Here is a 72,089-nt window from a genome sequence, read left to right as displayed (position 1 = left end):
TATGAGAGTTACTCATTCGCGCATGATGATAAAATGGCCCAACTTTTGAGAGTGTCAGGTTTGGGGAAATAGGACCCAAGTGCAGTTAACCTGTTCCACTCTGAGCCTGTTTTTCAGGTCTCAGGCTCGAAAATGACATTCCCAGAACAAATGACCATATCTTCCCTTCTAAAAGGGTTAAATTAATAATCTTTTCTCAAAGTAATGATAAACCTGTGAGTTGGATGTAGAAGTGTCAGAATCAATATAAATGTTTTTTATTTTAAAGAAAATTCAGATTTTACATAGTAAAAAACTGTAAATTATAGTGTCCGTCCAAAAATTATTTTTTACAGATAGTGAAAACTACCCTTGGATGATGGGTTAGTAGACTAAAAGCTTTAGGAATCCAAAGTACAACATATAATAAGTACCCTGTATCAAGATTGATGCAAAACAAGTGAAATTTGACCTTTTTAGAGAGATTTAGCCAAAAACTGGGCCATCTGGGGTCATTTGGGTGGATTTGACCTATCTCTGGCCCCCCTTGCTCGATCTGGTTGGTTGACATACCCTTGTGACCGTTAGAGCCAATAGAATCGAAGGAGGATACTCACATAGACACACACTGTAAAGAAAAAATGTTGCCGCTTCGCGTGTGGAAAGCGAAACTAAACTGGAGGAATGTCTCCTTCTGGAGTTTGGAAACTAAAACGCAGTTGTATTGCTTATGGATTATCAGAAATAATTTCAAAGAAGGCACAGACACATAGGATGAACCTATGGATTAACTGCAGCATCGTTTTTTTTATCGTTTTAATGCCATTGAAGACCACTTTTGACCAAGGTGAGCCATATTTACATGTTTAGCTTCTTGGCTCCACATGTGATGATGTACGCTTTCGTTGATAGCGTCGCGAATGTTTATCACTGAGTGTTGAGGTGGGCACCGTTAGATTCAGTGTCTCCAGGACACCAAAAAATAGTGTTTGGTTGTGCATCTAGGATAAGTAATAAGGGAGTTCTGAGTGAGTTTATGTGCCTTTGTCGGTCCCGTTTTTTCGATCGAGGCTAATTCAGAGGCTGAGTGCTAGCATTGTGGGTTTTTTTTGAAAAAAAAATTTAAAAAGATCAGTTAGCTGAGTTTCTTCCCGTTACATGGATATAACACATTCATAGTTTTATTCAATATTAAGATTCCTTAGACGTTGTTTCCTGCAAATGACGCGTTTATCCGCCCGGTACCGGGGGGATGTGAAACAGGTTAAAAAATACAAAAAGGTTTGTTAACAAAAAGCGGGCTTTATTATCAAAAGCTGAAGGCATGAATAAACAAGAAACTAATAAACAGAAACAAAACCGGGGAACACGACAGACGGGAACAGGCAGGAGACATGGACAAGCATAGACGACAGGTAGCAGGGACATGAAATGACGACGAACAGACATGGAGCACAGGGGAAGACAAGACTAAATACACAGAAGGGTAATCACAGGACAAGACACAGCTGGACAGGGGAGGCAGAAACACAAGGGCAACAGGTGAACACAATGAGGCACAATCAGACACACCAGGGAAACTAACGACGGGAAGGCAAACACGGTGGGTGTTTCTCAATCGTGAGTACGCTTGCTTGGTAGCACATGTCTGCCGAGCATCTTGCTTCAGAAGCGAGGCAAGAATACTTCCTGGCATTCGGAAAACAAAGAGTGGAACAGGCTAGTGTGCAGGTGTGCATCATATGAGAGGCCCCGCCTTACATCTTCCGCCACAGATTTGGGGAAATTGGTCCGTTCGCAAAGCATTGTGGGGATTTTAAGATCGCGGAGTCTACTCATGTGCACACTCGATATTCCTCCAAACGGAGTACGCCGGGCTCGGTAGATTTCCAAGTATACTGGAGATTGGAACAGTACTTCGGCGGCACTCGATGACGTAGTATGCTTGAAATAGTGGCTCGGAAGCAGCTTTACTCGCGATTGAGAAACACCCAGGGAGTAGGATCAGACAAGACACAAGGAGGAAAACATTTCAAAACAAAACAGGAAACCAGAGACAGAAAAAGACAAGACGCAACACAACACAGACAGATCGTGACATTACCCCCCCCCTCAAGGGACGGATCCCAGACGTGCCAAAAAAGTCCAAAAAAAGTCCAACAGGGTGGGTGGAGGGGGACCGGAGGAGGGACACATAACTAGGGCCAAAAGGGTGGGTGGAGGGGGTCTGGAGGACGGGTTTGGGCTGACAGCCCAGGGGCACAGCGGAGGACCCGGAAGGGGTCTCAGGCGGACGGCCCGGGGGCAAGGCAGAGATCAAGGAAGGGCGAAGACCACAGCGGGCGAACTCAGGGGGCCGGGCATGAGAGCAAAGGCAGCGGCTGAAAGAGTCAGGAGGCCGGACTCGAGGGCGAAGGCCACGGCTGGGGAAATCAGGGGGCCGGGCTCGAGGGCGAAGGCCGCGGCACTCAGGGGGCCGGGCTCGTGGGCGAAGGCGGCGGCTGGAAGAGTCAGGGGGCCGATCCCGAGGGCGAAGACCGCGGCTGGGGAACTCAGGGGGCCGGGCTCGAGGGCGAAGACCGCGGCACTCGAGGGCGAACAAGAAGGCGGCGATGGGACAACCCCGGAGGACGAGCAGGAAGGCGCCGACGGGACAGCTCCGGAGGACGAGCAGGAAGGCGCCGACGGGACAGCTCCGGAGGACGAGCAGGAAGGCGCCGACGGGACAGCTTCGGAGGCCGGGCAGGAAGGCGCCGACGGGACAGCTCCGGAGGCCGGGCAGGAAAGCGCCGACGGGACAGCTCCGGAGGCCGGGCAGGAAAGCGCAGACGGGACAGCTCCGGAGGCCGGGCAGGAAAGCGCCGACGGGACAGCTCCGGAGGCCGGGCAGGAAAGCGCCGACGGGACAGCTCCGGAGGCCGGGCAGGAAAGCGCCGACGGGACAACTCCGGAGGCCGGGCAGGACCCAGTATCGGCCGGACAGGAACCGGAGCCGACGGGACAGGCGTAGACGGGATCCTGAACATGACATGGGCTGGTGTCAATGGGACCCCGGATGGAGCAAGGGCTGGTGTCGACTGGACCCCCAACGGAACAGGACACAGAGTTGGCAGGACCCCCGGTGGAACAGGTGTCGGCGGGACCTCCAACAGGACAGGACACAGAGTTGGCAGGACCCCCGGCGGGACAGGTGTTGGTGGGACCCCCAACGGAACAGAACATGGAGCTGGCAGGACCCCCGGCGGGACAGGTGTTGGCGGGACCCCCAACAGGACAGGATATGGTGTAGGCAAGAAACCCAGCGCAACAGGTGTCGACGGGACCCCCAACAGGACAGGATATGGTTTTGGCAGGAAACCCGGCGGAGCAGTAGTCGGCGGGACCCCCAACGGGACAGGACCCACAGCGGAACAGGTGTCGGCAAGACCCCCAACGATACTGGACGTGGAGTTGGAAGGACCCTCAGCGGAACCCCCAACGGCACAGGACATAGGGTTGGCAAGACCCCCGGCAGAAGAGTAGTCGGCGGGACCCCCAATGCGACAGGACATGGAGTTGGCAAGACCCCCGGCAGGAGAGTAGTCGGCGGGACCCCCAACAGCACAGGACATAGGGTTGGCAGGACCCCCGGCAGAAGAGTAGTCGGCGGGACCCCCAATGGGACAGGACATGGAGTTGGCAAGACCCCTGGCAGGAGAGTAGTCGGCGGGACCTCCAACAGCACAGGACATAGGGTTGGCAGGACCCCCGGCAGAAGAGTAGTCGGCGGGACCCCCAATGGGACAGGACATGGAGTTGGCAAGACCCCTGGCAGGAGAGTAGTCGGCGGGACCTCCAACAGCACAGGACATAGGGTTGGCAGGACCCCCGGCAGAAGAGTAGTCGGCGGGACCCCCAACGGGACAGGACATAGGATTGGCAAGACCCCCGGCAGAAGAGTAATCGGCGGGACCTCCAACAGCACAGGACATAGGGTTGGCAGGACCCCCGGCAGAAGAGTAGTCGGCGGGACCCCCAATGGGACAGGACATGGAGTTGGCAAGACCCCTGGCAGGAGAGTAGTCGGCGGGACCTCCAACAGCACAGGACATAGGGTTGGCAGGACCCCCGGCAGAAGAGTAGTCGGCGGGACCCCCAACGGGACAGGACATAGGATTGGCAAGACCCCCGGCAGAAGAGTAGTCGGCGGAACCTCCAACGGCACAGGACATAGGGTTGGCAGGACCCCCGGCAGAAGAGTAGTCGGCGGGATCCCCAATGGGACAGGACATGGAGTTGGCAAGACCCCCGGCAGGAGAGTAGTCGGCGGGACCTCCAACGGCACAGGACATAGGGTTGGCAGGACCCCCGGCAGAAGAGTAGTCGGCGGGACCTCCAACGGGACAGGATATAGGGTTGGCGTCGGCCGTAGAGCCAACCGGAGACGAGGTGCTGGAGTCGGCCGGACCACCGACAGGACACGAGGGGCTGGAGTGGGCCGAACCACTGACAAAACACGGGGGGCTGGCGTCGGCCGGGGAGCCAGTACTGGAGCCGAAACTGGAGTCGGGATCATGGCTGCTGGGACCGGAACAGAGGCCGGAACCATGGCTGCTGGGACCGGAACAGAGGCCGGAACCATGGCTGCTGGGACCGGAACAGAGGCCGGAACCATGGCTGCTGGGGCCAGAACTGGGGCTGGAACCATGGCTGTATGGACCGGTTCTGGAGCCGGAACCATGGCTGTGTGGGCCGGTTCTGGAGCCGAACCATGGCTGCTGGGGCCAGAACTGGGGCTGGAACCATGGCTGCTGGGGCCAGAACTGGGGCTGGAACCATGGCTGCTGGGGCCACGGCTGGAATCCTGGCCTTGCGTCTCCTAGAGACCTTTTGGAGGCTCTGTGGACCTCCTAAGGCAAGGCGGGATCCCAAGAAGGGGTTTGAGGCTTGAGGCTGGCACTCAGGGCTGCTAGTAAAAAGTCTTAGCTTCTCAGGCAACAAGCTCCTGAGCCAGGGCTTGCTGTCAACCTCCCTGCGTGCCTCGTTAAGGGCAGCCTCTTTGGCCTCTCTGGATGAGGCCCTCCTCCAGTCATTGAAAATGCATTCCAGATTGTATTTAAGCTCATAAAGCTCTTGGCTAAATGAAAAAACTGCTGGGTCCATACTGGTCTGTTCGTACTGTCAGGTTTGGGGAAATAGGACCCAAGTGCAGTTAAAAAATACAAAAAGGTTTGTTAACAAAAAGCGGGCTTTATTATCAAAAGCTGAAGGCATGAATAAACAAGAAACTAATAAACAGAAACAAAACCGGGGAACACGATAGACAGGAACAAACTTACAGACGGGAACAGGCAGGAGACATGGACAAGCATAGACGACAGGTAGCAGGGACATGAAATGACGACGAACAGACATGGAGCACAGGACAAGACAAGACTAAATACACAGAAGCGTAATCACAGGACAAGACACAGCTGGACAGGGGAGGCAGAAACACAAGGGCAACAGGTGAACACAATGAGGCACAATCAGACACACCAGGGAAACTAACGACGGGAAGGCAAACACAGGGGCCGTGTCTCAATTCAGGGGTTTCATCCTTCGAAGGCTGCATTCGTAGACCGCATACGTCACTTCCGCCGAAAGAAGGCTGTCCCAATTCAAAAAAAAGACGAGACTCCTCGGAATGCAGCCCACGAATGCAGCCTTCTTTTCCCCAATTTGAAGGATACATCTGATGTACACTCCGCGGCCTACCATATCCCAGGGTGCAATGCGCGCAGGGAAGAGTGAGTTTTTTTCAAATGAAATGGCTTCCGGTCTCCCCAGCAGAGTGGATTTAAAAGCAGCAGCAAGCGGAGGAATCACTAATAAATGTGAGTATTGGGTTTTAACTTACTTTAAATTAACTAACGTCACACACGTCAAACCCAAGGGGCATTCAAACGTACATTTTCGTTAAATAATACGGATAAATATGTGACGCTAACTATCTAGCTGGACGTACTGCACTGTTGTTTACACTTATTTTTAATTCAATTCAGAAGTTTACTAAAGTCATACAGAGATCGTGGCTCTGTTATAGATACGTTATACCGACCAAAGTGAAAACATTTAGACCGGTATAGCCTACAGTACGGTGGGATTTATAAAATGCTACCCTGACGTGTAGCTGCCGTTTGCTTTATTTATTTCTCTGACATTTTGCAATGTTTTACTGTTTATTAAACTTTGGGACAACATTACAACCTTTTCGTTCAGCTCATGCTGCTTTGAGGTAGGGCTAAAAGAAAAGCCTATTTTAAATATTTCCACCAGATTTGATCATCTTTTATAAGGTTAAAGTTTATTTAATGTATCCTAATCCCATAATAATAAGACAATCAAAAATAGACAGCAGCCTTTTGCTTGTTGTTAGTTTGTGCCGTGCTGTCAAAGGGATGCACGTGTGACTGTCATTTCATCTCTTTAGTTTTTTAAAAAAACAGAACAGTACATCATTTTAAATGATCCTTTAGGGATTGTTTGTCTGAAATACTTAGTTACATTTTGCAATAATACTTCTGCAACCCTGTGTTTAATATGATTAATTCACTTTTTTCTTTTTCTCTTGTTTTTCTCTGTAATTAGTAAAATTCTGGATAAATAGATCTGCTGGAGAAGGACCCCTAATCTGAAAAGTGCACAGCGGATCATCAGGACAGAGCTGCCATCCACGTGGATCCCCCGTGGTGCTGAAGAAAGCAAAACAGTGATCAGGAACATCCTCCACCCAGACCTCTGCTTACTGCCGTCCTACAGACTTGTGTCTTAGGCGCCGTTTACACGAGGAGAAAACTGCTTGTATCTGCATAGTTTCGCGTGCGTATAGCCCTATTATTTACACGAGGCCGATAGAAACTGACCCCACAAACGACAACGGGTCCCAAGGTGGATAGATTTGCAAACGAAACGCTCTGGGGGGTCAACCGAGTCCGTGTAATCACCTCTATACGAATATTTCCTGAAAAAATAGCGAAAAAAAAAAAAATAGCACCTCTCCTGCTCACTGCTGTAGCAACTATCAAAAATAGCTGTGTTAATTAAACGCACAAGGGGTTCTTGAATGAAATAATATTATAAAAGGCAAACCAGAATAGTTAACGCCCAATATACTCCTTAAACAAAATAAACAGAGTCAGATTTCATGCATTGATCCATTATATTGACAAAGGAGGATCTCACCCGGTGTTTGTAGAGAATATCTCTCTTTTGTGAGCGGGTCCTCTCCACGGAGACGTCGGTCGATGCAATATCCACAGATTCGGTTTCTTTCAGTTAACTTCCCCGTTGCATTTATCCATATGCTGAGGAAATTACTATATCCCGCTGAATACCAGCAATCGCCACACACATCTGTCAGTAGCTACTGCTAGTGCTACTGCTACTGACCATGCTACAGATATTAGTGCAAAATCTACAGCTCCTCTACCACAACCATCAGCAACAAGTGGACATGGAGAATTACATGAACTACATGTTGCTAAATACACGGCGGGGCATGAACAGAAGGGTAGCCATGGCAACATTGCGGCGGGGGCTGCTGGGCTGCTCTTCTTCGCTACTTTTGGTGTATTTTGGCGGAAGTTACAGCGCCACTTACAGTCCCGGCATATGTACTACAGCGTTTCCAGCGGCCTCGTTTGAACAGACACATTAAATGAAACAAATGCATGTGAACGGAAGACTTTTTTGAATACGCATACTGTGCATAAACGCAAATGGTCCCGTGTGAGCGGGGCCTGAGTTTCAGAATTAGATTTTGTATGTGTCTTTTCTTTTAATAGATATGTAACGATTATAGCTTGAGTCTGTCTGATTCCCCAAACAGCTGCTTCTATATACTTGCTGCACATATAATACAAATAAACAACTCCATAAACACACTTTTGCTGATATTTGTTTTACTGCTGATGATGTTAAATAACATGATTGATTTCCTCTGTCTCAATGATGAAAGTTATAATAATAGAAGACGCTGCAGAGAGAGGATGGATATATTCTTACCTCTACTTTGTGATAAGATGAAAATACAATATGAAATTGTAATTGTTAAACACATTGTTTATTTCATTTACTGAGGTTTTAACCATTATTTCCAACATGTGTACATAAGCAGTGGAATAATAGGATATCTCTAGGTCATTAAACTGTCTTCAGTTTAATTTTATTAATACAAAAAATAGGTCATGAAAATGTTTAATTGTGTATTTCAGCAGAGCGGGGGATCACGGTGCTGCTGGACCTGGAGGTGCTGACCTGGGGTCAGTGGGACATCATCTGGGCAGGTTTAGGGGAAGAAGGAGAATATTTACTGTTATGATCACAGCTATTAAGATTAGAACACTAATATTGTTAAGAATCAATCTATACAACATGCTTTTGTTCATTTAAAAAACATATTGTTTTAGTACAGAAAAATTAAGACTTATTTTAAATATGAAATAATATGATTAAATTACATCAGCTATATATAATTTACTTGTTAACTTACTAATGTAACATTACTGGGGGCTAAAGGAACAGCTTCATCTTATTTACTTGGCCATGGTCCTCTTTAATTCATCGCCGACGGTGATCTCCAAAAAATGTAAAAGTAAAGTTTCTGGATCCTTTTCAGCTGAGTTAGCTTGTAAGCTAATTTGCTAGCAGGCTGCTGGAGCAGCGTAACCGAACAGCGCGTATCACGTGACGTAAATACGAAGCCCTCCGTAGGCTAGACAGTCTCATTTCGTAGGCCGCTCGGTCCAGCCTACCCGGTCTACGTGGGCTGGGTCCTCCGTGGACCGCGTAGGCTGCGTACTCCGAAGGGTGCAGTCCCTGAATTGAGACACGGCCAGGGAGTAGGATCAGACAAGACACAAGGAGGAAAACATTTCAAAACAAAACAGGAAACCAGAGACAGAAAAAGACAAGACGCAACACAACACAGACAGATCGTGACAGAGAGAGCGAAACGTCACAGATTACCCGGCATGCCTGAGAAGTACCCGTATGTGCGCTCATAGCGCATGCGCAACTTTAACCATGCCCCCCAAAATGCTCGTTCACATCAAGCACGTCAATTTGCGTACACGTAACAGCACCGCACGTTCATGACAGCATGGTAATGGATTGTTATTATGATAGATTTGATATTAACGAGGCGGCAGTTAGCAGCTAGCGGTTAGCTAGTAATTATGCTAATTTACACATCAATCGTTATGTACTTTTATATTACGCTGTAACAGGATCTAGTGATATCCAAGCAACAGAGCTTCATTTAGCATGAAAGAATTATTGCACCGTATATATATATATATATATGTATATGTATGTATATATATATATATATACATATGTACATATATATACATATATATACATATACATACATATATATATATATACATATACATATATATATATACATATACATATATATATGTATATATATATGTATATATATATATATATATGTATATATGTATATGTATATGTATATATATGTATATATGTATATGTATATATATATATATATATATATATATATATATATATATATATATATGCAGTGCAATAAGCTTCTTAGTGCAATAAGAAGCTACAGGGACGTTAATCTACGTCGGTAATATTAACTTTATTTAATACAACATTTACGGTACAAGATTTAATCATACAGCCCATGTAGTATAATATTTTACAAATGATGAATTACAGCAAACATGTGCAATATATCCATTATTACAGCTCCGTGGGCTGGCAGTAAGGCGATATGGGTCCGTTCTTATTGTGCATCCATGGGTAAAGATAAACGCATGTAGTGCTGAACACGTAACATGAACGTGCCGGGCGGCGCGGTCCCGTGGGTTAGATGCGCGTTCATAATGCAGAGGAAAATAACTCACAGAATAACGTTATTAGCACATTTTTACAACTTGAGGAACGAATGTTTTTAACAAGGGCTATACAAGTGTTCATACTGGGTAGTTTACTTAGTTTAAAAAAAATTATCCAACGATTTACAGACCACTCTTTCCCCATGTAAGTCAATGGGAAAAAGTGTTTCCGGGCCTGGCAACCAAAAGGAAGTGTAGTACCGCCGTTTGGCCACCACGAATATTTTCATCTGAGTCCGGCGCCCTTCCTGGGGGCTTGGTCACGACCTGTTTCATTCTAACATAACGCTCCAAATGTTACTGTTTCCACTCGGACTTCAATACAGCTACCCCATTGTTTGGTTTCCATGGTAACGCGTCTCTTTAGTAGCGCGCGCAACTGAAAGTCTGAGAGGGTGTTCAGCATGGGGAGGAAGATAGTCACAGAAAACAGAACAAGAATGGACAACTCTACCCTCTGCTCACTCCTTTCCTGTAAATTAAACTATACAGGTCCAGCCCACACATATGACAGCGCAGTTGCTCCATCATTCCATCTCTTCTTTTTTCCTGCTCAATACGCTCTTGTTTGACAAGCTGAATGTTGACTGGTGTTTGACTGAAGTAAGCGCACTTTTTTTGAATACACTCTCTGTGAAAAGGTCCAGTTATTAACTCCGGTATTTACAAAGCTGTCATCTCCACATTTGGAGAAAGTTACAAGCCGTTTGACAGCAGCAAATCTGCATATTTCACAGAAGGCTCGTTTGGTGGTTTTGCAAAGAATTAACCACTCTCTGTTTTTGTACCATTCTGCATTGAAGTACCTTTCTCTTTGCCCAAATAAGCTTTAATTTGCCCGTCTCAATGTCCCGACAACAAACCTCCATGCAGGCGGAACCAGCCTGTTTCGGTTCAACGATGCCGACGGTTTTTACAGTCTCTGCGGCCGCAGAGCTGCTGCTTTTGGGTTCATCTGGCTGCGCTGGTTCTATGGTTGAAGGGCCAGGCTCCGGAGTTGTGGATGTCAGGGATGTGAGATTCAAGTTGTTGAATTTCAGTTTAGTTTGACTGAATTTGTTTTCTTATGCGCTGGTTCTTCTGACATGTTTGCAAGTTTATCTATCTAGGTTAATGGCTGACACACACAGAACAACGTAACAAATAACGTAAACAACGTAACAAATAAACAAATCTAAGCTTTTTTATTTTATTGGTTGCATATCAGGTTGACTAATTAAAACTAAAGTTAATTATAATCAAATATAATCAATCATATTCTTGTATAACCCACAATGAAAATGCTTCTTGATGGTTTTTGATAAACAAAGTGGTTTGTTAAAGGGGACCTATCATGCAAAATGCACTTTTGTACGTCTTGTATACATGAATATGTGTCCCCGGTGTTCCAGGGAACTCACCAAGTGTCAGAAAACACAACCCTCTCTATTTTCCTCCATACCCAAATCTCTAAAAAAGGGGCTGCAACAGATCTGATACAGACTGATCCAGATTTGAACACTTCTATGTCGTCACAGAAGTGGCGCTACGGCTATTGGGCCAACTCTCCACCTATCAGGGGAATGTGGGGTTGGGCCACGGCCGGCTATTGCCGCTCGAAAGCGCTGGAGAGGGTGTAGTACATATGCCAAGCCTGTAAGTGGCGCTGTAGTCTGCACAAAAGCAGCGAAGAAGACTTCCCGCCCATAGTTACCATGGTTACCCTTCTGTTTATTCTCCGCTGTGGCTTTCTTTCTCCCTCCTCGAGGCAAGCGTTTGCTCCCGCTGCTTTAATTCAATGCAATCCCTCCCCGTCGAGGCAAGCACTGTAATTCTCTCCGGTTAGTCCACCAGCAGATGACAAACACCCACCTCTCCGCCTCTTCCAAGGAACGAGGGGACCGTGCGGCAGAGTTTCAGGTTCAGTTTCTTTCGCCGGTCAAGATGTCCGTTAATGTTTAAATCTTCCGGACAAAATTAGAAAAGTGCCAGTCAAAGGTCTTCTTTGTTATTTATTGAGCTTTAAAACAAATGAATAACGACTCTATATAATAAAACACGGAGGACGGAGATCTCTTTTTCTCCCCCTCTTCTGACAGCCCAGCAGCTGATCAGAGCATGGCTCCCCTCTCCTGCAGGGGGGTGTGGTCAGCAGAATCAGACCCGTAGACAGCAAACAGCACATAGAGCGAAATGAGGCATGGCTAAAATGCATGATCTGTTTGGTATTTTGAAAACAGAAACGGATAAATATACCTTATATAGGTATGGCCCTACAATATATCATTTAAATATAGCATGATAGGTCCACTTTAAGTTGAGAGTAAGGCCTATAAGGGTTTATGGCTGTCACTGATAGCTACTGATCTACTCTTAAAACACACTTCTTCTCCCTGGCCTTTTAGTCAGAGCGGAGCACGACTCCTGACTTTTCCCTGTGTTTTTTTTATATATCTGTTGTAATTTATTGTCTTTTATTGTGATTGTAGTAATGTGTTTTTATGTGATTGTAGTATTTATTACATGTATAGCACTTTGGCCCGACCAAAAATCGCTTTTAAATGTGCTTTATAAATAAACTTTGATTTGATTTGATTTGATAGGGTAGACAGTTTCTTCCCTCTTCCCTCACAGAAGTACACAGGGAGGGGGGCTCCTGACTTTTTGGAGATAGACTGAGGCCCCAAAAAGGTGGTTATGTCATAGCCGAGAATAATATTTTGCAAGTCCTGCAGAGGAAGGGTCATGAACTTTTTACATAAGCCTGGGAAGGTGTGTCTTATGCCATAGTCATAGAATATGTCTGGTCAAGTCCAGTTCTGTACATCAGAGGCCATGCCCAGTTTCCACAAATATGGGTATGGAGGAGGTGTCTTTAGGTTTTTCTATCCTGTTTTCGAGCATAAAGACACTGGCAGATGGGGAGGAACTTTCTTTTTGGAGAGAGCGAGAGAGGGGGGGGGGATCCCCTGGTATACTCTCTCTCGGTAACACTCTCTCCCGGAGAGCTGGGTTTTTGCTCTCTGTAAGGTTCTCTCAAACTTGGTAAATATCTCTCGAATTTCTTTGTTGAAAGTGGAGTGAATTTCAAATCAAATCAAATTAAATCAAGTTTTATTTATAAAGCACATTTAAAAGCGATTTTTGGTCGAGCCAAAGTGCTGTCCATGTAATAAAAACACATTACTACAATCACAATAAAAGACAATAAATTACAACAGATATATAAAAAAAAAACACAAGGAAAGGTCAGGAGTCGTGCTCCGCTCTAACTAGAAGGCCAGAGAGAAGAAATGTGTTTTTAGTGTAGATTTAAAAACCCCTAGGGTCTGGGCCGACCTCACATGGAGGGGCAGAGTGTTGCAGAGCCTAGGGCCAGCTGCTGCGAAGGCTCGGTGCCCTCAGGTTTTAAGCCTGGTCTTGGGCACTACCAGCAGCAGCTGGTCATCAGACCTTAAAGCTCTGGCTGGGGTGTAGCGCTGGAGGAGTTTGGCTATATAGGCCGGAGCCACCCCAATTTCTGTGTTGAATGAGTGGAATGAATTGTAGTGTGTTTGTGAGTATTAGTAACCGCCACCTGTGAGGATCTTCCTCCGAATACATGCAGGATATAGGTATGTGTTTGTGAATGTTAGTCCCCGCCATCTGTGTCGGAAAAAAGGTATGGAATTTATGTGAATTGATATGGTGAATGAAAGTTTGAATGTGCTTTTTATTATCACTGGTCTTTTATGAGGAAATGCCTCTAAATTCTATCAGGAGATTTTAAATTTCACAACTGAATTGGGCAGTTGAAGTTACAAATTATGGTAATAAATGTAAAACTGTGAATTAAAGTTTCATATTAGAACATGATCACAGCATGATAGGTTTAGTATGATTATAATGTTGTAACGAGAGACGGTAAAAACCCTGTATAAGTTTGGACCTATTTTTCTTCAAATAAACTGATCCCACCTTTTGGATTGGAACAACTTAAAAGACATCTGCGCTCTCCTCTCCTGCTTCAAAGGTAAGATTGCACACTGCCACACTCACACTTAGGTACAGTAGGGCCACACCTCATTTACTGATATCAAAATCCTTCGGGATCGCTTAAACAGATTTAGGGGGTTGTCTGAATTGAAACAGCAGTTCATTGAACCTGGTTCTTCAGGAGTTAATAGAGGTGAGATCTTGCTGACGTTGGTGGATCTGAGCCAAGCAGCAAACTTACATAGACTCAATAACTTCGGTTAGGTTAATTAGTAGATCTGAGTAATTTGCCGGAATAAATTATCAGCTCCTACCGACTCTTACAATGGATACATTTGAATGGTGTGAAAATGTCCTATTTGATTGGATTAAAATGTACATATTCTTCCTGTTATGTCTGCCTGCTTTATTTGACCTAATGCAAAGTGACCTGCTCTATCGAAATCAGTTGCATTGACCCGAAGACACATTTTGAGTTGTATACACTGTTGGAAAGAGGAGATTCCTAGCTTTTTAATGATATCAGGATTGTTTTTGTACTCCAAATATTAAGCAAAATATGTCACATTATATAATGACTGTCACTGAGTCATCATTTTGAGAAAAAGTTTCCTCTTCTCTGGAATCCATCGATCTGATTGATTAGCGGAGCAAATGATCAAAATAGTCCGGAGGGAAGATATTTTCTTTTGGATTACTGGTCTGGGGGAAGCCCGCGAGTGTGTGTGAATACTGTTGTAGCAAACAACAATAAAGGTTATAACAATAATCTGATTTTACTGGTAAAAAACACTTATACAAGTTTACAGAGTACTCTGGACTTCCAGCTCTACTGCCGTGCGATACAGGTATCGGGACCAGCCAGTCAGAAACAGGAAGCATTTTGCATGAATAAACAACAGTATTCATAAACATTTGTGGGGCGGAGATGTGTTGACTCTTCCGTCCCATTTTACTCCGAAGCGAATCAGAGAGTCCGTGGGGAGGAGCTGTGTGAGCTGCTCACTCCCCCAGGTGTTTTTACTGGTTGGATTCACTTCTGGTCGGGTCCAATACAGCGAATCAGAGTTCTGGGGAAAAAGTATGTTTCTTCTGAGATCTTCGGAAGTACACAAGGACAGAGTCAATCTTTATCTCTGCACCTGTATTCACTCCTTTACTTTCCCAAGGAATATTTCACACAAACTATTCTTTCCCAGACAACCAAACATTGTACACAGATATATTGATGCCCAGAAAGGACCTTGAAAAGAATATGTGTGTGTGCTGGTGGGAGGAGGTGTATGTGTGTGTAGGGATATCTGGGTCATTGAGTGTAAGTGAGGATTACTTAAAACAGTTCAAACAATACATGTTCACTAAAATACAGTTCAAAATAATACATGTTTACTTTAACCTGTTACGCACCTTCCGCCCGGTACCGGGCGGATAAACGCGTCATTTGCAGGAAACAACGTCTAAGGAATCTTAATATTGAATAAAACTATGAATGTGTTATATCCATGTAACGGGAAGAAACTCAGCTAACTGATATTTTTTTTTTTTTTTTTCAAAAAAACCCCACAATGCTAGCACTCAGCCTCTGAATTATCCACAAGCGAAAACATGTAACGTAAAGCGGCACCTAAACTCACAATAACTCCCTTATTACTTATCCTAGATGCACAACCAACCACTCATTTTTGGTGTCCTGGAGACACTGAATCTAACGGTGCCCTCCTCAACACTCAGTGATAAACATTCGCGTCGCTATAAACGAAAGCGTACATCATAACATGTGGAGCTAAGTAGCTAGAAACGCTAACATGGCTTACCTTGGTCAAAACTCGTCTTCAATGGCATTAAAACGATAAAACGATGCTGCAGTTAATCCATAGGTTCATCCAATGTATCTGTGCCTTCTTTGAAATTATTTCTGATAATCCATAAGCAATAAAACTGCGTTTTAGTTTCCAAATGCCAGAGCTAGAATGTAGCTCCACTCTAACCTAGATTTTCAAACGCGAAGCCCCCACCTTTTCTCTTTACAACGAGTGTGTGTGTGGGCCTCCCCCTTCGATTCTATTGGCTCTAACGGTCAGAAAGGTGTGTCAACGATCCCAATCGAGTAAGGGGGGCCAGAGATAGGTCAAATCCACCCAAATGACCCCAGAAGTGGGGGTTTTTTGGCTAAATCTCTCTAAAAAGGTCAAATTTCACTTGTTTTGCATCAATCTTGATACAGGGTACTTATTATATGTTGTACTTTGGATTCCTAAAGCTTTTAGTCTACTAACCCATCATCCAAGGGTAGTTTTCACTATCTGTAAAAAATAATTTTTGGACGGACACTATAATTTACAGTTTTTTACTATGTAAAATCTGAATTTTCTTTAAAATAAAAAAACATTTATATTGATTCTGACACTTCTACATCCAACTCACAGGTTTATCATTACTTTGAGAACAAAGATTATTAATTTAACCCTTTTAGAAGGGAAGATATGGTCATTTGTTCTGGGAATGTCATTTTCGAGCCTGAGACCTGAAAAACAGGCTCAGAGTGGAACAGGTTAATACGTGTTTGTGTTTGTGTATTTTTGCATTTGTGTGTATTGTGTTTATTTCCCGGGGAAAACACTCACGAGCAACACCGGCTGTTGTTATGCCTGCAGTGACGTAAAGTTACTCCGTTCTCCACCTGTAATTATGCCGTCACAAGCTTCAAAGTTGTATTTATCATCTGAATTTGCCGAAACAAATGTAATATTCTGAAAGACTTTGTTTATTTGAAATCAGATGAAAACAAACTGTAACGGACCATGCCGTGTTATCTATGATTACTATACGCCTTACATTCATTACATCAAAATGAGGGAGGGGAAGCGGCGCTGCGGAAGAGCAGAGTGGCGAATGAGAGGCGAGCTGTCATCTTCCCTTTACAAGCTTCAAAAATGCCTGTAGCTAATGAGATTTAATATAACAATCAAAAATAACAAAATATACACAGCTAGATCAGATGGCGTTCTTTTTAGATGCGACTTTAGAGTAGAGGGGAATTATTGAAACGGGATGTGTACAGTGTTCCACGGCATCCGTTGCTGCGAAAATGTGGGGCAGGGCTGTAAAGTGGGGGGGGGCAATGGCCCCCTGCCCCCCCCACTTCCGGCGGAGAAAAGGAGAAACGAGAGAAGGAAAGTAGCCTTCGCTCAGAATCTGTGTTACCTTCAAGGACAAGGGGAAATAGTTACAGGTAACAAAACAGTGGACTAGACTTCAACTGTCACACACACTCCACAAGGTTTTGCTGCAGGCTGCAGCTCCTTTATTTCGCACCGCGTCCACCACCTCTCGTGCTCCGTCATTTTTGGGTTTGGCTCTGGCTGACGTCATTTCAGATTCACTGATCACTCCAGACCCAAAGAGTTTATCCAGAAGGACGTTCAGCTCAGTTTGAGACACTCTTTGAATGAACTCTGTCCGAACTGAGAACAGCCACTGGTCTGCTGGAACTCTGCTCTCTGCTGGGACTCTGCTCTCTTCTGGAACTCTGCTCTCTGCTGGAACTCTGCTCTCAGCTGGGACATTTATCTGGGATAATTGCCGCCTTGGAACTGGAAGATAAACAGGGAAAATACTTTTGTTGAATAACAAACAATCACATTAAACAGATCTCTTACAAATTAAAGTAACTCAGCATTCCCAGAGGTGGATTTATGTTCACTTGAAGTTATAATATGTAACATTTCCTCATTAAAATGTCTAAAAACTAATACACCTATGTTATTCATGTTTTGTTGAGTTGTGTACATACATTATCTCAAATGGTTCAGAGAGATGTGTAATTTTAATCAAGGTAACAGTACGTTCATCACGGTCTCTTGTAATGGAGGCGTATCCACTTAACCATGAGAAGATGAATACTACAACTCCCATGATGCCACGCTGTTTCACCACCACACCACACTAGTTTTTACTATGGTTTTAGAATATTACAGGTTGTGTGTTTAATGTCGTAATGATGCGCTGCCATGGAGCCTTAATAGAGAATGCTATGAGATGGAGCTTTAGAGTTATCAGTCTATCACTGGGTCTGAGCTCAGGTGGAGTCTTTACCTTCCAGTGACACACGATAACTCCAGACTACGTTTCCACCTTGGTCCTTGACCTTCAAAACCACTCTCTCTGTGCTCGTCGTCAGGGAAACTTGAAATGTCGGAGGGTAATTTGGTCCAAACCTGGATTCAAATATTTTACTCTGAAAACCAGAAGCAGAAGTTAAATGTTTATCTGTTTCTTTCCTGATTGTGAATCCACATAAAATGTGTGTTAATGATCATTGTGTTTCATCAGAGGAGTATCAGTGACTCACCTCAGGCTGAATGAAGAAGCCCTCAGGTTCACAGTGCACACTGTAACCTTTAAACAGTTCCAGCTCACACTCGGAGGAGTTTGTGATGTGCACAGCACAGCTGTGTTTTTCAGCAACCTTCAGTAACAGGACATTTTGATCAATTTAAAACAACATATGTTGAGAGACCTGCTCTACAGAGAGATAAGAATTACAATCAATTAAGAATAACATTATGAGGACATATGTGAGATTAATGATAGTGTACAGTATAGGTAGTAGGGCTGTCCCGAATACAATTTTTCGCGCTCCGGATATTCGGTAGTAATCAGCAGCGAATATTCGGATATCCGGCGCGAGGGGGGGGGGTGGGCAGTAATCAGCAGCGAATAATCAGATATGTGTGAAGCGAAGTGAAGCGTGACGTTCGCGTTCGTGACGCTGTGAGTGAAAGATTGAGAGATTGAGTGATGAGATTGTATATATTTCCGCATTTTAACAGTGCAATTAAAAAGTATAAATATAGTATAAGAATGTGGTAATTTGCCTTTATTGATAGCATACATTAAAAAAAAAAAAAACGAATATCCGAATAATGAAATTGAAAACCGCATAGTAGGCCAACGACCGAATATTCAGATATTCGGGTACAGCCCTAATAGTTAGGTGTTAATCTTTTTCAACAGCTTAAACATTGCAAAGTTCAAATATGGGAGAGTTAGATATTTGAACTAACGTTATTTGTCATTCTAGTCGGACCCATTAGAGCGTAAAAACTGTAACTATAACTATCTGAAATAAATATGTGTACCATTAACTGTATTGCATTGTCTTCTTATGCGCAATTTCTTCATATTGTCTTTGTCTTTTTCGTCCTGCATTTATTGTGCCCCTCTCAGAAAATAACTGGCCCCTACCTGGCCCCCCCAGTCAAATTGGTCTAGAACCGCCACTGAGGACAAGTCAGCCAGAAGGTTTATTACCTGGGCTATACCAATCCCCCCACCTATCTCTGTAACCCCCCTTTTGTATTCTCTCAAATCCTTATCACCTTAGCGTTGTCCTCTCTTTACTTTTATTTGATTAGTTCTTAGTATTAAAGATTTGACTTTTTTTTGGTAACTAGTACTACTGATGTGCCGAGTCACGGTTGAGAAACTGCTTGATCTTGGACGTGCTCTGATGGAAGAAGTATCAGTCCAGACATCTGGGACCCCGTTTGGAGTCCTCCAGCTTCCTCCTCCAGGTCCACCTCTGCACCGCTGTGTTCCTCCTTTATCACGCACAGCAGCCACCGCTCATCGGTTCACTAAGGTCGCATTCACACGTATAGTCCGCAGTGGTGGGAAGTAGTGGAGTACAAATACTTCGTTACTGTACTTAAGTACATTGTTTCTGGTATCAGTACTTTACTCCACTACTTATTTTTCTGACGACTTTTTACTTTTACTTCTTACATTTTTAACACAAACACCTGTACTTTCTACTTCTTACATTTTGAACCCAAATACGTGTACTTTCTACTTCTTACATGTTGAACCCAAATACCTGTACTTTCTACTTCTTACATGTTGAACCCAAATACCTGTACTTTCTACTTCGTACATGTTGAACACAAATACCTGTACTTTCTACTTCTTACATGTTGAACCCAAATACCTGTACTTTCTACTTCTTACATGTTGAACACAAATACCTGTACTTTCTACTTCTTACATTTTCCAAACAGGCTGGTTACTTTAGATTTTAATCTGTGCATGGTGGCGTGATCTTTTGATATTTTTAAACACAAGTATCTGTACTTCTACTTGAGTAAAGGATGCGTTTACTTTTGCCATCTCTCTTTTGTGCGCACCAGACGACAGTTTGTTACATTGTTTAATTTTTCAGAAGGTTTGGTTTGCGTTCACACGGCAAAACTCAAACGGACTATGAACTTTAAACACAAGTCATGTGCACGGAAATGCTGTTCAACAATTGGTCAGACATTAAGGCGGTAAACACGCAAATCCTGGCAATTTCTACCGTAGCCTCCGCCATGGAGCATCGGCAGGTTATTTTCTCGCTGCTGTTAATCTGGAGAGCACATCAACAGACTCTAGTGGACGGCAGATATGATTATATAATCAGATGTGCGTTAAAAAACATAATAACGATGACCCTCGGTTGGATAGGAGTAGACACGCGTTGAGTCTCGCTCTCAAACATTTTCATATTTTGACTTTCTCGAAAACCCATAACTCTGTGTAGTGACCACGAGATCCATTTGTTTTTTGTCCTTTGTTTGTGATTCACTCGTGGGGCTGACCGAGGAATAGACGCTTGTAGTTTGAGAGAAAAAAAAACTACAAAAAAAAAGCTAGCAATGAGCTTAGCATGGCGTCTCTTGGAAGATCTCCGTAAAGCCCTGTCCTCCGATTTCAGGACAACCATATCGGCTCTCGACGCAAAGCTAGACCGGATTCAAGTTACAGTGTTGGACAATTACTTCGCTCGAACCCAACGCCAATATACAGGATGAACGATTGTTAGCCCTGGAAACTAGTTGCGTTACGCTAACAGAGAGCAATGCTGAACTGCTAGCCAAAGTCACCGACCTCGAGTCCCGCAGCCGCCGCAACAATATTAGAATTGTCGGCCTGTCCACTGAGGGGTCTCGTCCCTCTACTTTTTTCCCGGAGATGCTGGCGGAGGTCCTCGGCGTGGGCGTCCTGGATTCGCCACCGCAGTGTTATAGGGCCCATCGTTCACTCATCATCCGCCTCCACCGGTACCAACAGAAGGAGATGATCATCCGCGAAGCCCGGGCCAAAAGAGGCAGGCTACAATACCGAGGTACTCCTATTGCCATCTACGAGGATTACGCACCGGAGGTGATGGAACAGCGTTACAAATACCGGGAGGTTATGTCGGAGCTCTATTACCTGGGGCTCAGGCCAGCTCTGTTGTTTCCCGCAAGGCTTTCCATCATAACGAAGGAGGGTGGTAGGAAGAGATTCTCCTCTGTTGCCAAGGCTAAAGCCTACATAGCATCCATTCGTCATGACGACAACTAACACTGACACAGTTACCAGCCACTCTGATCATCCGTTTGCCTGGTTGGTCGGCCAGTAAGAGATCAATATTATTTTCTTATTAATCTCCTTTCATAATCACACTTTGACAATGCCTGTGGGTAACATCCCGCTTCCAAACACTGTATCGACATTGAACTGCTCATAATTGCACTCTTAATTGTTTACATGTTATGGTCCCCCATCAACGCCTCCACTCGGAGCATAAAAAACTCTTGCTAAAGTACGACGGGACCCAGGCACTTTGACTGTTTTGTGAGCTGCCTAAATTGACTATCTGTTGGTTTGTTTATGTGGCCTGAGATCTGTGTCCTCCTGTGCCTTACAGTTTTCTGCTATGTTCCCACATGCAGGTTGTTTACTTACCTATTATTGTTATTTGAAAAAGGTGGGTTGGGTACTTTAGTTCTGATTGTTTACAATGTGTTTTGTTTCACTTGTATATTCTTCCAAATTATAATGGGCTTCCTACTGTTAATGTAGGGAATGAGACCCGGAAGATGTAAATAAATACTGCACACATGCTGAAACTATTGTTCAGCATGATAATAATCACAATGCAAAGAAGACCAACATTGAGAAACTTCAGATGGTTCAACAGGAAGAGGGGAAGGCAGAGGAAGAGGTGAAAACAGAGGGAGGGGACCAGAAAGGAAACCTTTCTTTGGAGACAGAGGTACCTGTCGCAGGTGTTATCAAAAAGGTCATTGGGTATACTGAAATACTACCACAGGAATGGGATAATGATCAAGGAAAATCATACCCACCATTTGGAGAAGTGTCAGTGAATAGACCATTTGCCAACAAGAACCGCCCATTTCAAAGATCATGACTTCCTGAGCAAGCCTCAGATTCAACTGCCATTCTACAGGAAGATAGTAAAAGTCCCCAAACAAATGTTTCTGAAATAACTAATCAGTTCTACCTTATCTCTTCGCTACAATTCACGGCAAAACCTACGAGATGTTGGCTGATACAGGAGTAACTGAATCTTCATTGAGATCAATAACAGAGGATTTTGAGATGACTAAGGACATAAAGACCTGTATTGGAGTTACAGGCACACCTATAAAATGTGGAGTGACTAAACTATGTCCAGTTGAATGCAAAGACTTTGATGTTTCAAATATACATCACAAATTCGTGATTGTGCCAGATTGTCCAGTAAATCTGGCAGGAAGACATCTACTGTGTGCTCTAGGCCTGACTATTGTTTGCAATGACAATGGTTTAGAGTTGAGGAAATCTGAGGTTGTTGACAGGCTTTTTGATCTTATGACTTGCCACTCCCCAAGCACTCCTGAGTCTATTAAAAACCACCCGGCGTTGAACAGGGTTCCAGAACAGTTATGGTCTAGTCATAAGTATGATGTGGGTATAATTAAGGATGCAACACCAATGGTTGTGGTTCCTAAATCTGATTACCGACCTAATAAACGGCAGTACCCTCTGAGACCTGATGCAGAAGAAGGCATGGCTCCCATTATTGAGCAACTCCTAAAAGACGGAATAATTGTTCCAGTGCCAACATCTCCATGTAATACTCCACTTTTCCCAGTAAAAAAGGCAGATGGTGAAACTTGGCGACCTGTTCATGATTTGCATGCTGTAAATGAAGCTGTATTTGCTCGAGCACCTGTTGTACCTTACCCAGCAACAATCTTGTCTTCAGTACCTGGCAATGCAGATTGGTTCACTGTGATAGATTTGGCTAATGCATTTTTCAGTGTTCCAGTTGATCCTGAATCTCAAGATTGGTTTGCATTCACATTCAAGAACAAAAAGTACAAGTGGACTCGATGTCCACAGGGCTATTCAGAATCGCCGACAGTATATTTAGCTTCCTTGCAAGAGAATTTGCCAGGTTTTGTGTTTCCTAGGGACAGTACCTTAATTCAGTACATTGACGATGTGTTGGTATGCTCAACATCTGAGGAGAATTGTACTGTTGACACAAATGCTTTGTTACATTATTTGGCTTCACAGGGACACAAAGCATCCCTACGAAAACTCCAATTGGTGAAAAAACAAGTGCACTATATAGGACATGAGATATCTCAAAACAGACGAACAATTGGAAAAGACAGAATTAAAGCGGTATTGTCAATACCTAAACCACTGACAAAAAAGCAAGTGCTATCTTTTTTGGGATGCACAGGCTATTGTCGACAATGGATATGTAATTACGCAAAGTTATCTCAACCATTGTCAGACATTGCTCATGCGACAACACTGACTGCAAACGACTCAGTGACTTGGACTTCTGACGCTACTGACTCGTTTGAAAAACTGAAGGAATCGTTAGCTTCTGCTCCTGCCTTAGGCATACCTGACCTGTCTAAAGATTTTTAGCTTAGCAGTGGATGAGAAGAATGGGTATTATAATGCTGTCCTGCTTCAGAAACATGGCGACAAACTTAAACCAGTTGCTTATTATTCGCAGAGACTTTCAGCAGTTGTGAGAGGTCTTCCTACTTGTTCTAGAGCAGTGGCTGCAGCAGCATCAGCTGTCACAGCTTCTGCCTCCTTGGTAGCCTACAGACCTCTTATGGCACATTTCCACTGCAGCGCGTAGCACGGCTTAAGCGTGCCGTGCCAAACCAGGCCCGTTTTGTGTTGCGTTTCCACTAGGGGTAGTTACGGCTAACGGGTACTGTTTCACAGTTTTTCTGGCCCTCCAAAATCCAGGTTCTTACCGGGCCAACAACCGGGCTGAGTCGGGCTGAATATGCTAAACTAGAGAGAATCGCTGGCAAGGGGGGCTACAACTACAACAAAATGAACGGTAACACTTTACAATAAGGTACACAAAATGTGCTTAGTTACTGAGTAGTGAATAAGGAACGACTAGATAGTTAATGGTTAGTTAATGAGGAGTTCCTCAGTAACTGCGATTGAAGAACTGATGGTTAGTTACTGGTTAACAGACTGGGGGGTACTGTATTAATGAATCAATCGTTAATGGTTAGTTAATGAGGAGTTCCTTTGATTGAAGAACTCCTGTCCCACCTCCCAAACTTTCTTTTTAGTTGTGCATTGTATTTGTGCTTGAGAAACATTCCACTTGAACTTTATTTCAATGAAATTAGTAATAATTATTGTCCTACTTTTTAATTTGTTTTACAGAGTTTTTATTATTTATTTGTTTTCTCTTCTTTTTTGAGAAAGGACGTGTGATGCTGTTGACTAATTTACGTATGTTCCCTGAACGCCACACTGACAGCACGAGACAGACCTGCCATTCGCACATCACACAGTCAGACCTGCGTGACTGTAGGATAGCGGGAGATAAGGAAACATTTGGGAGAAAGAGTGGACGTTATTCCTCCTCCTCTGTTAGCATTGACCTAGTGAGTCAGTGAAAATTAGCATAACGTAGCCTGCTAACATATCAGTTTTTGCTACTCCACTGTATGACATGTATCCTTAAAATAGTTTGAATTGTGTTGAATAAGGTTATGAATGCTAGAATAGATGGCAAAACGAGTCAGGAGATGAATGGAATATGAATGGAATATGAATGTTTGTAATGTTAATCTCGTTTGCGGCTAAGCTAATGTGGCTAAGCTAATGCGGCTAACCTAAATTTGACACATTTTGTGACCACTGTCACAAAGGAAGCCTTGTGAGCTAATGTGAGCTAATCTTGATATATTAGAACTGTATGTTGATTGATTGAGATGAGATTGTAACTGTTCTGCACAAAGTTCTCTCTGACGTCCTGGAGCAGAGTCCGTCTACCACCCGCTGCACCATCGCTGCGGTGGAATCCTCCCGTTTCTGTGGATCTATAAAAGTGGATATCGTGCCGTGCCACAGCGTAGGACGCGGTAAAAATGTAAATCTGTATTTTATTATTAATGTGTGAGCACTCTGCCTATGCAAATGTTTTCATAACCAGCAGTGTATGGCTATGAGGATTTTTTGTTCAAGATGATAAATGTTTGAGGGCTCCACCCAACATTTTTAAAAGGTTTTGTTTTACTTGGGCCTAATGTTGACACTGTATAGTGAGATCTAAAGTCTGTATTGAGTTCTGCTCTACCAATATCCCTTGAATCTAGATATTTATTACCCCATAGATCACCTACCAAAGGTAAGGTTACAAGAAGGGTTACAAACGCTGTTGTTTATCAATTGAAATTCCTGATTATTTTTATATAATTGTGTTGTCCTTTTTTACTGCTTTATCACAGTACGGTAGGGGAGAAACGTGGAGGAGAAAATGGGTCTTTGGAATGCTGGGCATCAGAGGAACAAGGAGAATACCTATCCTGAGGCTGGTTAAGATCAAGGCGCCACTTAATTCCTCTTGTCACAAATTACGTTCGCCAAGTGTGGAGGGTGTACTGTACATGACTGCACTCGCAGAAAGTGGCTTTGTCCATTTCTCTGTAAACCACAGCCAGTCATTTGTGCACCCAGACACAGGAGCCCACACCCAAAACATTGAGCAGGCTTGGTCAACATACAAGTCCCAGGTCTGGAGACTGCGGGGAAACCGCACAGTGAAGACTCTGATGAGTCGTCTTGCTTTCATAGAGTGGACACATTGGCTGGCAAATGAACACAAAGATGGTCCCCTAGGCAGACTGTTGCATGACATAAGCCACTTTCACAAGTTCTAGATATAAAAGCAATCTCGTTTTGGTTACTGTCATTAATAAATTCAGGTTGTTTGTTTATATGTTCCTCATTTATATCAAATTTGTTAATTAAAATGTAAACTTGAGTGGCTATAGATCCGTCATTGTAATCAACAGTGTTTGTTTGTTTGTTTGCTTAACTAATGGTGAAGACATTATTAGTTAATGGGTAACTACTGTTTTTGATGCATAACTTTACTTGAGGGGACACAAACTGCTTAAAGGTGGGGTAGGTAATTTTGGAGAAACCGGCTCGAGATCGCTAGAATTTGAAAATACACAACCGGAGAAAATCTGCCACTTCCTTACAGAGCCCCTCCTCCAACACACACGAACGCGCACATGACCAATGAGGGCACAAGATAAGTTTGTGCACAGATGGAAGGCTGACAGGCAGGTAGGCCATCCAGTTATTTTAGCCGGGCCGGCTAAAATGATTGGTCGTGCTTTTTACAGTATTACAGCTTCCACAGATGATATTTTTGTATGGATTTTTTGTCAAAGCACTTCAGATATTCATTGCTATCGGGATGTTAAGTGCATTCCATGGAATATAACACAAAGTGTATCTCGAGCCGGTTTCTCAAACGTACCTACCCCACCTTTAAGGTAAACTTCGAGTTTGATAACCAAAGTAGAGTTTGGCACTCCAAGTAAATAATTAAGAATGAATTATTAACCTGCTCAAGCAATATATGCTAACAAATATTCAGTTCAGATAGATCTGATTCTTCTCACAACCAATAAAGTTTGAAAAGAGGAGCAGTGTGTGTGGAAACAGCTGTGGTTTTATGGTGAGCTGTACCTCCTCCTCAGAGACGTTGTTCTGCAGCAGATGTACATCCAGTATTTGTTCCTCTCTGCCCGGGGGTCGTAGGAACACCAGAACTTGGCCCATTATCCGCAGAAGCAGAAACCTTTTAAGGATGTCCCAGACCAGGCCATAGAAAGAGAGGTGAGGCACCTTCACCACCACGTGAGTGGGTGTGACCTCCAGCGGCTCCAAGATGCTCAGGCCTTCATCAGTGATGTGGACGACAGACAACAGGCCGTCCAGGAGCAGCGCTGTGGAGCAAAGAGCTGGTCATCTGTTGCATTGATGCTGAAACAGCTTCATCATATTCAATGTCACACCACTTTAGTTCAGAGCTAATGTTCATCTAATGTCATTCACTTTGGAGCCTCACTAGGATGTACCAGTTTATATCCTCCACCTTTTATTTTAATGTTTCATTATTGATCCGCCCCCTGTGATCTTTCTGGATGGGAGCATTTACTCTTATGCATAAACTTTATTAATTATTTTTGTATTTATAAGAATGCTGAATTGTTTGTCAGAACAGCTTGACTGTGTCCGGTTTCATGTCTGAGTGATTCTCTAGATGTGTGAAGAGTTCTCTAAAGCAGGGGTTCCCAACCTTTATTGTGCCAAGGACCGGCAGATACATTAAAAGAAAATCGCGGACCGGTTGTCAATTTTAACTGATTTTAATATTTACTCACCAGCAGCAGGTAGCAACAGAGGCTAATTGTATGTAACAGCCTGAACAAATACTAGAACAATATGCATCCAAAACATATTAACAAAGTTTAAAAAAGAACCGGTGTTGTTTTTTGGTTTTTCGGAAAACCAAAAAACCGACGTTATTCAGTTTTTAAACCAAAACGGGAAAACAGATAAATCAACGTTTTGGTTTTGTTTGTATGATTTACGGATAATCCAGTGAATGCTGGGAAAACGAGGAGAAGGCGCATTATGAAGGAGGTGTGTGTGTGTGTGTGTGTGTGTGTGTGTGTGTGTGTGTGTGTGTGTGTGTGTGTGTGTGTGTGTGTGTGTGTGTGTGTGTGTGTGTGTGTGTGTGTGTGTGTGTGTGTGTGTGTGTGTGTGTGACTGGCATTTGTTTTCAGAAGATATTATGATAGTGTCGTTCGTTCCGGTGCACGCCGACAGCATTTAGCATCGAGATTAATGCCGCGTTTCCACTACAGCGCGCAGCCCGGTTTAAGAGGGCTGTGACGTCAGCGGCCCGTTTGTGGTTGCGTTTCCACTTGGCCTAGTACCGGCCGGCTGGTCCTAATTCTCAGTTTTTCTGGCCTCATAAAATCGTGGGGCCAGGGCCAGAGGCAACCGGGCTGTGTTTGTGACGTCAACGCTCTCGGCTGCTGATTGGTCGGAGAGAATCGTCACAATCTGCGCGCGAGATAATCCATTTTTACAAACAGCATTTTTGTTAACGGAGGAGCTACAACAATGGCAAAGAAAAGCACACCATGGTCGGTCGAGGAAGTGACGACGTCCATTATATTGCAGATGATAAGGTCCAGCGGGTGCTCGACGGGACAACTCGCAATATCAAAGTCTTTCAGGAGGTCTCTACACAGACACTGGACTCTCCAACGGCGTTACTGGAGTCTGCATGGTACGTTTTTGCTAACGCTGTGTTATTTGCTTGAAAGCTTTGTGTCCCTGCTTTGTGTCCCCTGCTTTGTGTCCCTATCTGTTTTAAAGCTCACTTCTAACAAATAAGTCTATTTTATCCTTACATTTATGTTCGACAACCCCGATGGAGCCCCGAAGGCTAGCTAGGCAGATAGCATTAGCGAGAGCTATTGTTTGCTAACACCATATGTGCCATTGTTTACGTTCAGTTTGTCTTTTCTATAGTTGTTGTTGCTATTTATAGTATTGTGCTGCAGTAGTTTGTGGAATTTACAAGTCATGTTTCTGTTCTAGATGATTACATTGGGACTAGCGAGGAGGAACAGTTCCGAACAACGTCCTCTGCATCAACAGCACAAACCGAGGAGGAGAGGATCTGGCCCTGCAGGAACGGCAACTGGCCCAGCAGAATCAATGCCATGTCTTATCTTATTGCTTGTTGATAAATAATTGCACCCACCAGCGATCGCACAGAAAGATGGCATCATCTAGGCGTCCCTCTGCAGTCAGAAATATCATAAACACCATCGTCCACAAAGCACTGTACAGGGGTTTATGGATTTAAGAGAATACTTATCACAGTGAAACCTTTATCATCTGTTGCAATTAAAGCAAATAAGAGAATAAATACTTGGTTAAATAATACATTTTAACTCTTTAGCAGGACAACTCTGCATACTGTTTGAAATTGAGTTTGCTAGCTTGAGGTCCTCCTCTAAAACATAACATTACATAATGGTATTAAGAATACATGATAAATACATGTAGAAAAATTACTCAATTGTAATACCCTCGTTGTGCTAGACTCAAACACATTGCTTATATATTTCAAAGAGAAGAGAACAAAAGAAAACACCTATACAAAGAGAGCGGTGCACAGCGCTTAATATTTACTTGCACTATATTTCTGTTGATCTGGGTTATTGTGTTGCACTGTTGGAGGAGCCTGTGACCTAAGATGTTCATTGTCATAACTACACTAGCTATGTTCGTATGACAAAATAAAAAACCTTGAACCTTGAGGCTGTGTCTTTCAGACAAACCATCATAATCATATTATTTTATGCTGTGGATACTTTAGCCTCCATCCATGTTAACAATTTTTTACACTTGCATTTATGAATATAGTTCTGTTGTGTTTTACACTTTTGTATTTATGTTTATAGTTTGCTTTGATATTTGCTTAATTTATTAGATTATTATTATGGGGGCAGTACTGGTGCTTGAAATTCAAATATTTACTAAATAGTCAATTCTGATAACATTTTTTTGGTTTAAATAATTTGACAAACACATGTATGTGAAAAAGAAAAGATGTATTTATGTTCAATACAATACAATGAATATTTAGGTATTACACGTAGGTTTTCCTCAGGCATCCTGAAGTTCTCCACCCACTGAGTGTGTGAAAGATGGAACAATCACATTCCACCACTCGGTAGCTCGGTCGGTAACTTCTGAAATACACAAACAAAAGCATACATATTTTAATACGTAAAAGTGGTAGCTACAATTAATTAAATACTTGAAATACTTTGGTCGTATAGGGAGAGTGAGCCTAAACACATTGCTAGTTAGCGAACGTTAGCTTACCAAGTAGCATTGTAGTTAGTAGTGATTCGAGTCGTCCTGTAGTCTCTGCGGCGTAGGAGGACTGCCCGAACTCTCGCGTCAGCTTCTTCTATACCTCGTCTTGCTATACGTCGCCTCTTTCGAAACAACTCTTGTCTATTTCTTGTGATAATAAACCACACAGCAAAAAACAAGCAAACGATCGCTTTCACATCTCCATTGTTGTGTCGCATTGAAGATGACGTCACGGCAGTTTTAAGCAGCGTCGCTCCGCCTACACTGTTACTATAGATACTGACCCGGTTCCTAAACTGTAATGGAAACGCGCCACAAAGTGAGCTGGTCCTAACGAGGCCGGGCGCGGCCAAAGGAGGCCGAGCGGGGCCGAGCGAGGCTGTGTAGTGGAAACGCGGCATAAGATTAAACACATTTTTTTATTATTTTTTTTTATTTATTTAACCAGATAAAAACATTGAGATAAAATCTAATTTTCAATGCTGACCTGGCCAAGAAGGCAGCAACGTTACGTTACACATAACACATAACACAAACATATAAAATACAGAGAACATAACAAAGAAAACAAAAGACGAAAAAGCAGTTTATTTTGGGAACAGCCGCATAAATGCCGGTGTCGGACAGACACAAACACACCGAACACACAGAGCTGAGCTGAGCAGAGCACATACACACACACATCATGCGCCTTGGTGACTGACTGGACATCTCCTTCATAAAACTAATACAAGGGGGAGTAATCGGGCAGTTCGATGTGTGTAGAGATGTGTGTAGAGGTGTGTGTGGTTAACACGTAGCAGCCTGCAGTCACTCTTTTAAGCTGTTCTGATGAAGTTAAACACAGCGAATGCGGTGCGTAAAAAGGCACGGCTCTTTACCCGCTGGTGCTGCACTTCTCAGAGGCGGAGTATACGTCCCGCTGCCTCCTGATGCTGCAGCCATTTCATGAAGTGAAGGAGGGTTTCCTTCTATAAAACAGCTTCGGGCAGCAGATACCGTGAGAGTCCCGGACATTAATTCATAGATTAATAGGTAGGCAGACTGGTTTACTCTCCTGTTTTGCCAATCCGGTGCTTAAAAAGCTTTACACCCCTGGCTGACATGTCCTTAAAATGAAGTCCGAGTTTGAAATATATCTCAAATAATGTATGCACCACCATTTCCCCACATAAACATAACAGTCTGCAATCAAACGGTTGTCTCCTGTGCGCTCCTCTTCCTACTTGGCGCACCGGTAACATTCTCGTGCGAGGCTGAGACCTTATGCTGCGTTCACACCGGACGCGATGCGATGTTTGGGGGTGGTGCGATTACATGTAAAGTGAATGCAGAGACGCGGACAGACGCGGACAGACGCGAATTCGATCCGACGGCGAGCATGAAGCGGTGTACGCGGCGCGAATCACGCGATTGAGGCGATTGAACGGTGCCGCGTTAAACGCGAGAGTTCAATTTTTTCAACTCGAGCGTCAAATTCACGTGACGCGGAAGCCAATCAGCGGTGAGGATCTCAGCCTGCCGTCACTGACGTTCAACCACACAACATCAGCCGTTAGCTGTTAGCAGTTAGCACTCAGAGCTCACAGCTCCTCATATCTGTTCAGAAACTGGACAAAAGTGAAACAAGTACAAACCACAGACTGTCTGTGTCATGGCGAATACAGTCGCTGCTTTATTTATGTCTGTAGGCCGTTGTTATGAGTGTGGAATGAGCATAGACAACGTTAGCTTAGCCTGGTCGACCCGATCTTCATTCAGAAAACAAGCATTTTAAAAGGTTTTTCTCCTGCCGTCTAGTCTGCAGACGTGTCAAAGCATTAATTCATGGTTTTTACTAACCGGTATCAGTATGTTGTTACTTCGGCATCATTTTGAAACGTGTATTACAATTTAATCACAGTAAAATATGTTCATTTTGTTGTAGTTGTAGCTCCCGAGCCAGCGCGTCTTGTTTGAATGATGCGAGTAAACACAGCTGACAGCCGCGGTGAAACTCGAGCGATTAGAGCGAAGCGAATATTCGCATCGCGTCCGGTGTGAACGCAGCATTAGGCTGAGCCGCCGAATCCCTCGGAACATCATAAAAGCCATTTTCAACGGTTTTCTGGTGAAAGATTAACTAGCTACTGGATGAAATAATATGACTGGTGGCATAGGTGCGAAAATTAGGGTATATTGAAAAATATATTATGATAATAAAATATGTTTATATATTTATAATTCTGCAAATATTACGATAAACTCACAGCTATTTCGCGGCCCGGCAGTAACACCTCCGCGGACCGGTACCGGGCCGCGGACCGGGGTTTGGGAACCCCTGCTCTAAAGCTTTCAGGGCGTAGAAAGTCTAACTTATAAATGTTGTTGTCTGTTGTTTTGTTTTGTACATGGTTCAGCTAGACTGACAATGTAAAGAGCAGAAAGAGCAACAGATGGATAACAAAGTAAGAATTAATCAAACTGCTAGCTTAGCATCACAACAGTAACAGAGAGTTAGCGTTGAGTTAGCACTGTTAGCAGCTGAGCATGCTGTGGACTGACCAATCACAGTTTAAATGTCTTTCATATTACAGTGAAGAGACTGTTTGGTGTCTGAATTATACAGTTGTTATCTTTGTTAAACTAGTTTAATAAAGCTGCTTCATAACCTTTGAGCGGTAGTGGATATTAAAAGGTGCCACAGAAACCTTATATAAGTGTATATTTGTTAACACTAGATGTCCTTACCTTCCTCTGTCTCACTGTGTGGCAGGTGGAGCTGGCAGACAGCAGCTTCATCAGAACTCTTCACGTCGAACAGCGGCCCTGCTGCCTGCTTGCCAGCTGATTGGAGGAGGCTCTCTTCCCAAGGGACCGTCCTGTACAGAAGCTCCGCCTCCTGAGCCATGACGAACACCAGGCCAGTCGATGCACACTGGAACGCACCTGGACCAGGACACCTGAAGCTGTAGACACACAGGGGACAAGTTACTACAACAAGCCTTCACTGGCCTGTGTTCTGACTGACAGGTGTTCATCCAGCTGGATCTGACCTGGAGGAGGGTTTGTTGAAAGATCTGAAACACCTGATGATTACAGGAACATCACTGAATGTGTCCACATGCATCAGGATGTGTGTGTACACAAAATGTCATTAAATTAACTAAATATCTATCCAGCGAGGATCTAGACTGGTACAAGAAAACAATCCTACACACAGAGGCATTATTTTATTTATGTCTGTTAGAAAGAGATTGGATGAAATACCTCATGGTGAAAGACATGAAATTAAACACAATAAAATAAATATATATTTCGAATGTGTTTAAATAATGTTTGGTCATGTTATAGCATTACCTGTATGAAGATCCAGTTGTGTGTTCAGGTGAGAAGGATTCAGGAGCCTGGAACAAACAAAGTTATTTATTTATTATTTGAAAAATGCAAATTGGTCTGGATCATCTGAGTTCATTTACAATTTCAAACGGTCAAAACACAGTATTATCAGCCAATCACAGAGCAGAAGTACCAGCCAATCACAGCACAGTATTATCAGCCAATCACAGCAAAGTATTACCAGCCAATCACAGAACAGAAGTACCAGCCAATCACAGCACAGTATTACCAGCCAATCACAGCACAGTATTACCAGCCAATCACAGAGCAGAAGTGCAAGCCAGTAGGAATATTACCCATTTCGTCGGGGATCCAGATATTTTAAATGGCATCGTCATATACATTTATTGCATCAACTTGGTGATATGTAATCCTCTTAGACACACCTCCCATTAAAAAAAAGAAACAAACACTAATTAAATAGAAATATTCTTAACTCATAATCGAATACCTGAATCATTTCGATCAATTGCGAGCGTTATAGCGTTTAACTCAACAGCCCAAAGATTTATATTTGAATTCAGTGGTGAAATAAATACACTTCACTCTGTTCAACTGCTCCTCTCTCACCTTTCTGTCTGTCTTCACTTCCTGTTGCACATCGGAGTCACCTGATGGAGAGAAGAGGTGACAGAGAAAGAATAATTAAACTTGAACAAAGAGAAACATTAGCAGCCAAAATGTTTGAATAGAGCTGTAACAACATGGAATTAAAAGATATTGTTGTTGTTCTATAAAGACCTTTTAAGATCAGATATCTTGATGAATGGAGGATATTCAGTACTCACAGTTCTTCTGGATCTTGGCTCTGATCGTCTCATCATCTCTGATCCTGTAGGGATGAACACAATCCAACAGTTATGGATCCAGTTTAAAATAAGTGTTTGTTCTTTGAGTCAGCTTCAGAGTCCTGACTGATCTCATGCTTTACATCCCATCATATCTTCTCTGCAAACACTACGACTGACTGCCACAGCTCTCAGCTGCATTACAGGAAGTAACAGTCATTAGTCAAGGAGCTAAAAACATCCCATCAAAAACAGACTACCTTTTCCACTCTTCTGTCAAATCCCATATGTCTGGTGGAAAGTTGATTACTTACTAAATGTGGCTTTGCATTTCCAGCTGGCCTTCTATAGTTGATGGAAGAATGAAAGAGCCTGCAGTCAGTGGGTAACATCACTGATCTGTTGTGATTCCCCAGTGAGAGAAACACCTCCCTGTGTTTCATACAATACTGCTGAACCAGCAGAGACCCCTTACTGACCTGAGGGTCTCCAGTCTGCAGTCTGGACTCTCCAGAAGATCTCTCAGCAGCTTCACATCTGAATCCTGCAGAGCGTTGCCTCTCAGGTCCAGATCTCTCAGATGGATGTTGGACTTCAGAGCTGAGGCCAGAGCAGAACAGCTGATCTCTGACAAACTGCAGCTCCTCAGTCTGAATAAAGAAAACATGATGAGGATAAACATCAGTTTATAATTCAATCAGATTTTACTCAACATTTAAATGAATCTGAACAGAAACATCTGTCTACTTCAGAAAGTGAACTTTATCATGTAAAACTAAAATGACTTCAGATGACCTTTATTCAGACGTTATCGTTTACTAAATATTAAATACATAGATTTACTTTTTACAACTAACATCTATTACAGTTCCTTTAAGAAACAGTCAACATGTATGTCTGCAGTTCTTACTTCTTACTCTTCAAAATGAAACATGAATATAAGGACATTTACTACTTTATGGATGCAAGTTATTAATGAATATAAATGAGGTTAAATGACAAAGTGAACATGTGAGATCTCCAGCAGTAACAGAGAGTCAGTGAACTGACCTGAGAGTCTCCAGTCTGCAGTCTGGACTCTCCAGAAGATCTCTCAGTAGCTCCACTCCTGAATCCTGCAGAGCGTTGTTGTGACTCAGGTCCAGATCTCTCAGATGGATGTTGGACTTCAGAGCTGAGATCAGAGCAGAACAGCTGATCTTTGACAACCTGCAGCCCCTCAGTCTGAATAAAGAAAACATGATGTAAGTTTAGAAAACAATGTTCCTGTTTGAAATAACTCCAGGTTTAATAATCTGTTCAGAGTGAAACAGGGTTTTAATGTCAGAGATGATGCAGAAACAATCCACTGATAATCTGGAACTTTAACTTTGATCAGATGTTGAACAACTCCTTCATCTCCCTCACAGATCATCAGTACTGACAGCATCTCCACTGACTCATGGAGCACAGAGTGAGTCTGTGGAAGCTCAAACACTCTCCCTCACACATTCACCTTCTCTTTGTTACTCTGATCAATATTCAGTCATTAGCAAAAACGGAACAAATAAAAATAACATTATATTTGTTCAAATTCAGAAAATCATAAACACAAACAGATCAATATGAACTGCAGTCAGTGAACTGACCTGAGAGCCTCCAGTCTGCAGTTTGGACTCTTTAGTCCAGAAATCAGCCGCTTCACATCTGAATCCAGCAGAGTGTTGTTACTCAGGTCCAGATCTCTCAGATGAGAGGGGTCAGACTTCAGAGCTGAGGCCACGACTTCACATTGAGCCTCTGAGAGTAAACAGTGATTAAGTCTATAATAAAACATATATTACAACATGTGTTTAAAAAGAGGAAACATTATATTAACATCAAGCATTTGATGAAAAAAGATTTGACATGTTCTGATAGACATTTGCTGTTAGTCCATTTAATATAATATATAATAATTAGGGCTGTCAAGTTAACGCGTTAATAACGCGTTAACGCAAAAAAAAATTAACGCCACTAATTATTTTAACGCGATTAACGCATGTGTATTTTTTGTCCTCGGCCGCCGTAGTTTCAGAGCGCATCGAGTTTAAAATACCATCGACAAGCTGATGCTGACAGCCCCGCTCCTGCCGCCCGTTTGTGGCAGACTACACTTCCACGCTCACTGGCAGGCCCGGACTGGCCATCGGGAGGACCGGGAGGGAGTGTGTATGTGTGTGGCGCGACTCGTGCGAGCGAGGCACACCTTACGTGTTGTTGTTGTTAGCATCTGGTGCTAGCTAGCTGCGCTAACGGATATAAGGAGCTGTTTCAATGACATTTCGCCGACAACTGCGCCGAGCACTTGACTTTATGCAGGTAGCCAGACAGTGGGACATTGTACGAAAAGTCAGCACACTCAGCACGGATAGTGCGCGCAACATGATTGCAGCATCCAGGCAGCTCCCGTTGGAGCATATGCCTTGCCACACACACACACACACACACACACACACACACACACACACACACACACACACACACACACACACACACACACACACCACACACACACACACACACACACACACACACACACACACACACACACACACACACACACACACACACACACACACACACACACACACACACACAGTATTGTATGAGAGAGGTTCCAGGTTGAATTGAGGCGAATATTTGTAATGTTCAGGTTGTTGTGTTTAATATTCATGAGAATATTTGTCATTGTTCAAATGATAATAAACAAACATATAAAGCATATTTGTCCACTCATATGTTGATAAGAGTATTAAAAACTTGAAAGATATCCCTCTAAGGTACATTTAGAACAGATAAAAAATGTGCGATTAATTTGCGATTAATCGCGATTAACTATTTTAATCGACTGACAGCCCTAATAATAATATATGATAATAGAGTGTAATGAGTTGTCAGTGTGATCTGATCACATGTCTGTGCTCCTGCTGTCACTGACTGTTACCATAGAAACAGAAATTAAATGAATCACTTGACAATATTAGAGATGAACATATTTAAATGTTAGTTAATATGTGGATGTGAATGATGGATGAAGGATGCTTTGGCTTCTCTGAGCAGCTGAACATTTATTGCGCACACAATTAACAAACCAATAAAGTTTCAATATGTTCAACTTGATAGCATCAGATGTTCCCAGTATATCAGCATTGAGACATAACTCTGTTATTGGTGGGAAATGATATAGATCTGATTTTAAACTCTAACACATTGTGATCACAACGTGTTTAATGATAAAGAAACTACTAGAAATTAATCATTAAAAAAAGGGTTGTTGCTTCACTTAAGGTTTGGAGGGAAGTCTGTCGTAATCAAAAACGATATGAAGATGGAATCTTCTTGAAAGAGGAACTGATCAAGACTTCCCTCCTCACAAACTGAACAAAGACCACCACATGTTGAAACTATGGGCTTCTAAGGGCTTGAGGACATTTGGACAAATGTTCGGTGATAAAGACGTGAAGTCCTTTGAACAGCTTTCGTTACAATATGATTTACTCAAATACCATTTATTCAGATTCTTCCAAGTGAGGAGTTATCTTTCCGGCATTTAAAAAGAGATCTTTTCAAGACATCAAGCCATTAATAAAATACATGCTTACAGTTTATGACCCTGGAGTGGAAACAACATTTCTAACTCAGATGGTTCAAATATTACATTAAGAAATCAAGATGAACACAGTATTATTAATGTAACAAAGAAATGGGGAAATGAATGATCCTGCAATATGCCAGTAGCAGATTGGGAACAAATGTGCAGAAACATTCAGAACACAACCAACTCAAACTACTGGAAAGAAAACACATGAAGCTTTTAACTCCATCCTTTAAGACACCCCAGATTCAAAGTGAACACAAACAAACCCTCACTTCAAAATGCTGGAGAGAATGTGCTGAGCAGAAACCAGACACATATATTCTGGGCCTGTGATGTGTTGGGAGACTTCTGGGAAACAGTTTGAAGAGAAATGTCCAATATCTTGTTCTCTCAACAAAAACCCATTGTCCCTATCACTGGGGAAACACCAGAGGAGATACAGAAAGATTCCTATCTATTTCTGGTCATTAGAAAAGCCATCATCAAACTAATGACAAGGAATTGTCTAAAAGATAATAACTTAGTGAACTCACAATGGAATAACTTAGTAAATGAAATCTATGTAACGGAGAAAACAACTAGATTAGAAACCAAATGCATATCTTTGAGGAAAGGTGGGAGGAATGGGTCAGTATAGAACAATACAGTGAATATAATTAATGTGTACCTGAGTATTCATAATGTATTCATAATGTATCCATTCTTTCATTTGTAATATTATTAATACTATTATCTTATTATGTCTTCTCTGATTTCTCATCTGTTATGTAGTTCATCTTGTACTTAGATGTGTTTATTTGGTTATGTATGCTTTGTGAATATTTTCTTAAAAAGCAAAGAAAAAAGCAAAGAAAGTAATAATAACATGTTTCTGTGATAACTGTAAGTCCTGCTGTGTGGTGTGATCACATGCTGAGAAACCTCTAGAGTCCTTCATGTGTTTGACATGTCGCCTCCATCACTCAATATGAAGAGAGGAACGCTTCAGTTTAACTATTATTATAAATAAATAGAAGAACAGTGTTGGTTTATTTTCTCAGTATTTAAACAGCAGAAATGTTAAAGTGTTTATTTGAATAATTAAACTCCTGATCCACATTAGTTTATAAAGTTAATCACATCTGGACTTACTTGAACTTCCTGCAGTTCCTCACAGCTGGAAGCAGTCTCAGTCGTCCCTCCGGTGATGTGTTGTACTGATCCAGGTCCAACTCATCCAGAACCTCCTCTGACATCTGCAGCATGTAGGCCAGAGCAGAGCAGTGGATCACAGAGAGTTTCTTCTCTGATCTGTTCCCTGACTTCAGGAACTCTGTGATCTCCTGATGTACTGAGTGGTCCTTCATCTCTGTCAGACAGTGGAAGATGTTGATCATCCTGTCAGGAGAGGATCCACTTCTCATCTCCTTCAGGTTGCTGATGGCTCTCTGGATGGTTTCTGGTCTGTTGTCTGTGCGACCCAGCAGGCCTCCTAACAGTCTCTGGTTGGACTCCAGAGAGAGACCGTGGAGAAAGCGGACCAACAGGTCCAGGTGGCCATTTTCACTTTGGAGGGATTTCTCCATGGCTCCCTTTAGGAAGTCATCCAGGGATGGGTAATCCTGATCACTGCTGTTGCTATAGTCTCCCTGCAGGAAGTCCTTCAGGGACAGGTCATCATCATCACTGCTATCATTGTCTTCGTCCCAGTATCCCAGCAGGAAGTCCTTCACTACCTTTGTGTCTCTGTTGGTGTAACAGTGCAACATGTAGACTGCAGCCAGAAACTCCTGAATGCTCAGATGAACAAAGCAGTAGACTGTTTTCTCAAAGATCACTCTCTCTCTTTTGAAGATCTGTGTACAAACTCCTGAGTGCACCAAGGCCTCGGTGACGTCGAGACCACAGCGCTGCAGGTCTTCTTGGTAGAACATGATGTCTCCTTTCTCCAGATGTTCAAACGCCAGCCTCCCCAGCTTCAGAAGAACCTCCCTGTCAGCCTCCGTCAGCTGCTGTGGACTCATCACATTTCCTCATTAAAATGTCTAAAAACTAATACACCTATGTTATTCATGTTTTGTTGAGTTGTGTACATACATTATCTCAAATGGTTCAGAGAGATGTGTAATTTTAATCAAGGTAACAGTACGTTCATCACGGTCTCTTGTAATGGAGGCGTATCCACTTAACCATGAGAAGATGAATACTACAACTCCCATGATGCCACGCTGTTTCACCACCACACCACACTAGTTTTTACTATGGTTTTAGAATATTACAGGTTGTGTGTTTAATGTCGTAATGATGCGCTGCCATGGAGCCTTAATAGAGAATGCTATGAGATGGAGCTTTAGAGTTATCAGTCTATCACTGGGTCTGAGCTCAGGTGGAGTCTTTACCTTCCAGTGACACACGATAACTCCAGACTACGTTTCCACCTTGGTCCTTGACCTTCAAAACCACTCTCTCTGTGCTCGTCGTCAGGGAAACTTGAAATGTCGGAGGGTAATTTGGTCCAAACCTGGATTCAAATATTTTACTCTGAAAACCAGAAGCAGAAGTTAAATGTTTATCTGTTTCTTTCCTGATTGTGAATCCACATAAAATGTGTGTTAATGATCATTGTGTTTCATCAGAGGAGTATCAGTGACTCACCTCAGGCTGAATGAAGAAGCCCTCAGGTTCACAGTGCACACTGTAACCTTTAAACAGTTCCAGCTCACACTCGGAGGAGTTTGTGATGTGCACAGCACAGCTGTGTTTTTCAGCAACCTTCAGTAACAGGACATTTTGATCAATTTAAAACAACATATGTTGAGAGACCTGCTCTACAGAGAGATAAGAATTACAATCAATTAAGAATAACATTATGAGGACATATGTGAGATTAATGATAGTGTACAGTATAGGTAGTAGGGCTGTCCCGAATACAATTTTTCGCGCTCCGGATATTCGGTAGTAATCAGCAGCGAATATTCGGATATCCGGCGCGAGGGGGGGGGTGGGCAGTAATCAGCAGCGAATAATCAGATATGTGTGAAGCGAAGTGAAGCGTGACGTTCGCGTTCGTGACGCTGTGAGTGAAAGATTGAGAGATTGAGTGATGAGATTGTATATATTTCCGCATTTTAACAGTGCAATTAAAAAGTATAAATATAGTATAAGAATGTGGTAATTTGCCTTTATTGATAGCATACATTAAAAAAAAAAAAAAACGAATATCCGAATAATGAAATTGAAAACCGCATAGTAGGCCAACGACCGAATATTCAGATATTCGGGTACAGCCCTAATAGTTAGGTGTTAATCTTTTTCAACAGCTTAAACATTGCAAAGTTCAAATATGGGAGAGTTAGATATTTGAACTAACGTTATTTGTCATTCTAGTCGGACCCATTAGAGCGTAAAAACTGTAACTATAACTATCTGAAATAAATATGTGTACCATTAACTGTATTGCATTGTCTTCTTATGCGCAATTTCTTCATATTGTCTTTGTCTTTTTCGTCCTGCATTTATTGTGCCCCTCTCAGAAAATAACTGGCCCCTACCTGGCCCCCCCAGTCAAATTGGTCTAGAACCGCCACTGAGGACAAGTCAGCCAGAAGGTTTATTACCTGGGCTATACCAATCCCCCCACCTATCTCTGTAACCCCCCTTTTGTATTCTCTCAAATCCTTATCACCTTAGCGTTGTCCTCTCTTTACTTTTATTTGATTAGTTCTTAGTATTAAAGATTTGACTTTTTTTTGGTAACTAGTACTACTGATGTGCCGAGTCACGGTTGAGAAACTGCTTGATCTTGGACGTGCTCTGATGGAAGAAGTATCAGTCCAGACATCTGGGACCCCGTTTGGAGTCCTCCAGCTTCCTCCTCCAGGTCCACCTCTGCACCGCTGTGTTCCTCCTTTATCACGCACAGCAGCCACCGCTCATCGGTTCACTAAGGTCGCATTCACACGTATAGTCCGCAGTGGTGGGAAGTAGTGGAGTACAAATACTTCGTTACTGTACTTAAGTACATTGTTTCTGGTATCAGTACTTTACTCCACTACTTATTTTTCTGACGACTTTTTACTTTTACTTCTTACATTTTTAACACAAACACCTGTACTTTCTACTTCTTACATTTTGAACCCAAATACGTGTACTTTCTACTTCTTACATGTTGAACCCAAATACCTGTACTTTCTACTTCTTACATGTTGAACCCAAATACCTGTACTTTCTACTTCGTACATGTTGAACACAAATACCTGTACTTTCTACTTCTTACATGTTGAACCCAAATACCTGTACTTTCTACTTCTTACATGTTGAACACAAATACCTGTACTTTCTACTTCTTACATTTTCCAAACAGGCTGGTTACTTTAGATTTTAATCTGTGCATGGTGGCGTGATCTTTTTGATATTTTTAAACACAAGTATCTGTACTTCTACTTGAGTAAAGGATGCGTTTACTTTTGCCATCTCTCTTTTGTGCGCACCAGACGACAGTTTGTTACATTGTTTAATTTTTCAGAAGGTTTGGTTTGCGTTCACACGGCAAAACTCAAACGGACTATGAACTTTAAACACAAGTCATGTGCACGGAAATGCTGTTCAACAATTGGTCAGACATTAAGGCGGTAAACACGCAAATCCTGGCAATTTCTACCGTAGCCTCCGCCATGGAGCATCGGCAGGTTATTTTCTCGCTGCTGTTAATCTGGAGAGCACATCAACAGACTCTAGTGGACGGCAGATATGATTATATAATCAGATGTGCGTTAAAAAACATAATAACGATGACCCTCGGTTGGATAGGAGTAGACACGCGTTGAGTCTCGCTCTCAAACATTTTCATATTTTGACTTTCTCGAAAACCCATAACTCTGTGTAGTGACCACGAGATCCATTTGTTTTTTGTCCTTTGTTTGTGATTCACTCGTGGGGCTGACCGAGGAATAGACGCTTGTAGTTTGAGAGAAAAAAAACTACAAAAAAAAGCTAGCAATGAGCTTAGCATGGCGTCTCTTGGAAGATCTCCGTAAAGCCCTGTCCTCCGATTTCAGGACAACCATATCGGCTCTCGACGCAAAGCTAGACCGGATTCAAGTTACAGTGTTGGACAATTACTTCGCTCGAACCCAACGCCAATATACAGGATGAACGATTGTTAGCCCTGGAAACTAGTTGCGTTACGCTAACAGAGAGCAATGCTGAACTGCTAGCCAAAGTCACCGACCTCGAGTCCCGCAGCCGCCGCAACAATATTAGAATTGTCGGCCTGTCCACTGAGGGGTCTCGTCCCTCTACTTTTTTCCCGGAGATGCTGGCGGAGGTCCTCGGCGTGGGCGTCCTGGATTCGCCACCGCAGTGTTATAGGGCCCATCGTTCACTCATCATCCGCCTCCACCGGTACCAACAGAAGGAGATGATCATCCGCGAAGCCCGGGCCAAAAGAGGCAGGCTACAATACCGAGGTACTCCTATTGCCATCTACGAGGATTACGCACCGGAGGTGATGGAACAGCGTTACAAATACCGGGAGGTTATGTCGGAGCTCTATTACCTGGGGCTCAGGCCAGCTCTGTTGTTTCCCGCAAGGCTTTCCATCATAACGAAGGAGGGTGGTAGGAAGAGATTCTCCTCTGTTGCCAAGGCTAAAGCCTACATAGCATCCATTCGTCATGACGACAACTAACACTGACACAGTTACCAGCCACTCTGATCATCCGTTTGCCTGGTTGGTCGGCCAGTAAGAGATCAATATTATTTTCTTATTAATCTCCTTTCATAATCACACTTTGACAATGCCTGTGGGTAACATCCCGCTTCCAAACACTGTATCGACATTGAACTGCTCATAATTGCACTCTTAATTGTTTACATGTTATGGTCCCCCATCAACGCCTCCACTCGGAGCATAAAAAACTCTTGCTAAAGTACGACGGGACCCAGGCACTTTGACTGTTTTGTGAGCTGCCTAAATTGACTATCTGTTGGTTTGTTTATGTGGCCTGAGATCTGTGTCCTCCTGTGCCTTACAGTTTTCTGCTATGTTCCCACATGCAGGTTGTTTACTTACCTATTATTGTTATTTGAAAAAGGTGGGTTGGGTACTTTAGTTCTGATTGTTTACAATGTGTTTTGTTTCACTTGTATATTCTTCCAAATTATAATGGGCTTCCTACTGTTAATGTAGGGAATGAGACCCGGAAGATGTAAATAAATACTGCACACATGCTGAAACTATTGTTCAGCATGATAATAATCACAATGCAAAGAAGACCAACATTGAGAAACTTCAGATGGTTCAACAGGAAGAGGGGAAGGCAGAGGAAGAGGTGAAAACAGAGGGAGGGGGACCAGAAAGGAAACCTTTCTTTGGAGACAGAGGTACCTGTCGCAGGTGTTATCAAAAAGGTCATTGGGTATACTGAAATACTACCACAGGAATGGGATAATGATCAAGGAAAATCATACCCACCATTTGGAGAAGTGTCAGTGAATAGACCATTTGCCAACAAGAACCGCCCATTTCAAAGATCATGACTTCCTGAGCAAGCCTCAGATTCAACTGCCATTCTACAGGAAGATAGTAAAAGTCCCCAAACAAATGTTTCTGAAATAACTAATCAGTTCTACCTTATCTCTTCGCTACAATTCACGGCAAAACCTACGAGATGTTGGCTGATACAGGAGTAACTGAATCTTCATTGAGATCAATAACAGAGGATTTTGAGATGACTAAGGACATAAAGACCTGTATTGGAGTTACAGGCACACCTATAAAATGTGGAGTGACTAAACTATGTCCAGTTGAATGCAAAGACTTTGATGTTTCAAATATACATCACAAATTCGTGATTGTGCCAGATTGTCCAGTAAATCTGGCAGGAAGACATCTACTGTGTGCTCTAGGCCTGACTATTGTTTGCAATGACAATGGTTTAGAGTTGAGGAAATCTGAGGTTGTTGACAGGCTTTTTGATCTTATGACTTGCCACTCCCCAAGCACTCCTGAGTCTATTAAAAACCACCCGGCGTTGAACAGGGTTCCAGAACAGTTATGGTCTAGTCATAAGTATGATGTGGGTATAATTAAGGATGCAACACCAATGGTTGTGGTTCCTAAATCTGATTACCGACCTAATAAACGGCAGTACCCTCTGAGACCTGATGCAGAAGAAGGCATGGCTCCCATTATTGAGCAACTCCTAAAAGACGGAATAATTGTTCCAGTGCCAACATCTCCATGTAATACTCCACTTTTCCCAGTAAAAAAGGCAGATGGTGAAACTTGGCGACCTGTTCATGATTTGCATGCTGTAAATGAAGCTGTATTTGCTCGAGCACCTGTTGTACCTTACCCAGCAACAATCTTGTCTTCAGTACCTGGCAATGCAGATTGGTTCACTGTGATAGATTTGGCTAATGCATTTTTCAGTGTTCCAGTTGATCCTGAATCTCAAGATTGGTTTGCATTCACATTCAAGAACAAAAGTACAAGTGGACTCGATGTCCACAGGGCTATTCAGAATCGCCGACAGTATATTTAGCTTCCTTGCAAGAGAATTTGCCAGGTTTTGTGTTTCCTAGGGACAGTACCTTAATTCAGTACATTGACGATGTGTTGGTATGCTCAACATCTGAGGAGAATTGTACTGTTGACACAAATGCTTTGTTACATTATTTGGCTTCACAGGGACACAAAGCATCCCTACGAAAACTCCAATTGGTGAAAAAACAAGTGCACTATATAGGACATGAGATATCTCAAAACAGACGAACAATTGGAAAAGACAGAATTAAAGCGGTATTGTCAATACCTAAACCACTGACAAAAAAGCAAGTGCTATCTTTTTGGGATGCACAGGCTATTGTCGACAATGGATATGTAATTACGCAAAGTTATCTCAACCATTGTCAGACATTGCTCATGCGACAACACTGACTGCAAACGACTCAGTGACTTGGACTTCTGACGCTACTGACTCGTTTGAAAAACTGAAGGAATCGTTAGCTTCTGCTCCTGCCTTAGGCATACCTGACCTGTCTAAAGATTTTTAGCTTAGCAGTGGATGAGAAGAATGGGTATTATAATGCTGTCCTGCTTCAGAAACATGGCGACAAACTTAAACCAGTTGCTTATTATTCGCAGAGACTTTCAGCAGTTGTGAGAGGTCTTCCTACTTGTTCTAGAGCAGTGGCTGCAGCAGCATCAGCTGTCACAGCTTCTGCCTCCTTGGTAGCCTACAGACCTCTTATGGCACATTTCCACTGCAGCGCGTAGCACGGCTTAAGCGTGCCGTGCCAAACCAGGCCCGTTTTGTGTTGCGTTTCCACTAGGGGTAGTTACGGCTAACGGGTACTGTTTCACAGTTTTTCTGGCCCTCCAAAATCCAGGTTCTTACCGGGCCAACAACCGGGCTGAGTCGGGCTGAATATGCTAAACTAGAGAGAATCGCTGGCAAGGGGGCTACAACTACAACAAAATGAACGGTAACACTTTACAATAAGGTACACAAAATGTGCTTAGTTACTGAGTAGTGAATAAGGAACGACTAGATAGTTAATGGTTAGTTAATGAGGAGTTCCTCAGTAACTGCGATTGAAGAACTGATGGTTAGTTACTGGTTAACAGACTGGGGGGTACTGTATTAATGAATCAATCGTTAATGGTTAGTTAATGAGGAGTTCCTTTGATTGAAGAACTCCTGTCCCACCTCCCAAACTTTCTTTTAGTTGTGCATTGTTATTTGTGCTTGAGAAACATTCCACTTGAACTTTATTTCAATGAAATTAGTAATAATTATTGTCCTACTTTTTAATTTGTTTTACAGAGTTTTTATTATTTATTTGTTTTTCTCTTCTTTTTTGAGAAAGGACGTGTGATGCTGTTGACTAATTTACGTATGTTCCCTGAACGCCACACTGACAGCACGAGACAGACCTGCCATTCGCACATCACACAGTCAGACCTGCGTGACTGTAGGATAGCGGGAGATAAGGAAACATTTGGGAGAAAGAGTGGACGTTATTCCTCCTCCTCTGTTAGCATTGACCTAGTGAGTCAGTGAAAATTAGCATAACGTAGCCTGCTAACATATCAGTTTTTGCTACTCCACTGTATGACATGTATCCTTAAAATAGTTTGAATTGTGTTGAATAAGGTTATGAATGCTAGAATAGATGGCAAAACGAGTCAGGAGATGAATGGAATATGAATGGAATATGAATGTTGTAATGTTAATCTCGTTTGCGGCTAAGCTAATGTGGCTAAGCTAATGCGGCTAACCTAAATTTGACACATTTTGTGACCACTGTCACAAAGGAAGCCTTGTGAGCTAATGTGAGCTAATCTTGATATATTAGAACTGTATGTTGATTGATTGAGATGAGATTGTAACTGTTCTGCACAAAGTTCTCTCTGACGTCCTGGAGCAGAGTCCGTCTACACACCCGCTGCACCATCGCTGCGGTGGAATCCTCCCGTTTCTGTGGATCTATAAAAGTGGATATCGTGCCGTGCCACAGCGTAGGACGCGGTAAAAATGTAAATCTGTATTTTATTATTAATGTGTGAGCACTCTGCCTATGCAAATGTTTTCATAACCAGCAGTGTATGGCTATGAGGATTTTTTGTTCAAGATGATAAATGTTTGAGGGCTCCACCCAACATTTTTAAAAGGTTTTGTTTTACTTGGGCCTAATGTTGACACTGTATAGTGAGATCTAAAGTCTGTATTGAGTTCTGCTCTACCAATATCCCTTGAATCTAGATATTTATTACCCCATAGATCACCTACCAAAGGTAAGGTTACAAGAAGGGTTACAAACGCTGTTGTTTATCAATTGAAATTCCTGATTATTTTTATATAATTGTGTTGTCCTTTTTTACTGCTTTATCACAGTACGGTAGGGGAGAAACGTGGAGGAGAAAATGGGTCTTTGGAATGCTGGGCATCAGAGGAACAAGGAGAATACCTATCCTGAGGCTGGTTAAGATCAAGGCGCCACTTAATTCCTCTTGTCACAAATTACGTTCGCCAAGTGTGGAGGGTGTACTGTACATGACTGCACTCGCAGAAAGTGGCTTTGTCCATTTCTCTGTAAACCACAGCCAGTCATTTGTGCACCCAGACACAGGAGCCCACACCCAAAACATTGAGCAGGCTTGGTCAACATACAAGTCCCAGGTCTGGAGACTGCGGGGAAACCGCACAGTGAAGACTCTGATGAGTCGTCTTGCTTTCATAGAGTGGACACATTGGCTGGCAAATGAACACAAAGATGGTCCCCTAGGCAGACTGTTGCATGACATAAGCCACTTTCACAAGTTCTAGATATAAAAGCAATCTCGTTTTGGTTACTGTCATTAATAAATTCAGGTTGTTTGTTTATATGTTCCTCATTTATATCAAATTTGTTAATTAAAATGTAAACTTGAGTGGCTATAGATCCGTCATTGTAATCAACAGTGTTTGTTTGTTTGTTTGCTTAACTAATGGTGAAGACATTATTAGTTAATGGGTAACTACTGTTTTTGATGCATAACTTTACTTGAGGGGACACAAACTGCTTAAAGGTGGGGTAGGTAATTTTGGAGAAACCGGCTCGAGATCGCTAGAATTTGAAAATACACAACCGGAGAAAATCTGCCACTTCCTTACAGAGCCCCTCCTCCAACACACACGAACGCGCACATGACCAATGAGGGCACAAGATAAGTTTGTGCACAGATGGAAGGCTGACAGGCAGGTAGGCCATCCAGTTATTTTAGCCGGGCCGGCTAAAATGATTGGTCGTGCTTTTTACAGTATTACAGCTTCCACAGATGATATTTTTGTATGGATTTTTTGTCAAAGCACTTCAGATATTCATTGCTATCGGGATGTTAAGTGCATTCCATGGAATATAACACAAAGTGTATCTCGAGCCGGTTTCTCAAACGTACCTACCCCACCTTTAAGGTAAACTTCGAGTTTGATAACCAAAGTAGAGTTTGGCACTCCAAGTAAATAATTAAGAATGAATTATTAAACCTGCTCAAGCAATATATGCTAACAAATATTCAGTTCAGATAGATCTGATTCTTCTCACAACCAATAAAGTTTGAAAAGAGGAGCAGTGTGTGTGGAAACAGCTGTGGTTTTATGGTGAGCTGTACCTCCTCCTCAGAGACGTTGTTCTGCAGCAGATGTACATCCAGTATTTGTTCCTCTCTGCCCGGGGGTCGTAGGAACACCAGAACTTGGCCCATTATCCGCAGAAGCAGAAACCTTTTAAGGATGTCCCAGACCAGGCCATAGAAAGAGAGGTGAGGCACCTTCACCACCACGTGAGTGGGTGTGACCTCCAGCGGCTCCAAGATGCTCAGGCCTTCATCAGTGATGTGGACGACAGACAACAGGCCGTCCAGGAGCAGCGCTGTGGAGCAAAGAGCTGGTCATCTGTTGCATTGATGCTGAAACAGCTTCATCATATTCAATGTCACACCACTTTAGTTCAGAGCTAATGTTCATCTAATGTCATTCACTTTGGAGCCTCACTAGGATGTACCAGTTTATATCCTCCACCTTTTATTTTAATGTTTCATTATTGATCCGCCCCCTGTGATCTTTCTGGATGGGAGCATTTACTCTTATGCATAAACTTTATTAATTATTTTTGTATTTATAAGAATGCTGAATTGTTTGTCAGAACAGCTTGACTGTGTCCGGTTTCATGTCTGAGTGATTCTCTAGATGTGTGAAGAGTTCTCTAAAGCAGGGGTTCCCAACCTTTATTGTGCCAAGGACCGGCAGATACATTAAAAGAAAATCGCGGACCGGTTGTCAATTTTAACTGATTTTAATATTTACTCACCAGCAGCAGGTAGCAACAGAGGCTAATTGTATGTAACAGCCTGAACAAATACTAGAACAATATGCATCCAAAACATATTAACAAAGTTTAAAAAAGAACCGGTGTTGTTTTTTGGTTTTTCGGAAAACCAAAAAACCGACGTTATTCAGTTTTTAAACCAAAACGGGAAAACAGATAAATCAACGTTTTGGTTTTGTTTGTATGATTTACGGATAATCCAGTGAATGCTGGGAAAACGAGGAGAAGGCGCATTATGAAGGAGGTGTGTGTGTGTGTGTGTGTGGTGTGTGTGTGTGTGTGTGTGTGTGTGTGTGTGTGTGTGTGTGTGTGTGTGTGTGTGTGTGTGTGTGTGTGTGTGTGTGTGTGTGTGTGTGTGTGTGTGTGACTGGCATTTGTTTTCAGAAGATATTATGATAGTGTCGTTCGTTCCGGTGCACGCCGACAGCATTTAGCATCGAGATTAATGCCGCGTTTCCACTACAGCGCGCAGCCCGGTTTAAGAGGGCTGTGACGTCAGCGGCCCGTTTGTGGTTGCGTTTCCACTTGGCCTAGTACCGGCCGGCTGGTCCTAATTCTCAGTTTTTCTGGCCTCATAAAATCGTGGGGCCAGGGCCAGAGGCAACCGGGCTGTGTTTGTGACGTCAACGCTCTCGGCTGCTGATTGGTCGGAGAGAATCGTCACAATCTGCGCGCGAGATAATCCATTTTTACAAACAGCATTTTTGTTAACGGAGGAGCTACAACAATGGCAAAGAAAAGCACACCATGGTCGGTCGAGGAAGTGACGACGTCCATTATATTGCAGATGATAAGGTCCAGCGGGTGCTCGACGGGACAACTCGCAATATCAAAGTCTTTCAGGAGGTCTCTACACAGACACTGGACTCTCCAACGGCGTTACTGGAGTCTGCATGGTACGTTTTTGCTAACGCTGTGTTATTTGCTTGAAAGCTTTGTGTCCCTGCTTTGTGTCCCTGCTTTGTGTCCCTATCTGTTTTAAAGCTCACTTCTAACAAATAAGTCTATTTTATCCTTACATTTATGTTCGACAACCCCGATGGAGCCCCGAAGGCTAGCTAGGCAGATAGCATTAGCGAGAGCTATTGTTTGCTAACACCATATGTGCCATTGTTTACGTTCAGTTTGTCTTTTCTATAGTTGTTGTTGCTATTTATAGTATTGTGCTGCAGTAGTTTGTGGAATTTACAAGTCATGTTTCTGTTCTAGATGATTACATTGGGACTAGCGAGGAGGAACAGTTCCGAACAACGTCCTCTGCATCAACAGCACAAACCGAGGAGGAGAGGATCTGGCCCTGCAGGAACGGCAACTGGCCCAGCAGAATCAATGCCATGTCTTATCTTATTGCTTGTTGATAAATAATTGCACCCACCAGCGATCGCACAGAAAGATGGCATCATCTAGGCGTCCCTCTGCAGTCAGAAATATCATAAACACCATCGTCCACAAAGCACTGTACAGGGGTTTATGGATTTAAGAGAATACTTATCACAGTGAAACCTTTATCATCTGTTGCAATTAAAGCAAATAAGAGAATAAATACTTGGTTAAATAATACATTTTAACTCTTTAGCAGGACAACTCTGCATACTGTTTGAAATTGAGTTTGCTAGCTTGAGGTCCTCCTCTAAAACATAACATTACATAATGGTATTAAGAATACATGATAAATACATGTAGAAAAATTACTCAATTGTAATACCCTCGTTGTGCTAGACTCAAACACATTGCTTATATATTTCAAAGAGAAGAGAACAAAAGAAAACACCTATACAAAGAGAGCGGTGCACAGCGCTTAATATTTACTTGCACTATATTTCTGTTGATCTGGGTTATTGTGTTGCACTGTTGGAGGAGCCTGTGACCTAAGATGTTCATTGTCATAACTACACTAGCTATGTTCGTATGACAAAATAAAAAACCTTGAACCTTGAGGCTGTGTCTTTCAGACAAACCATCATAATCATATTATTTTATGCTGTGGATACTTTAGCCTCCATCCATGTTAACAATTTTTTACACTTGCATTTATGAATATAGTTCTGTTGTGTTTTACACTTTTGTATTTATGTTTATAGTTTGCTTTGATATTTGCTTAATTTATTAGATTATTATTATGGGGGCAGTACTGGTGCTTGAAATTCAAATATTTACTAAATAGTCAATTCTGATAACATTTTTTTGGTTTAAATAATTTGACAAACACATGTATGTGAAAAAGAAAAGATGTATTTATGTTCAATACAATACAATGAATATTTAGGTATTACACGTAGGTTTTCCTCAGGCATCCTGAAGTTCTCCACCCACTGAGTGTGTGAAAGATGGAACAATCACATTCCACCACTCGGTAGCTCGGTCGGTAACTTCTGAAATACACAAACAAAAGCATACATATTTTAATACGTAAAAGTGGTAGCTACAATTAATTAAATACTTGAAATACTTTGGTCGTATAGGGAGAGTGAGCCTAAACACATTGCTAGTTAGCGAACGTTAGCTTACCAAGTAGCATTGTAGTTAGTAGTGATTCGAGTCGTCCTGTAGTCTCTGCGGCGTAGGAGGACTGCCCGAACTCTCGCGTCAGCTTCTTCTATACCTCGTCTTGCTATACGTCGCCTCTTTCGAAACAACTCTTGTCTATTTCTTGTGATAATAAACCACACAGCAAAAAACAAGCAAACGATCGCTTTCACATCTCCATTGTTGTGTCGCATTGAAGATGACGTCACGGCAGTTTTAAGCAGCGTCGCTCCGCCTACACTGTTACTATAGATACTGACCCGGTTCCTAAACTGTAATGGAAACGCGCCACAAAGTGAGCTGGTCCTAACGAGGCCGGGCGCGGCCAAAGGAGGCCGAGCGGGGCCGAGCGAGGCTGTGTAGTGGAAACGCGGCATAAGATTAAACACATTTTTTTATTATTTTTTTTATTTATTTAACCAGATAAAAACATTGAGATAAAATCTAATTTTCAATGCTGACCTGGCCAAGAAGGCAGCAACGTTACGTTACACATAACACATAACACAAACATATAAAATACAGAGAACATAACAAAGAAAACAAAAGACGAAAAAGCAGTTTATTTTGGGAACAGCCGCATAAATGCCGGTGTCGGACAGACACAAACACACCGAACACACAGAGCTGAGCTGAGCAGAGCACATACACACACACATCATGCGCCTTGGTGACTGACTGGACATCTCCTTCATAAAACTAATACAAGGGGGAGTAATCGGGCAGTTCGATGTGTGTAGAGATGTGTGTAGAGGTGTGTGTGGTTAACACGTAGCAGCCTGCAGTCACTCTTTTAAGCTGTTCTGATGAAGTTAACACAGCGAATGCGGTGCGTAAAAAGGCACGGCTCTTTACCCGCTGGTGCTGCACTTCTCAGAGGCGGAGTATACGTCCCGCTGCCTCCTGATGCTGCAGCCATTTCATGAAGTGAAGGAGGGTTTCCTTCTATAAAACAGCTTCGGGCAGCAGATACCGTGAGAGTCCCGGACATTAATTCATAGATTAATAGGTAGGCAGACTGGTTTACTCTCCTGTTTTGCCAATCCGGTGCTTAAAAAGCTTTACACCCCTGGCTGACATGTCCTTAAATGAAGTCCGAGTTTGAAATATATCTCAAATAATGTATGCACCACCATTTCCCCACATAAACATAACAGTCTGCAATCAAACGGTTGTCTCCTGTGCGCTCCTCTTCCTACTTGGCGCACCGGTAACATTCTCGTGCGAGGCTGAGACCTTATGCTGCGTTCACACCGGACGCGATGCGATGTTTGGGGGTGGTGCGATTACATGTAAAGTGAATGCAGAGACGCGGACAGACGCGGACAGACGCGAATTCGATCCGACGGCGAGCATGAAGCGGTGTACGCGGCGGCGAATCACGCGATTGAGGCGATTGAACGGTGCCGCGTTAAACGCGAGAGTTCAATTTTTTCAACTCGAGCGTCAAATTCACGTGACGCGGAAGCCAATCAGCGGTGAGGATCTCAGCCTGCCGTCACTGACGTTCAACCACACAACATCAGCCGTTAGCTGTTAGCAGTTAGCACTCAGAGCTCACAGCTCCTCATATCTGTTCAGAAACTGGACAAAAGTGAAACAAGTACAAACCACAGACTGTCTGTGTCATGGCGAATACAGTCGCTGCTTTATTTATGTCTGTAGGCCGTTGTTATGAGTGTGGAATGAGCATAGACAACGTTAGCTTAGCCTGGTCGACCCGATCTTCATTCAGAAAACAAGCATTTTAAAGGTTTTTCTCCTGCCGTCTAGTCTGCAGACGTGTCAAAGCATTAATTCATGGTTTTTACTAACCGGTATCAGTATGTTGTTACTTCGGCATCATTTTGAAACGTGTATTACAATTTAATCACAGTAAAATATGTTCATTTTGTTTGTAGTTGTAGCTCCCGAGCCAGCGCGTCTTGTTTGAATGATGCGAGGTAAACACAGCTGACAGCCGCGGTGAAACTCGAGCGATTAGAGCGAAGCGAATATTCGCTTCGCGTCCGGTGTGAACGCAGCATTAGGCTGAGCCGCCGAATCCCTCGGAACATCATAAAAGCCATTTTCAACGGTTTTCTGGTGAAAGATTAACTAGCTACTGGATGAAATAATATGACTGGTGGCATAGGTGCGAAAATTAGGGTATATTGAAAAATATATTATGATAATAAAATATGTTTATATATTTATAATTCTGCAAATATTACGATAAACTCACAGCTATTTCGCGGCCCGGCAGTAACACCTCCGCGGACCGGTACCGGGCCGCGGACCGGGGTTTGGGAACCCCTGCTCTAAAGCTTTCAGGGCGTAGAAAGTCTAACTTATAAATGTTGTTGTCTGTTGTTTTGTTTTGTACATGGTTCAGCTAGACTGACAATGTAAAGAGCAGAAAGAGCAACAGATGGATAACAAAGTAAGAATTAATCAAACTGCTAGCTTAGCATCACAACAGTAACAGAGAGTTAGCGTTGAGTTAGCACTGTTAGCAGCTGAGCATGCTGTGGACTGACCAATCACAGTTTAAATGTCTTTCATATTACAGTGAAGAGACTGTTTGGTGTCTGAATTATACAGTTGTTATCTTTGTTAAACTAGTTTAATAAAGCTGCTTCATAACCTTTGAGCGGTAGTGGATATTAAAAGGTGCCACAGAAACCTTATATAAGTGTATATTTGTTAACACTAGATGTCCTTACCTTCCTCTGTCTCACTGTGTGGCAGGTGGAGCTGGCAGACAGCAGCTTCATCAGAACTCTTCACGTCGAACAGCGGCCCTGCTGCCTGCTTGCCAGCTGATTGGAGGAGGCTCTCTTCCCAAGGGACCGTCCTGTACAGAAGCTCCGCCTCCTGAGCCATGACGAACACCAGGCCAGTCGATGCACACTGGAACGCACCTGGACCAGGACACCTGAAGCTGTAGACACACAGGGGACAAGTTACTACAACAAGCCTTCACTGGCCTGTGTTCTGGACTGACAGGTGTTCATCCAGCTGGATCTGACCTGGAGGAGGGTTTGTTGAAAGATCTGAAACACCTGATGATTACAGGAACATCACTGAATGTGTCCACATGCATCAGGATGTGTGTGTACACAAAATGTCATTAAATTAACTAAATATCTATCCAGCGAGGATCTAGACTGGTACAAGAAAACAATCCTACACACAGAGGCATTATTTTATTTATGTCTGTTAGAAAGAGATTGGATGAAATACCTTATGGTGAAAGACATGAAATTAAACACAATAAAATAAATATATATTTTGAATGTGTTTAAATAATGTTTGGTCATGTTATAGCATTACCTGTATGAAGATCCAGTTGTGTGTTCAGGTGAGAAGGATTCAGGAGCCTGGAACAAACAAAGTTATTTATTTATTATTTGAAAAATGCAAATTAGTCTGGATCATCTGAGTTCATTTACAATTTCAAACGGTCAAAACACAGTATTATCAGCCAATCACAGAGCAGAAGTACCAGCCAATCACAGCACAGTATTATCAGCCAATCACAGCAAAGTATTACCAGCCAATCACAGAACAGAAGTACCAGCCAATCACAGCACAGTATTACCAGCCAATCACAGAACAGAAGTACCAGCCAATCACAGAGCAAGAAGTGCAAGCCAGTAGGAATATTTCCCATTTCGTCGGGGATCCAGATATTTTAAATGGCATCGTCATATACATTTATTGCATCAACTTGGTGATATGTAATCCTCTTGGGCACACCTCCCATTAAAAAAAATAAACAAACACTAATTAAATAGAAATATTCTTAACTCATAATCGAATACCTGAATCATTTCGATCAATTGCGAGCGTTATAGCGTTTAACTCGACAGCCCAAAGATTTATATTTGAATTCAGTGGTGAAATAAATACACTTCACTCTGTTCAACTGCTCCTCTCTCACCTTTCTGTCTGTCTTCACTTCCTGTTCCACATCGGAGTCACCTGATGGAGAGAAGAGGTGACAGAGAAAGAATAATTAAACTTGAACAAAGAGAAACATTAGCAGCTAAAATGTTTGAATAGAGCTGTAACAACATGGAATTAGAAGATATTGTTGTTGTTCTATAAAGACCTTTTAAGATCAGATATCTTGATGAATGGAGGATATTCAGTACTCACAGTTCTTCTGGATCTTGGCTCTGATCGTCTCATCAACTGTGATCCTGTAGGGATGAACACAATCCAACAGTTATGGATCCAGTTTAAAATAAGTGTTTGTTCTTTGAGTCAGCTTCAGAGTCCTGACTGATCTCATGCTTTACATCCCATCATATCTTCTCTGCAAACACTACGACTGACTGCCACAGCTCTCAGCTGCATTACAGGAAGTAACAGTCATTAGTCAAGGAGCTAAAAACATCCCATCAAAAACAGACTACCTTTTCCACTCTTCTGTCAAATCCCATATGTCTGGTGGAAAGTTGATTACTTACTAAATGTGGCTTTGCATTTCCAGCTGGCCTTCTATAGTTGATGGAAGAATGAAAGAGCCTGCAGTCAGTGGGTAACATCACTGATCTGTTGTGATTCCCCAGTGAGAGAAACACCTCCCTGTGTTTCATACAATACTGCTGAACCAGCAGAGACCCCTTACTGACCTGAGGGTCTCCAGTCTGCAGTCTGGACTCTCCAGAAGATCTCTCAGCAGCTTCACATCTGAATCCTGCAGAGCGTTGCCTCTCAGGTCCAGATCTCTCAGATGGATGTTGGACTTCAGAGCTGAGGCCAGAGCAGAACAGCTGATCTCTGACAAACTGCAGCTCCTCAGTCTGAATAAAGAAAACATGATGAGGATAAACATCAGTTTATAATTCAATCAGATTTTACTCAACATTTAAATGAATCTGAACAGAAACATCTGTCCTACTTCAGAAAGTGAACTTTATCATGTAAAACTAAAATGACTTCAGATGACCTTTATTCAGACGTTATCGTTTACTAAATATTAAATACATAGATTTACTTTTCACAACTAACATCTATTACAGTTCCTTTAAGAAACAGTCAACATGTATGTCTGCAGTTCTTACTTCTTAATCTTCAAAATGAAACATGAATATAAGGACATTTACTACTTTATGGATGTAAGTTATTAATGAATATAAATGAGGTTAAATGACAAAGTGAACATGTGAGATCTCCAGCAGTAACAGAGAGTCAGTGAACTGACCTGAGGGTCTCCAGTCTGCAGTCTGGACTCTCCAGAAGATCTCTCAGCAGCTCCACTCCTGAATCCTGCAGAGCGTTGTCACTCAGGTCCAGATCTCTCAGATGGATGTTGGACTTCAGAGCTGAGATCAGAGCAGAACAGCTGATCTTTGACAACCTGCAGCCCCTCAGTCTGAATAAAGAAAACATGATGTAAGTTTAGAAAACAATGTTCCTGTTTGAAATAACTCCAGGTTTAATAATCTGTTCAGAGTGAAACAGGGTTTTAATGTCAGAGATGATGCAGAAACAATCCACTGATAATCTGGAACTTTAACTTTGATCAGATGTTGAACAACTCCTTCATCTCCCTCACAGATCATCAGTACTGACAGCATCTCCACTGACTCATGGAGCACAGAGTGAGTCTGTGGAAGCTCAAACACTCTCCCTCACACATTCACCTTCTCTTTGTTACTCTGATCAATATTCAGTCATTAGCAAAAACGGAACAAATAAAAATAACATTATATTTGTTCAAATTCAGAAAATCATAAACACAAACAGATCAATATGAACTGCAGTCAGTGAACTGACCTGAGAGCCTCCAGTCTGCAGTTTGGACTCTTTAGTCCAGAAATCAGCCGCTTCACATCTGAATCCAGCAGAGTGTTGTTACTCAGGTCCAGATCTCTCAGATGAGAGGGGTCAGACTTCAGAGCTGAGGCCACGACTTCACATTGAGCCTCTGAGAGTAAACAGTGATTAAGTCTATAATAAAACATATATTACAACATGTGTTTAAAAAGAGGAAACATTATATTAACATCAAGCATTTGATGAAAAAAGATTTGACATGTTCTGATAGACATTTGCTGTTAGTCCATTTAATATAATATATAATAATTAGGGCTGTCAAGTTAACGCGTTAATAACGCGTTAACGCAAAAAAAAATTAACGCCACTAATTATTTTAACGCGATTAACGCATGTGTATTTTTGTCCTCGGCCGCCGTAGTTTCAGAGCGCATCGAGTTTAAAATACCATCGACAAGCTGATGCTGACAGCCCCGCTCCTGCCGCCCGTTTGTGGCAGACTACACTTCCACGCTCACTGGCAGGCCCGGACTGGCCATCGGGAGGACCGGGAGGGAGTGTGTATGTGTGTGGCGCGACTCGTGCGAGCGAGGCACACCTTACGTGTTGTTGTTGTTAGCATCTGGTGCTAGCTAGCTGCGCTAACGGATATAAGGAGCTGTTTCAATGACATTTCGCCGACAACTGCGCCGAGCACTTGACTTTATGCAGGTAGCCAGACAGTGGGACATTGTACGAAAAGTCAGCACACTCAGCACGGATAGTGCGCGCAACATGATTGCAGCATCCAGGCAGCTCCCGTTGGAGCATATGCCTTGCCACACACACACACACACACACACACACACACACACACACACACACACACACACACACACACACACACACACACACACACACACACACACACACACACACACACACACACACACACACACACACACACACACACACACACACACACACACACACACACACACACAGTATTGTATGAGAGAGGTTCCAGGTTGAATTGAGGCGAATATTTGTAATGTTCAGGTTGTTGTGTTTAATATTCATGAGAATATTTGTCATTGTTCAAATGATAATAAACAAACATATAAAGCATATTTGTCCACTCATATGTTGATAAGAGTATTAAAAACTTGAAAGATATCCCTCTAAGGTACATTTAGAACAGATAAAAAATGTGCGATTAATTTGCGATTAATCGCGATTAACTATTTTAATCGACTGACAGCCCTAATAATAATATATGATAATAGAGTGTAATGAGTTGTCAGTGTGATCTGATCACATGTCTGTGCTCCTGCTGTCACTGACTGTTACCATAGAAACAGAAATTAAATGAATCACTTGACAATATTAGAGATGAACATATTTAAATGTTAGTTAATATGTGGATGTGAATGATGGATGAAGGATGCTTTGGCTTCTCTGAGCAGCTGAACATTTATTGCGCACACAATTAACAAACCAATAAAGTTTCAATATGTTCAACTTGATAGCATCAGATGTTCCCAGTATATCAGCATTGAGACATAACTCTGTTATTGGTGGGAAATGATATAGATCTGATTTTAAACTCTAACACATTGTGATCACAACGTGTTTAATGATAAAGAAACTACTAGAAATTAATCATTAAAAAAAGGGTTGTTGCTTCACTTAAGGTTTGGAGGGAAGTCTGTCGTAATCAAAAACGATATGAAGATGGAATCTTCTTGAAAGAGGAACTGATCAAGACTTCCCTCCTCACAAACTGAACAAAGACCACCACATGTTGAAACTATGGGCTTCTAAGGGCTTGAGGACATTTGGACAAATGTTCGGTGATAAAGACGTGAAGTCCTTTGAACAGCTTTCGTTACAATATGATTTACTCAAATACCATTTATTCAGATTCTTCCAAGTGAGGAGTTATCTTTCCGGCATTTAAAAAGAGATCTTTTCAAGACATCAAGCCATTAATAAAATACATGCTTACAGTTTATGACCCTGGAGTGGAAACAACATTTCTAACTCAGATGGTTCAAATATTACATTAAGAAATCAAGATGAACACAGTATTATTAATGTAACAAAGAAATGGGGAAATGAATGATCCTGCAATATGCCAGTAGCAGATTGGGAACAAATGTGCAGAAACATTCAGAACACAACCAACTCAACTACTACTGGAAAGAAAACACATGAAGCTTTTAACTCCATCCTTTAAGACACCCCAGATTCAAAGTGAACACAAACAAACCCTCACTTCAAAATGCTGGAGAGAATGTGCTGAGCAGAAACCAGACACATATATTCTGGGCCTGTGATGTGTTGGGAGACTTCTGGGAAACAGTTTGAAGAGAAATGTCCAATATCTTGTTCTCTCAACAAAAACCCATTGTCCCTATCACTGGGGAAACACCAGAGGAGATACAGAAAGATTCCTATCTATTTCTGGTCATTAGAAAAGCCATCATCAAACTAATGACAAGGAATTGTCTAAAAGATAATAACTTAGTGAACTCACAATGGAATAACTTAGTAAATGAAATCTATGTAACGGAGAAAACAACTAGATTAGAAACCAAATGCATATCTTTGAGGAAAGGTGGGAGGAATGGGTCAGTATAGAACAATACAGTGAATATAATTAATGTGTACCTGAGTATTCATAATGTATTCATAATGTATCCATTCTTTCATTTGTAATATTATTAATACTATTATCTTATTATGTCTTCTCTGATTTCTCATCTGTTATGTAGTTCATCTTGTACTTAGATGTGTTTATTTGGTTATGTATGCTTTGTGAATATTTTCTTAAAAAGCAAAGAAAAAAGCAAAGAAAGTAATAATAACATGTTTCTGTGATAACTGTAAGTCCTGCTGTGTGGTGTGATCACATGCTGAGAAACCTCTAGAGTCCTTCATGTGTTTGACATGTCGCCTCCATCACTCAATATGAAGAGAGGAACGCTTCAGTTTAACTATTATTATAAATAAATAGAAGAACAGTGTTGGTTTATTTTCTCAGTATTTAAACAGCAGAAATGTTAAAGTGTTTATTTGAATAATTAAACTCCTGATCCACATTAGTTTATAAAGTTAATCACATCTGGACTTACTTGAACTTCCTGCAGTTCCTCACAGCTGGAAGCAGTCTCAGTCGTCCCTCCGGTGATGTGTTGTACTGATCCAGGTCCAACTCATCCAGAACCTCCTCTGACATCTGCAGCATGTAGGCCAGAGCAGAGCAGTGGATCACAGAGAGTTTCTTCTCTGATCTGTTCCCTGACTTCAGGAACTCTGTGATCTCCTGATGTACTGAGTGGTCCTTCATCTCTGTCAGACAGTGGAAGATGTTGATCATCCTGTCAGGAGAGGATCCACTTCTCATCTCCTTCAGGTTGCTGATGGCTCTCTGGATGGTTTCTGGTCTGTTGTCTGTGCGACCCAGCAGGCCTCCTAACAGTCTCTGGTTGGACTCCAGAGAGAGACCGTGGAGAAAGCGGACCAACAGGTCCAGGTGGCCATTTTCACTTTGGAGGGATTTCTCCATGGCTCCCTTTAGGAAGTCATCCAGGGATGGGTAATCCTGATCACTGCTGTTGCTATAGTCTCCCTGCAGGAAGTCCTTCAGGGACAGGTCATCATCATCACTGCTATCATTGTCTTCGTCCCAGTATCCCAGCAGGAAGTCCTTCACTACCTTTGTGTCTCTGTTGGTGTAACAGTGCAACATGTAGACTGCAGCCAGAAACTCCTGAATGCTCAGATGAACAAAGCAGTAGACTGTTTTCTCAAAGATCACTCTCTCTCTTTTGAAGATCTGTGTACAAACTCCTGAGTGCACCAAGGCCTCGGTGACGTCGAGACCACAGCGCTGCAGGTCTTCTTGGTAGAACATGATGTCTCCTTTCTCCAGATGTTCAAACGCCAGCCTCCCCAGCTTCAGAAGAACCTCCCTGTCAGCCTCCGTCAGCTGCTGTGGACTCGTCTCATGTCCCTCTTCATACTTCTGCTTCTTCCTCTTGGTCTGGACCAGCAGGAAGTGTGAGTACATGTCAGTGAGGGTCTGGGGCAGCTCTCCTCTCTGGTCTGTAGTCAACATGTGGTCCAGAACTGCAGCAGTGATCCAGCAGAAGACTGGGATCTGACACATGATGTGGAGGCTCCTGGAGCTCTTGATGTGAGAGATGATTCTGCTGGACAGGTCTTCATCACTCGATCTCCTCCTGAAGTACTCCTCCTTCTGGGCGTCAGTGAAGCCTCGTACTTCTGTTACCCTGTCCACACACTCAGGAGGGATCTGATTGGCCGCTGCAGGTCTGGAAGTTATCCAGACGAGAGCCGAGGGAAGCAGCTTCCCCCTGATGAGGTTTGTCAGCAGCACGTTGACTGAGGACTGCTGTGAGACATCAGACACAACCTCATTGTTTCTGAAGTCCAGAGAAAGTCTGCTTTCATCCAGGCCGTCAAAGATGAGCAGCACTTTGCAGACAGCCAGCTGCACTGCTGTGACCTTCTGTAAGGTTGGATGGAAAACATGGAGCAGCCTGAGAAGACTGTACTGCTCACCTTTGATCAGGTTCAGCTCCCTGAAGGAGAGCGGGATCACCAGACTGACATCTTGGTTTCCCAAACCCTCGGCCCAGTCCAGAGTGAACTTCTGCACTGAGAAGGTTTTTCCAACTCCAGCGACTCCGTTGGTCAGGACCACTCTGATGAGAGTCTGTTGGTCAGGTAAGGCTTTAAAGATGTCCTGGCACTTGATTGGAGTGTCATGGAGGGGCTTCTTCTTGGAAGCTGTCTCCAGCTGCCTCACCTCATGTTGGGTATTAACCTCTTCACTCTGGCCTTGTGTGATGTAGAGCTCAGTGAAGATCCTGTTGAGGAGGGTTTCACTTTGATCAGTTCCTTCAGTCACACGTTCACATCTCCTCCTCAGACTGAGCCTATGTTCATCTAAAACCTCCTGCAGACCACTATCTGCTGGAAGAGAAGGAAACGTGAGAGAATGAGGGAAATGCTCTGAGAATCTAATTATAACAATAAAACAACAACAAACAGACTGAGTTTAAATGTTTTATAAACAGCTTACTGTCTATGCTCTACAACAGTATACCTGTTCAAACACAAATGAACCAGGAAGAGGAATAAGACGCTGCGTGTGTTCGGCCTCTTACCTCGTACAGAGCTGGTCTGACTGGCTGTCTGCAGTCCAGCTCTGGTTCTGGATCTTTCTCCACACTGGGGACAGGAGGGGTCTCCTGATGGAGGTCTCTGCTCCCAGTATGAGGTGATGCACTGTCTGCAGAACCAGTGTCCACAGCTGGTAGAGACTGGATCCTTCAGGACGTCCTGACACAGAGCACAGCTGGACAGCTGCTCCTCCACAGGAACACCACTCTTCCTCTTCCCTCTGTGGAGATGAACACATCCTTTACAGCACGTCACATTAGTGGAGCTGATTCTCACCAATGGGCAGAGCGTCACAAACGTCTCTCTCAAGACTCTTCTCCTCCAGTAGGACTCAGGTGAGGGTGTTGCACTTGTCCTTGTTCATGTGATGTTTTGATGTTGTTGTTGTTGTTGTTGTTTTGTTTCTTTCCGTTAACTGTCGAGTGGGAACTAAGTATTTTTGTTAGTAAGTGTTTGTGTTTCTCTTGTTATCCTACGATGCTGTGATGTGTGGCTGTGAATAAGAACATATGAAGGACAGACCATCTGTTTCTATTTCTTTAGAAAGGGGCAGGTCATATCAGATTATTTTCTTCTCCCTGCTCCTTTTCGGTCAATGGTGTGTTCATAGAGACATGTTTTGTAAATATTTGTTATACATTAAGTTGTGCATACCATGAACGGAACAAATACAAATGAAATGAAATGAAAGATGAAATGTGTCACGCTGCACGAATACGCAGGTGACATGAATTTCACATCTTCACTTTCTTGGTGTCTCCAGGCACGGATCTGGGTCTTTGCATTGACTCTACATGTAATCACACAAAGCTCTGTTATATCTGCTAATGCTAAACACAACCAGCTCACCAGGTTATCACTATCATTAATAAACATCTTTAAAATACATATCAGAAACATGCCCAAGTAGTAAATAATGTATTGGACGATATATTTAGTTTTTAGTGAGTATTTATCAATATCTTTGCCATTTAAAACCTTTTGATGCCACTGATACAATGATGCTATAAATGCATATTGAAATATCCTCAAATAATGTTAGCTTGCTGAACTCTGCTGCCTTTGTTCTGTACTATACTGCACACATGATATTATTAAAGAACAGTTTAATATATTAGATTATATAAAAACTGGATCCTCTTCAGGTCAGGTTACAGCAGAAACTCTTACTTTGTGTCTGAGGGTCCAGGTTCATTACTGAAGTTTAGAGGTGGATCTTTAGACCGGTCACTCTTCAGAGACAGACAGCTGGGGACTGGAGACTCTGCTCTCTGTCTGTGGAAACAACACATGTTTTAAACATCATTAGTTCATTCAGAGAGCACATTTTGACTTCTGTCTGTTTGTAGATTATTTACTATCGCTGATGACGCCAGGGATCAAGAGTTTTACTGTGTTACTGTACTGTTACTAAGTTTCTTTACTGCGATCATTTAAGAACAGGTTAGACTAGAAAAGGCATTTCCTGCTGAAAATGTGTGTGAATGCTGAAAGCTGCGTAAATGTGTTGCTGAACTTTGCTGAAAATGCAGAGAAAGCTGAATATCTGAATAGCTGAATGGTGACTGTAGCTGTATGAACAAGTGGCTTTTAGCAATAATGTTTAAAAGATGTGCAATAGTTTAAGTATAGTTGATAAATCTCCACTAAGTACGTGTTATCCTGCAATAACTAGCTGATACATTGTAGTTAGGGAAACTTCCTCTTTTTGGACGCAAATAACGGGGGGACGCTTCGTGCCATTAGACAAACTTCCGCACAATGGAAATGTGATGTCCACTTAAAGAGAGAGTCATTAACTGTTACCCAGAGAACAGTCTGCAGCACCTCACTTTCTAACCCAGGAAAAGTGCTTTAAACGTGGGGGAAAGTGTTCATGCAGCCCCTTAATAATGGTACTAATGATTAAAAATCATTTCTATGGCAGAAAGTATTTTAAAAGTGAGAAAAACGATTTTAAACCGGTTAAAAAGCACGAAGTGATTTAAGTGCAGTTCCTATGTTTCCCCACAGGAGGGCACTTCACCCGACATGACACAGTGCACTAACAGTAGAAAATACAATCAAAAAAGGCAAATCAATTGATTTAAAGTGCAGGGAGGCTCCACACCAGACACAGGTACATTCCTACATCCCCACAATAGTGACAACGATGATTTAAAGTCGTTTCTGTGGGGAAAAGAGTGCTAAAAGTCTGATAACACTCTGATAACACTCTGATAACACTCTGATAACACTCTGATTACACTCTGATAACACTCTGATTACACTCTGATAACAGTGTGGGAAAAGTCTGATTGTTTCAGAGACCCATAGTAATGATACAATAAACCATTTACATCTAAAAGTATTGATTACAATTCATTTTTAGGGGGAAAAGTGAAGCCTGAAAATGTGTCTCCAGGACCCAGAGAGCTGCCAGGTGCTGGAGAGGGGGAGACAGGCTCACAGCTCGGCCTGGGCCCTCCAGCAGGCCCCCTGCAGCACCTCCATCGACATGGAGGGGGGCAGTCCGCCTGTCAGCGCCCAAACTCGGCCCTGGGACCTCCAGCATAGGAGCCCCTCTCTGAGCCAGCTATAAGAAGCGCCTATCCCTCCACACTCTTTGCTTACGGCCATACCACCCTGATCCGCTAGAGGCAAAGAGTGCGAGGTAAACAGCGTGCTGAACTGTTTGAAGAAAGTTTAGATTTGGAAGCTCCAGTTTATTTTGTTTCATAGAAACAAAATAACCCCCCCCCCCAAACAGCTCAGCTGAAGAAGAGACGGAGGATGTAGAGTGTGATTGTGGAGGGCGGCTGGAACTAATTACATAAGGCGCGTTCACACCAAGTACTTTTCCCACAATAGCCGCGTTCACACCGGAGTACTTTTCACCGTACTTTTCGCGTTTAGTTCCGTGAGTACCCCTTATGTCGCGTTCACACCAAAAATCGTACTTAATCTCGGGAACTTTTACCCCCATTTTTAGAGCCCGCTGAGAGATCGTACTTTCCTGTGGGTGAAAAGTGCCCCAGTGCTGATTGGGTCAGTGTATGTTGTGGTCATTGGATTTTCTTTTCACAAATGGAAATTCAAAAACAAAAAACGACCTGGATATTGATTTTCGTTTTCAAATTGAAAAACCAAAATTGAAATACAAGGCGTTTTTTCTTTAACATGGTAACAAGGGATTTACTAAACTTAAAAAACGGGATGATTTACATTTTCTACTTCTCAAAACAAAAAATAAAATCACTAGAAAACAGAAACAAAAAAACCCCCCGTTTTTTCATATTCTGCTACCGGAAGTTGTCTTTCAAAATAAGAGCGCAGATGAGGACGGTCAATCCGTGTATCTTCGGTCCATTTGTTTTCACAACGAAAACAGCCAAGACACATATTGAGCCCAGAAAATGAATGTTATTAAGGGCTGTAAATATAATAGGCCTATGTCTAAAATGGACAACATTGTTAGATTTAAACTATACAGCGATTCTGCACTGCGGTCAACTCTTTTTTTCTGCCATTAGTTCTTCGTGAGATCAATCCTGTTGGACTCAGTAGGCTAGTAGTGAAACTACTCCCACAAGTACTATGAAGTACTTACTGTGTACTTTTTGAGTAATCCTCTGTCAATGTCCCCTCCTGAGAACAAGAATGCATCTTTCTCTGCTATTTTGAATCAGCGTTAAAACACCTTTCTTCATGAGACTGATATTGTTGGACAGAGTATTTTTAAGAGGATATGGTAGACATGATATCAGCAATACTTCCAGTCAGAAGTCCGGTTGGGGGGGTAGCAGCATTTTTACCCCTTGGAAAGTCTTGCCCGCTATTTAAATTGACTTTGATTGAAGTTAATAACAATATTGATATTATATAGATATATAGATATAGCATATTTGATGCAGTCTTTCTGAACACTTTTAAAATAAAATACTGCAAATGAAGAATATTTGTAATGTTCTGCACAGATAGTGCCTTAACTTGAATTTGAAAACACGTGGCAGCTTTATTATATTACAGCAGATTGAAAAGATTTGTGGAAGGATACATTCTTCATGGGCTTTCAATGGTCTCTTAGATAAAGGGCGTTTTATGGTTGCTTGTATTATCCTCAGATAGGGGTTTGTTTAAATAACTAGTGACATTTTAATAAATATTGCAAAAAAGGGCTCCAAAAAAGGCATATATCCTGGCCGGCTTAGCCAGTGTGTATTTTTTCAAGCACCCACAAGATTCATAGTTTATAAAGTACAATTCTGGGCCATTGATTGTGTCATTTCTCCAAACTCATACAGTAAAAATTGCTGTTTTTGAAGCCTTAAAATGGTGCAGGAAAAGGACTTTACATTGTATTATACTTAAAGACAGGACTATTCAGTTAAGAAAAGAGAAAAAATGAAAGAAAACTGTTATAATGGGTGATGTAACATTAATGACTGACATAATATGAGGTCCTTGGCACTCAGACTCTAGAGGGATCCTTTTGTGATCATGGGGCATCACCCTTACAGCATCAGGACAATATCATATGGAGTCAGATACTGGAAGTGTGCTGGAGGCGTTGACTGGGACTGATGGAAGGATGAGGCTGATGAGACTGAAGAATCTGCGAGGAACGAACTAGCGGCTGAGAAATAGTTATATATTAAAAGACAGCAGCATCATTAAGAGGGCAACCAGAGTGACAGAGTGTGTTACTTTGCTGAAGGATATTACTACTAACAATACATTGAAGTAATTTTACTGTGTACTTTTTGAGAAATCCTCTGTCAATGTCCCCTCCCGAGTACAAGAATGCATGTTTTTCTTTTAATAAGCGTTAAAAAACATTTCTTCCTGAGACTGATATTGTTGGACAGAGTATTTTAAGAGGATGGTATGATATCGGCAATACTTCCAGTCAGTACTCCGGCAGCAGCATTTTTACACCTTGGAAAGTCTTTAGAGACTGGCCTGGATAGCTGGTCCCAAATATCCTTCAGCAAAGTAACACACTCTGTCACTCTGGTTGGCCTCTTAATGATGCTGCTGTCTTTTAATATATAACTATTTCTCAGCCGCTAATTCGTTCCTCGCAGATTCTTCAGTCTCATCAGCCTCATCCTTCCATCAGTCCCAGTCAACGCCTCCAGCACACTTCCAGTGTCTGACTCCATATGATATTGTCCTGATGCTGTAAGGGTAATGCCCCATGATCACAAAATGTGTGCCAAGGACCTCATATTATGTCTGTCATTAATGTTACATCACCCATTATAACAGTTTTCTTTCCTTTTTTCTCTTCACTTAACTGAATAGTCCTGTCTTTAAGTATAATACAATGTAAAGTCCTTTTCCTGCACCATTTTAAGGCTTCAAAAAATTGCCATTTTTACTGTATGAGTTTGGAGAAATGACACAATCAATGGCCCAGAATTGTACTTTATAAACTATGAATCTTGTGGTGCTTGAAAAAATACACACTGGCTAAGCCGGCCAGGATATATATGCCTTTTTTGGAGCCCTTTTTTGCAATATTTAAAAATGCTGCTGCCGGACTACTGACTGGAAGTATTGCTGATATCATGTCTACCATATCCTCTTAAAATACTCTGTCCAACAATATCAGTCTCATGAAGAAAGGTGTTTTAACGCTGATTCAAAATAGCAGAGAAACATGCATTCTTGTTCTCAGGAGGGGACATTGACAGAGGGTTACTCAAAAAGTACACAGTAAGTACTTCATAGTACTTGTGGGAGTAGTTTCACTACTAGCCTACTGAGTCCAACAGGATCGATCTCACGAAGAACTAATGGCAGAAAAAATGATAACAAACTCGAGAGACGGCTGAGCTGATCGCAGTGCAGAATCGCTGTATAGGTTAAATCTCCTAACAATGTTGTCCATTTTAGACATAGGCCTATTATATTTACAGCCCTTAATAACATTCATTTTCTGGGCTCAATATGTGTCTTGGCTGTTTTCGTTGTGAAAACAAATGGACCGTAGATACACGGATTGACCGTCCTCATCTGCGCTCTTATTTTGAAAGACAACTTCCTGGTAGCAGAATATGAAAAAACGGGGGGTTTTTTTTGTTTCCGTTTTCTAGTGATTTTATTTTTTGTTTTGAGAAGTAGTAGAAAATGAAAATCATCCCGTTTTTTAAGCTTTAGTAAATCCCTTTTTTGACCGTGATAAAGAAAAACGCCTTGTATTTCAATTTTGGTTTTTCAATTTGAAACGAAAATCAAATATCCAGTCGTTTTTTGTTTTTGAATTTCCATTTGTGAAAAGAAAATCCAATGACCAAAACATACACCGACCTGATTGGGCTGGGTGAATTGCAAACCACGCCCGTACAACTGTGAATAATGTTGTGTGGAGCCGCCATTGTTTTTTCCTCGCTACAAACGGAGAGTAGTTTGTTTTTGAACGCTGTTATGGCAAGCATCAAGAAATGATGAGGAGGTGTCGGCGCTTCGGGAGATCTACGCGCTTCTGGAGATCTACGCCGAGGACGCGACCCAGGGAATGCTACTGAAGCCAGTTCAGTAGCTTTCACTCGACCTGGGAATCGTGCACAGCCCCACGGCACAAACGGCGGATTCAGTGGCCAACGATGACGACCACGACGAAGGTAAAATCAACTACATGCACTGGGGTTTTAATCTGCACAATAATGGTCTCAGATGTACTTTTATTTGCTCAGTAGATCAAGCTAGCCATGCTAGGCTGGATAGTCTAACACCGGCCCCGAGCTAGCTACATCTAGCTAGCTAGATATTCTCCGCCGCTATGAAAACGTTTTGACTTGTGAATAACTGTGCAGTGTTTCTGTAATTTGCTTCACTAACTCATGGCACTAATCGTGTGTTTCAGGCGAGGATGGACAACTCTCGGGATTGGAAACAAGCGAGCTTTGCATTCACATGACTTCCGGTAAGAAAACTTGCCTCAACAACATTAAACAAAGTTTCAGTGCTTTTTTTACATGTAGACCACATTAGACCAGGTCCTGATCTAAAACCACTATACCTAGACTCATCAAATCTGGACTGGATTATCCCAGAGAGGCTAAACATTCTTTATAACACAGTTTCAGATTTGTGAAACCTTAATTGTATTTGTGAAAATACAAAAAACACATTCCTAGTATGTTGTAAAACTACATGGCGACTAAACAGATCTTGTATCTTGCTTATTTTCCCCTCTTAGGAAAGCGGACACGGGATGCGAATTTCTTTGACACCGTCCAGGCGTTGGAGGACCGGCGTGGTGAAAGAGTCGATGCACGGGGATCAGATGGTGCTGTTCACCAAGGCCCAGGAAACGGAGGACAAGATGCTCACCAGTTCATTTTATATTATTGTTATTACTGTTATTATATAGTCTTGATACAACTGACACTTTATTTTATATTGATAATGTTAATTTACATGTACAACTTGTACATGTAAATTAACTAAAAATGTGAACTTCTATTTACTGTTAAACAGATCCTGTATCTTGCTTATTTCTCCTGACACTTTATCTTTAGTGACCTGTGTAGCATCCTATACATCACATGGAAGTGATTATTCTGATACCATCATGTTTCATCGGTTATAAACTGGCAAAGCTTTATTTGTCATTTATCATCAATGTTGCAACCTTGTGGGGGAATGGCAGGGGCACATACACAAATATGACAATTTATATCATTTTAAATATTATTTGACCTAAAACTAAATGTTTTTATGATTGTCCTCTGAGGAGGACATGGGGATTTGCAAACTTTTAATTCCCCCCCCATTTTACACAACACAAAATGGAGTCCACTATGGGCCGAAACTAACATATAGGTTTCCATAGTGTTTATGGCAGACGGATGCAGTGGGTCTCAGGAAGATATATATATATATAATGACGGTGGGTTTGCTGCTGAGCCTATTTACTGTGCATACAACACACCTGGCACAGTTTATTGTTATTATATTGCCACACTGTACACTATTGTAATGTTGCCTGTCTTGACTGGAAAATAAAAGAGAAACAAAAGCACTGTACAAAAGATCAGCTTTATTGTCAAAATGTTTACAATTTACACGCTGTTCAGATGCCTCATAAGCTGGGTCGCCGGTAAGGCAGTCCATTCGTCCCTGTACTTCATTACTTTCACAAAGGTTATGTAATATGCAACATGCTGCCACCTGGAATGTGATCTTGTCCATCTTGCAGTCGTTTATTTTCATCAAGCACCGCCACCTGCCCTTCAGTCTGCCAAAAGCGTTCTCCACCACCACTCGTGCTCGGCTTGTTTTGTTATTGTACGCAAGTTGCTCAGGCTGCATTAACTCAGTTACAAAGCTGTATAACATGAGGCACAAACAGCACAACTTCAGTCGACTCCATCTCCATCATGTCTGAGGTCGGAAGGTAAACAACAGACGCCTAATGTACAGCGAGGTGCAGTATACGCGGGAAGTTTTTCTTCTTCTTCTCTTGTTTTGCAGCGGATTGCAAACAACTTTAAGGTGCATACCGCCACCTACTGTACTCGCCGTGGAAGTGGTTTGTGGCCTGCCAGTAAAGCCAAAGCAGAAGAAGAAGAAGAAGTGACGTCAGCGGCTCATTTGCGTAATCTTCCCTCAGGGAAAAGTACTCCGGTTGTGAACGCGATCTGTACTAAGTGCCCTGGGGTTAAAAGCGCCGGGGCACTGTAGTGCCGGAACTAAGTACAGGAAAGTACTTGGTGTGAACGCGGGCTATTGTAAAAATAAAAGTTTAAAAAGCTGAATATTATAAAAAGCGTAAATGTCCAAAACAAGAACAGTCATAGCAGTCATGTCCTGAAGGAGGTGAACATTTTAATATTTGAATGGTTTCTGTAGCTGAAAGTATGCTGAAGTAGTTAAACGGCAAACATTGGTTGAAATAAGTTGAAGAATAAAGATTTGAAGAACAATAGTGTGTTGCTCAGCATTCACACTAATTATCAGATAACATAAGAACTGGATCCTCTTCAGGTTCAGGTTACAGCAGAAACTCTTACTTTGTGTCTGAGGGTCCAGGTCATTACTGAAGTTTAGAGGAGGATGATCTTTAGA

General features: G+C 42.4%; 1 protein-coding gene and 1 pseudogene across 1 annotated transcript; both read right to left on the bottom strand.

Annotated features, from left to right (window-relative positions):
• Positions 1–16,893: 16,893 nt before the first annotated feature.
• Positions 16,894–39,022, bottom strand: LOC117487509. Its single transcript, XM_034136143.1, has 11 exons — positions 38,823–39,022; positions 35,701–35,874; positions 35,260–35,296; positions 34,333–34,345; positions 33,855–33,895; positions 33,246–33,292; positions 32,637–32,854; positions 26,685–26,944; positions 18,181–18,297; positions 17,925–18,066; positions 16,894–17,422 (listed from the first exon to the last, which is right to left on the bottom strand). The coding sequence occupies exons 1-11, from the start codon at positions 38,933–38,935 to the stop codon at positions 17,085–17,087; spliced, it is 1,500 nt and encodes a 499-aa protein (XP_033992034.1). The 5' UTR covers positions 38,936–39,022; the 3' UTR covers positions 16,894–17,084.
• Positions 39,023–39,908: 886 nt separating this feature from the next.
• On the bottom strand, positions 39,909–62,892 carry LOC117487508 (annotated as a pseudogene).
• Between the last annotated feature and the right edge of the window lie 9,197 nt (positions 62,893–72,089).

The sequence above is a fragment of the Trematomus bernacchii genome, unplaced genomic scaffold (genome assembly GCF_902827165.1).
Source record: "Trematomus bernacchii unplaced genomic scaffold, fTreBer1.1, whole genome shotgun sequence".
Taxonomy (NCBI): domain Eukaryota; kingdom Metazoa; phylum Chordata; class Actinopteri; order Perciformes; family Nototheniidae; genus Trematomus; species Trematomus bernacchii.
This window is presented reverse-complemented; position numbering and strand designations above follow the sequence as displayed.

Bases quoted from the DNA above. Each gene is read 5' to 3' on its own strand.
- LOC117487509 (XM_034136143.1), bottom strand. From the start codon at position 38,935: ATGCTGCAGATGTCAGAGGAGGTTCTGGATGAGTTGGACCTGGATCAG. The intron at 35,875-38,822 runs GTAAGTCCAGAT...GTTTTATTATAG, and splicing joins AGGAACTGCAGGAAGTTCAA to ACTTAATCACTGTTTACTCT. The intron at 17,423-17,924 runs GTAAAGACTCCA...TTTATCTTCCAG, and splicing joins TTATCGTGTGTCACTGGAAG to TTCCAAGGCGGCAATTATCC.